The sequence below is a fragment of the Corvus hawaiiensis genome, chromosome 15, assembly GCF_020740725.1.
Source record: "Corvus hawaiiensis isolate bCorHaw1 chromosome 15, bCorHaw1.pri.cur, whole genome shotgun sequence".
Lineage (NCBI taxonomy): Eukaryota > Metazoa > Chordata > Aves > Passeriformes > Corvidae > Corvus > Corvus hawaiiensis.
This window is the reverse complement of record NC_063227.1, coordinates 9,334,523-9,403,856: the sequence shown is the minus strand read 5'-3', so window position 1 is coordinate 9,403,856 and position 69,334 is coordinate 9,334,523. Positions and strand designations below refer to the sequence as shown.

The following is a 69,334-nucleotide window of genomic DNA, read 5'->3' as shown; positions in this document are numbered from 1 at the left end:
ACTCAGTGCCCCACTGCAGCCTTTCTTGCATTTTTACATTAATCCATTTGTCTTACTGCCAAGATGAAATGCATTTTCCCCATCCTGATTTTCCTCATCCTGGCTATCCCACCCTCAGATTGTTTTAATCCCCCTCTTAGTCCCTATGTTCTTTATCTACATGATGGGACTCATGCAAGGCTTTTAGTGTTATTGCCTCCTACTATCTACCCCAGTCCACATGCCTGGGAAAAACCCTCTGCAAGTCCAATCTGTCTGGATGTATATTGCAGCAAATGGCTCTGCAGCACCAGAGAGGATTAGATCAAAGTGCACATCCCAGTCCAGGGCTCCCTCCCAGCTTGCTGCTTGTGAATTAATGCACCATGTACAGACACTGAGCTCTACCTAACTCAGTCAAGATGTGGTGCCTGCATCCTGCACCTCTGAGAACACCACATGTTTTCATTGTATGTAATATAATCACATCTTAACTTATAATATTAGGGGCCAAAATATTTTAGGTGATCCTGGAGCAGCATGAGGAAGCTGTTTACTCCCGGGTTTCCGTTCCCTCCGCGGAGCAGTGTCTGTTGTGCGGCCAGGTCTGACATCCGCAGTCCCCAGAGCCCCGGATCCACAGATGGAGGGGGCGGGCAGGGCTGCCGGATCCCGGCATCGGCTGGATCAAAGCGCTGTGCACATCTGCTGGGGGGGCAGTGTATCCCTCCTCCGCCAGGCACTGCCTGCCCTCCGCCACGATAGAAGGTAACCACAACGCAGCTGCACCTCTCAGGCATCAGGAAGCTATTCTTGGGCTGAAAAATAAAGGATTTAAGTAACAGGTGTTGACTGGGGAAGCATTATACAAGCAAAACTTCAGAACACAGAGAATCCCCTTTCCTCTCTTGGTACTTATCTTCTGAGATCTGAAATTCTTGCAAGGTTTTCTACTTGAAACACAAAGGTAAAAGAACAGTACCTAAACAATCATTTTGTTTGCTTTGCTTGTGCTGATGCAGAGGTCAAGGAAGTGTCATAACGTGATCTAATTCACTGGCTGGCGTGACTTCCACAGCTATAATAAATATCATATAATGCCAGAAGTGGATGTAAGCTATTAACCATGCTGAGGTAGGAAATCCAGGGATCAGGAGTTAAGTGACTATATTAAACATTTTATTTGAGATTCAGATGTCTCATGGAAGAACACAGAGCCTTGAAATGAGATCCAGACCAGTTGATGGCCTGGATGAGGCCAGGTTGGATGGAGCTGTGGGCAATCCAACTAGTGGGTGTCATCCCTGCTCGTGGCAGGGGGATTGATCATTAGGGTCCCTTCCAACCCAAACGGTTCTGTGACTCTATGATTCTGTGTAGACAGCAGTTTGCACATCACTGGAACCATTCTGACTCCTCTAACAGGGAATGTGGCACTTACTGGTGTGGTTGCAGGAAAGGAAAGTAAGTGTTGCAAGAGTTGCGTATTCAGCATTTCTGATCAGAACAGAGTGAAAAGAACAGATTTCCTCTCACACACCAGCCTGAAGAGAGCGAAGTGTCTTTTGCACAATGATCACCAAGAAGTCTGCAGAGAGAAATCCAGCTCAAGAGAAATTCCACAGAGGAAAATCACGACCCTGTAAAGGCAAAGGGATAATAAAAGGAAGGTGTGTTTGAGCAGTGTTCACAAGTAATGGGACCGACAATGTTGCACACTCACGTGCCAGAGGCTTTTCTTCCTTTCTGAGGCAGCAAAAGAATAGTTTTAGCATATTCTGACATTAATTGAAAATGCATTAGTGGCTGAGAGCAAACATTAGCTCTTGGTCTTGAAAAATTTCCTTTGTCACAAGCATAATTGTAATAAAAACTGAAACACCAAAATAAATGTTAGAACATTTAAAAATCATAAAGCTTTCCCTGTTTCCACTTTTCTTCTGCAATAAATTAAAAGCATGAGAAATTTCCCCTGAAGACACAAACATTAAGAAATCATTCGGCAAATGACTTTTTTCAAGCCTGGCATCTCTTGCCTGGGGAGAGCTTTAGAAAGGTCACAAGAATTTGTCCCATGAACGGCCTCTCTTCAAGCCTGGGGGGGTAAATCTGTGAATCTGGGGCACCATGATGTTGGCCTGGCAAGGACGAGATGGCAGATTGTGAGAATGTTGCCTGTTCTTTGCCAGGGGAGTCGTGCCACCTCCTCACCTTTATCATGTGCATAGATACCTTTGCTCCAGGAGCGTGTGTTTAAGTCTCACTTCAAAGGAATGTAAGTTCTTTCCTAGAGATCTTTCCTGAACAGCAGCCAGGAGCGATGACATAAGTTGTTGTGTTGCCTTGGGCAGAGACAGGAGCACCCTGTGAGTGCCAGGATGCCTGATAGTGCCAGCAAGTCTGGACCCACAGGCTCCTGTGCCCTGAGGATGGACAGACTCTGCCCAGCAGGTCAGGAGGAGGCAGCAGGTTTCGCACGCTGCCTTCTCAGCACACAACCCACAGATCACAGCATCAGCCTTGGCACATTCCCCTTTACCAGGAAAAAATGGGATATGCAGGACCGACAACAACAAAGTCATCCAAAGCTCACATTTGGCATGCTACCTGCACATCATGGAGCTCATCTTCAGGTGCCTGAGTTTAAAAAACCCATCTCTGTGTGTACAATAATTTCTCTGACAATAAAGTCCCTTCTGTTTCGGTCTATGTGCTCTGTGTCAGAGGGACCTGTGCAGATTCCACATCTTGGTGCCTCTAAATTGTTTCTCTCTCACAATAAACGTGGGGATGTGCAGACACATTTTTATCTTTACTTCTTATGGGTGCTAAGCTAAGGACCCAAGACTGCTGTGTTTCATGCAAGATCAAGTGTTGCAGTGTGAGAAACAAAATACCCAGCCCTAAGACACTGCTCATTGCACCCTGCTTGTGGCTGGCTCTTTGTTATTGCTGCCGGAATTTAAAATGCCGCTGTGTTTCTACCCTACTCAGGATCGGTGTACCTCAGAGTCCTAAAGGTATGGGGAGTTCCCTCTGTAAATTGAATTTTTATGGGGAAAGTATTAAGAAGAATTATTATGTGTCCAGCCACCAGAAAGAATATCCTATGCCCAGAAGGAAAAAGAAGGGACGTTTCGAAGAAATAATTACCAAACTTTGTATCATCTATAAACCCACATATTCTCCATGGAATGAGGGTGGAACTGTAATTCCCCTGAGAGTGACAAGTGTGGCCTTCCCTTAGCCAGAAAACATGGGTCCAGGTTTCCTAAAAGTCATCTGTTTTGGCATTTATGACTTAGTGTGAGCTAGAAAAACTATTGCAACAAGCTGTTATCATCTCGGGAGACAATACCTTGCTCCTACCATGTGGTTACAAAGGGTGGCCCCTCTCAGGCTGGGAGCCAGGGCGGTGGCACCATGGCTCCCAGAGATGGCCACCAAGCAAAGCAGCAAGGTGGAATATCGTCCCATAATCCCCAAATTTTGGGATTCTTTCTCATTTACCTGCCAGGCAGCAGCTGTAATCTCAGCATGTCACACGGGGGTAACATATGGAGCTCTCCTCCTCAGCAGATGAGGTCCAGAGTGATTCAGTCCGGGTGTGATGTGGACTTCGAAGCCCCCTGGCTTAGGAGGACCTCCCTTCTTCTCTAATATCTTGGTTTTGGAGACAAAACTTCAGGAGGAAACACTCCAGAATGAGTGTCTCCTCCGAAGGGAAAAGGGCCTCCCTTTTTCCTCCACCAGTAAGACAAGACCAAACAAAACAGGGTAGAACAGAAAAAAACCCAAACCAACAAACCCTCAAAATACAACAAATTCCCGGAGAGGGAACAGACACACGGGCTCGGGCCCGCCGGGGCTGCTTCCCAGGCTCCCCGGCCCGGAGGGAAGGGAAGGGAGGCAGTGAGGCAAGGAGGGAGGGAAGGGAAAAAGAACCAGACAAACCAACAGAACCTTTTCCCAGCTATCTGGAACACAAAAGACACCCAAAAAGCAGCACAGCGCTGCCGGCGCGCTCCCTGCCGAGCCCTGCCGAGCCCCAGAGCCCCCGGGCTGCCGGGCCCGGCCCTTGAACCGGCCCGCACCCGGGTCCGCCCTACAGGCACGGCGCCCTTGGGCATGGAGCGGAGGGCTGAGGAATAAAGCGGCTCCGTAACATCGCCCCAGGACACATAAACAGAAGAACAACATGAAGCAAAACTAAAAAAAAACCCCAGTCCCCACTGCAGGAAGAAGGGAAGTGTCACAGACCCATGAGACATTGCAGAAAACGGGTAAATAAATAAAAGGTCCAAAGATGCCTTTTATTTTCTGGGGGAGCAAGACAGAATCAAGTGTCTCTGCAACCCGAGTGAAATGACATTTGAGCAAAGCTAGTTTTATATCCACTCATTCTAAAGAAAGGATTTAAGTTCAGCCAAGGTCTTCTTCTGGCTCTCTAACAGTGCTGATTTCCACTCAGGGAGAACAAATACATCTTTGCTCATGTAACAATATCTTGGTCTTTTCTTGAGCGACTTTGCCACAAATTAGCCAGAGGGAGAGAGCTAAAACTTGTGATAGAAATAACTCTCATCAGGAACAAATGCTCGAGGGCCTAGAAATGTGATTTTATTAACTGTCAGTTTTCAGTGCAGGATAAACATCCATTTAAGAGCATTAACAATGCATTCCCTCAGAAGAGTCATATGCAGGACCTTGCTCTTCCCAAACGTCTCACCAACTGCTCAACTTGCTTTGGAAGGGTGAAAGAACGAGATAGTCGGAAGGGCTGGGAAAGGATGGAAGCAGAGGCAACCTGCACCAAACCTATCCAAGGCTGCATTTCAGCTCCTTTGGCACCAAGTCTTCAGCAGCTGATGCTCAGAGCAGGAAGGGGAACAGCAGTCAGGGCAAGGAGGGGATGTGAGAAGTCCCAGTAACAAACAGGTACTCACTTGACAGTTCCAACTCTTTGTTTTGAGAAGGAAGCAGGAGCCTTGTTTGCACGCAGCATCTCACAAACAGGAGTGTAGCCTTGGCACAGCACAGGCAGAGGTGGCTCCTACCTACAGGAACAAGAGCCAAGTGTGATGAAAAAATGCTTTTAACAGGCTAATCTTAACACTGCTGAGTTAGAGCATGTGTCAAAGCTCACTGAGAGCCTGAACACTGGTAGAAAGTCTGTTCATTTATTATGCAGTTGGCTGAAGATAGAACAAAATGGGACCTGAACCTCACTTGGGGCTCCTGGGTGCTGCGACTGACCTCAACATTCGGGACTGTCTGCTTGTGAACTGTGACATCAGTCTGTAAAATTTACATTTAATTCAGTTTAACTCTCCTTACTCCAGCCAGCCAAAAGGACAGGTTGGTGCCCCAGGAGCAAGGGTGAAATATTTCCTCGCAGCATCTTTGGAAGCAGGATCTGTAAGAAAATTTCAATGCACATGATGCCTCCTGTCCCAGAGTCAGGAGATCTTCTCTTGGCACTGACTCCATGTCCCCAATCTACTCTCAACAGCAGAGGTTTTATATTCATCTAGGAAATCCATCTTTGCTAAGTTTCCAGAGTATCCAGCAGACAACAAGGAATATTTCTGGTTCCTAATGCCAGAGCACAGAGAAATATGAGACCATGCTGTGCCAAGCCATGGAATCTGTTAAGATCCCTCCAGAGATTTCAAAATATAGCAGAAGTGAATGTCCATGAGCTCACTGTGATGGGAGGACCAGGGCTCTGGGGAGAGCATAATCCCTGACGCAGGGATCACAGAAGGAAGGGAGAGCTGTAACACCCCAAATTCCCTTCTCCCCGGTAAAACGCCCTGTTTTTGAAATTCTCTTCTGACATTCAAACTCCTTCATCTGTTTGTTTTTAACAGCTAACATTTTCTGAACTTAAATGTCATCTCAGTTGTATTCCCACAGCTTAAATCATTCTGGTCCTATAACCATTCTTTTATGCTTATAGCATACATTTTGAATTAGTTAAATTAGATTTCACTCTGTTGTCAGTGGCTGTCAGTTGTGATGCTTTTGACTTTCAGTTGTAAAATGTGTGGAGCTTCAAGAGGCAGCAGAGCAAGCAGATATTCAAAACATGAATTAGACTTTTAATAGACAAAAAAAGCTAGGAAGATGGAACTCATAAATTACTTTAAATATGTGGCCATAATTATTACATGCATTTGGTTTCTGTATACACATACAGGGATTTTTAGGAGGCTGGTTGCTATGGAAACTTCTTTACTGCATGGTCCATATGTTGCTTCTGAAATCTTTTTCCTCAGTGGAAAATTACACCCATGGACATGGATGGCATTTGTAAATCTTCTAAAAAAGCGGTAATTTTCCTTTTCTTCCTAAATGTCATCGACTGTGTAATGTAAGCCTTTGAAGTTCAATTCTCCTCATTGTCAGTTCACCAAGCAAGAGACGTGAACTGCATCGAAACCTTCCCTCTCTGCCTCCAAACCTTTGCCTTGCCTTGCTGGAAGACTGACTGATAGCAAATGCTCTGACTTTGTCATGGGTGAGTGTGAACTCACTACTGTGGGTATGAATGGTTTTGGACTGGAGCTCCTCCACTCTGGAGACAGGATGAGAGAGCTGGGGGTGTTCAGCCTGGAGAAGAGAAGGCTCCAGGGAGACCTTAGACCCCCTTCCAGTGTCTAAAGGGGCTCCAAGAGAGCTGGAGAGGGACTTTGGACAAGGGCCTGGAGTGACAGAACAAGGGGGAATGGCTTCAAGCTGATGGAGGGAAGGGTTAGATGGGATATTAGGAGGAAATTCTTCCATGTGAGAGTGGTGAGGCCCTGGGACAAGGCTGTCCAGAGAAGCTGTGTCCCATCCTTGCAAGTGTTCCAGGCCAGGTTGGATGGGGCTTGGAGCAACCTGGGATAGTGGGAGGTGTCCCTGCCCACGGTGTAGAGGTTGGAACAAAATGATTTTTAAGATGCCTTTCTACCCAAATCATTCTGTGATTCCATGAAAGGAAATCAGTATTTCTGCAGAATGAAAGCTGGTTCTAAAAGTTGCTGAAGAGCAGAATTATTGTCTTCCATGTAGCTCAGGATGTCACTGTTGTACAAAGCCAACGAGCTGGAGATCAGAATCAGCCCAGATCCAGGTGCATGCAGAGCTGGGAACACCATGTTCCTTTGGAAGCTGCACTGTGCTCTGCTCTCAGGGGAGACAGGGCAGCAAATTGGAGCCATCTATAGGCACACTGACACTTTTTGGTGTGTTTTTTGTTGGCTCTGAACCTTCAAACAGTTCCTGTAAGGTTGTAGCATTTCTCTATTCATCTACTGGGGTTAGGGAAAAAAAAAAACCAAACCCAAATACCTGCAGGGTTGCAATAAATTGCTTTGCCTGGTGTGTTTTTGATGTTTACGAATCCACAATAGAAAACTCCAGCACTGAGGTTGAAGGAGCAATTCTCTGAGCCGAGAGCCAGACTGTCTGACATGTCCACACTCAGGCTGTGCCTCAGCATTTCATTGCTGCCATCAGCCATGAGCACAAGCACATTTGTAAAACATGGATTTCAGTGCGACTAGATTAGGGGTGGATTTAACTTTGTGTATCTGAAGTTTACCAAAAACCCAGAGACATTTAAATGTATTTTTAACCTTATTTTTCGCAGCAATTCTGATTAATGACTGTGGCTTGGAAGCCACCACCTTTATACACCTAAAGAGTCTGTGAATGTTGGCTTTGCAGAAACCTTCCTCAGCGCCTTACACAGCTGCACTTCTGTTTTACATTGGAAAGGTTTGACACCTCAGCAGTATAAAGTTATAGGTTTTATCCCTAAAACTTCCCAAATGCAGTTTCCATTATTAACACAATTGTGGCAGCTATAGTTTGTTTATATTGCTTCACCTGGGGCACATAAACTTAAAGGACTGAAAATACCTCCATGCAATAAAAGAATTTTATATAATTGCTACCTCTTGCTGTAAGGGACAGCTGGCCTTTGAAAGTTGGGAACTCATTTACGTCATTGAAGTAAAATGTAAGCCTGGGGTTTAAATTACTGTAATTTATGTTTCTGAAGCTCGAAACAAAAATATGGCTGTCCAAAGGGCAAATACCCTTCCAAACAAACTCTCATAATTCATCTCGGAGAGTGTACATGTCTACAATCTCCTTATAGAAGGCCTTCAATGGCAGTTGCTCTTTTCTTTTGATATGTATTCTCTTATTACCTCTGGTTTGCTATCCCCAGTGTTAAAATTTCTATTGACACCTTCCTAATTCAGCTGTTTTTAATGTTTCCTATTCTGCTGTGCAAGACTGTGCCACATCCCTGTACAGTCCCCAGGGATACATCCCAAAGTTGTCACAGGGGGCTCTGACTGGTGCGGCCCAGGTAAATGTGGAAGTGGTTGGGTCACCAAAGCCTCTTGAGAGCACTGAAAATGACTTATTTCTTGTGGCTGGACAAAAACAGTGCCCTGTGAGCAGAACAGCTATAAATGACCCTGCAGTTCTTGTGCTGAGCATTTTCTTGTCACTGTCTCTCAGCATGTGTCTGAACATCATTTATGTATTTTGGGTTTAGGGCTCCATTCCAAACAGCTGTTGCTTGTTTAGCTTTTTAATTTTTTCCCCCTTGTTGTTAATTTATAATACTGAAAATCTCTCTGGAATGGGCTGACACCAAAAATATTTGTTCTAGTCCTTAGATGAAAGCACTCACCCATGGTCCCTGCTTTTATGATTTACAAATTCACCAACATTTATTACGGCATTGCAAAACAACAGTGACAATAAGAAATTCAACCACAGCTCCCTCGCAGCGAATTCCAGGCCCAGAGCTCCTCTGCAATCTTGCAAGCCCATCATCAGGGGGGAGCCTGCATCCATTTAGATGGTTTATTTCCAAATCTTGTTTGGGGTGTGATCATGCTCTTGGCTCTGTCCCACATTTGCCATTTTCTTTTAATATATGTTCAGATATACCCATGACTTAAAATAATTAGTCTCATTTTCATGCTTTTGAAGAGTTTGGTTGTGCTGCCCAGTATAGCTCAGCAGAGAAGAACAAATGGCAGATTTTGTCAGTCTTGGGTTGTATAAGTGTGAACACTGAAATCAGGTTTTTGGAGCAAGAAGACCATGACAGGTGAATCCAAATTTCACCTGAGCATTGTGTGGGTGAACTCAGTTCCTTCCCTGAAAGCACCTTTTTGGGCAAAAGTGAGCACAACTGCAGGCAAAGTATATCCAGTTAAAATGAGGCTGGATATGCTGGCCCTGCTCTGCCTGTCCTCATCACATGAGGAATGTGACCATGCACCTGCTGAGAAGGAGAGGACACAGCGGCCGATCCACATCGGCTCCTTTACCTGGGAGCTGGGACCGTGGCGAGGCTGCACCTGGGAGCATCCTCCTTGGAAGTCCCTGGAGCTTTATTTAGTGTGCTAGCCTGGTGTTTGGGAATGCTGTGGCTCACTGGGGACAGCTCACATGTTAGCTGCTGTGGGACAAAACGCCCCTTTTCCATAGAGCTTTTCCCCCGAATTGGGGAGATGTGGGTGCACACACACAAGTGAGGCAGGGGGATCCTGGCTGTGACACAGGTGCTCAGCAGTTTGCAGGCTGACCCTTGATGATGGATTATTTTCCCTTCAGAATCACAGTGGAAGTATTGAGGCAGCAGTTTGGGAAAAACACAGAAGGAGCTTTAGAAAATGTGTTCAAACCCTGTTCCCCAGTGAGAAGGGGAGCCTGAATGCAAGCCCAGTCTTTCCCTCCCAGCACAAGTGCAGCCCCTGGGCCCCTGGGATGTGCCGTCATGTCCCGGGAATGTGTTTCCTGGATGTGCTGCATCCAACTCCCTCAGCTCTCTGTCCTGGTCCTGCTGGGACCATCCTCCCTTGCTCTGCTGGCTGAGCCTGCTCTGAAGGGACACCTCGTGCTGGGGATGGGGGAATTGCAGAAAGACCAGGACCAGGACTTGTTTCTCGGAGGAGCACAGCTGCCTGCAGCTGCTGCTGTGGTCAATAGTGAGTATGGATGGGCCACCCAAGTCAAAACCCCCCAGCCCAACTGATCTGAGACTGCCCGAGGGCAGGAGTGGACCCAATTCCCAGCTGCACCATCCAAACTTTGCCAGAGGCAAAGGAGTGAAGCTTGAGTGAAACCAGATTGCTGCTGCACCCACGGATTGTTCCCTGAGGAAACAGTCACAGATGCCAAATCACAGAATCCCAGAAGGATTTGGGTTGGAAGGAAGTTTAAAGCTCACCTTGTTCTAACCCCCTGCCATGGACATGGACACCTTCCACTAGTCCAGCTTGCTCAGTGAAGAATATATTCCTAAAATAAATTGAATGGTGAACAGAACCATCAAGTATGAACCCCTGGTCAGTGCCATGTGTACACAGAGGTGGATATGTAGGTGGCAACCCAAGGAGCAATTTCCTTTCTTACTCCCCTTCCAGGGCTGGATGTCACAGGATGCAGTGGAAGTTTAATGTTTCTAAGAGGACACTATAATGAGGAGGTTTTCTGCCAATCAGGAGCTTGCCCCTTCCCAGGGACTAACTGATGGAGGTGACCGCCATGATCAGGAACTGCTATTCAGGTCTGGACAATTTTTTCCAGTCCTCCCTCTGTGTCACTGGTACCTTTTCTTCTCTACCTGCTCAGAAACAGCTGCAGATGCCGAGAATTTAAAGCGTAGCCCTTAAGATCTAACGTAGTTGAAATGTCTATAAACACCTCGAGTCTCTTTAGAGAACTCCGTGCCTGCCAAACTGTGCAGCTTAATAGGACATCTCATTATTTGCGGTGCTTCTCCCCTCCTGCAGCCCATGATTATGTGAGAACTGCAGGAAAAGTACCTTTAAAGACTTCAGTACATCCTCAATGCCTAAACTGAAAAAGTAGTTAAGAAAAATAATTAAAAAGTTGAAAACGTTTAATATTATTTAAGATGACCTCAAGACTTGGAGCATGTCTGCAGCTTTTTTTCCCAGCATGGGCAGGTAACAATATTGAAATATTATCAGAATATTTTTTCCTTATTTCTTTGTATTAATAACCCAAGAGCAAAGATTGCTCAGATGAAAGCTGTTGGACATTAATCAACAGATTCTGTTTTATGGCTGATTAGAAAACAGAAAAAAACCCCTAGTAAAACTAGTGTCATGATTCACCATGATGGAAACTCACTGATGGAAATAGGTTGCTTATAGAAGTCAAATTTTGGTTTTGAGTAGAAATACATATTGCACAGCTTACCAGGGATCAGCTAAAATGGATCCTAAAATGGAGGTCATTAATCAGCAGTTATCTTCTCTGCATATCTGTATGTTAAGAAGATGGCAAGATGCTTGATATAGAAGAGCTCCAAGGATGTACAAGAGGTAATATTTTCTTAGATATTGATTAAAACAGAAATTTCATTTTCTCTTCCTTCTCAGGGCTGGGTCTCCCACAGTATGGTCTGGGGGCTGCAGAGCTGCATAGCATCATCCATCACAGGAATGTCCTCCTAACAGGTAGGTGCTGTACCCAGCTATACCTATGTAAGGTTTGTCGTTACGATCAGAATTTGGAAGCCAATTTCCCAACCATCTCCCCTCAGGGCAATTCAGTTTGTGCCATGGTGTGGAGCTGCAGCACATGAACTGCACGAGTCACTAAAAACCCCTCAGAACTGAGACCAATTCCCCAAAACACCCAGCATGGGCACTGGTAAGAGCAATGCTGATGTAGCCATCATCCCCGCTCTGCCCACAAATGTGTCAGGCAGCAACAACCATCCCCCAGCTCATGAGTGAGGTTATTGCTGTCAATACCAAATGAGATTTCAGAGACTTTCCACCATTTATCTTCTCATTGCCTCTCTCCTTCCCACAGGTGTACACCTGATACAGTCACTTTTCTCCAGGGGAAGAACCTGTTTCCCTGGGGGACAGGAATGACGACCCGCTTGCCTTCTGCTTTAAGCATCCATCAAACCCAGCCTCTGTGTCCCCTGGAGTTTTAATTTTCCTCTTGACAGCAAAGACAAATGACTCCCCCAGGGCTGTTTGCTTGTGTCTACTCAAGGTTTCTGTGACATTTCTTGAAGATGACCTGTTTTTTAAACACAATGAGTTTTCTTTCCACTGCCACCTACCACTATGAGGGTAGAGATAGATTTGCTTTCAGAAAACCTAATGGTATCAATCTCTGACACATCCTCCCTCTCTGCTTTCTGCTTTAGGCTTCTTCTGGTTCCCAGATGTTGCCAGCTGTAATTTTTTCCTGTATTTGGGGTTGTCCTGCACAGTTAAAGAGATATTTCATTGAGGTGCACAAACCACAACAAAATATATTTTAATTTTCATTTTTTTTCAATCCAGGTTTTCCCAAACTCACCCTGTAATCTGCCTTCTGGGTCCCCTAACACCATACCCCCAGCTCCCAAATGGTGGGGAGTATTCCTGTGGGGAATATTTTCCTGTCTCTCGGATTATCCCATGCTCTGACCTCTTCTGGGTCCACAACACAAAAAGCTGGGAGCTGTTGTTCGAGTCATCAAACCAAAGGAAAGGGGTATTTTGTGTGTTGTTTAGGACAATAGTTCAGCTGGGGTGTTCCAGGTGATGCAAGCAAACATTACACCGGGAACATTTGCTGTTAAGACAGCACATAGTAATCACCAACTTTGCCAAAAGACAGTCGGATGGTTAATCTCCCTTATATTTATTACTTTTAGGCTTTTAATAGACTTTAAGACTTTTTTTTTGGTTCCTTATTTATAAGATATTCCTGGAAATGGCAGCCATGTTTGTAAGTGTCTCAAAGACAATTTCTTTCCCAGTAATGTCCCCTGGGAACAGAGTGAAGCAATGGCCACCCACCTGCCAGCCCCTCACCTGCTCACAGGTGCAAAGCTGTGCCTTGAACACAGCTCTCCTTCTCTCCAGCCACATGGAAGGAAGCTGACCTCTGCATGCCACCGGGGGGAGGCAGGCAGGCAACACAAGGAATCAGGAGCTGGTTTTGTTATTGATATTTTCATGATGAGCCATGCAGAGAAATAGGGAAAAAGCACCTTCAATTCCCCCATTTTCTTATTTTGGAGAGCTTGTCTTTGCAATATACCTGTTTAATGCCATCCTTGGTAAAAATGTCCTTCCCTTTATTTCCGTCTTCCCAGAAGAACTGCCCTACAGTATCATACATGGGATAGCCAGATCTTGCACTGGAAATACCAAACACCCGGATCTGCAAGGAACACTGCCAGCCCTGGCTGTGATTAAACCCCATAAAAAATGCAGGGACTCTCTGGCCAGATCCATCCGGATGTTGAAAGAGAGAGGAATGTGATTGCCACTTTCCAGTTTCCCTTGGCACGAGGATTTTCCAATACTCCAGCATATCCTGAGGATGGGAAATGGTGCTGGACCACCTGCGTGCTGGCTGTGCTCAGCGGCCGCACATCCCTCCAAGCATCAGCATTTCCAAACACAGCCCTGAGGTTACACAAAGTCTTTTTGATCCCACCTCAGTGACCCCAAGGCTACAAATGCTGCCATGGGACCTTCCTTGCATTGGAAGGAGCTCCTTGTTCCCATAAATCACAGAATCATAGAATAGTTTAGGTTGGAAGGGACCTTTAAAGGTCATCTAATCCAACCCCCCCATGGAAACATTGCAATTTGGGCACTCTACCATGCAAACTCTCCTTGGATGTTGAATGCAATAATCACACTCTGGATAGCTGTGAGTTACTGTGCAATGGGAAAAGGCCTCTCTCAAACCCCCTGCTTTGTCCTTTTACCATTTGTGTATGTGGCTGCTTAATATATATTGAATAATTTAAACAATCCACATGCCATAACATGCCCCCAAATGTTTAGTTGAGTGTCCCCAAATTTGTTTTGCATGTTTATCCATCCATTCGTTAGGAACGTAAGTGTTCTTTGACTTCACCCTGTGCCTTTCAGCATTATTTTATGGAAATTCCGATTTCCTGCACTGAAAGAAACCCTGATGATAATGAGAGGCTTGAAGCATTTCAAACAAAGAAAAAGCAGATTGAGTCAATTCTTCATTTTGTTCTTAATCAAAACTAGTTGTGTGCATTTGCATTGACAATGAGCTCAGCACACAATGCTCCATATGGGCTTGGCTGTTGGCATTCAGTGAAGGGCAGGAGCCACTGAAAACCTCCCTGGTTTTCAAAGATTTAGGGATGACCTTGTAAAAGTATCATTTGTCACTGCCTTCCTTGTCCAGAATCACTAGGAAAATCCCTGGAAACAGGCTATGGAATTGCAGAGCCCAGTTCTCACAGGCCAAAGCAGCACGGCAGCACTTGGCTACGGAGAAGCAGTGGGAAGTAAGGAGCTGGAAGCTTTTAATGGAGCCCCAAAACATTCTTTTTCATTATTCTTTATCTGCATATTGGTCTTCTACTTCAGATGTTACTCATTTTTCAGGCACACTATTATACCAAGTCTACCATAAACATGAATGCAAACAAGCTATGGTCCATTAATCCGGACACCTATTTGCAATTCCAAAGTGTCTAAAACGCTTGGAAACAAGCCACAAACTTTTCCTGTTCCCCAGTTCAGACCTGATCTCGCAGAACCCCCTTCATGCTAATTCCAGTTGAGTTACACCCAGGAGGTAGCAACATACGTGCCATTTTAGGACCAGGTTCTCATTTTTGAGCATATTAACAGCACCTATCAGGCCTGTGGTGCACAGACTATGCAGGTCTGTTCTGCAGAGCATGAACAATTAGGAGAAAAAGGGATGGTGAGTCACACAGGCATCCCTGGTTGTGCTGTCTTGAGTGGCTGGACAAGTTTTGCTCAGGAAGGATTTATTTTGACTCATTTTGGTCTTGTGGCTGTGAGAGGCTTGCAAAACCTTTCACCTTCTTTCCCTGGAGTCATGTGTATTTTATGAGAAATTTAAGAATTACCTCTTATTAAAATGGGGATAGTGTAATTACCAATAAAAAGCAGATGTTATGGCATGACTAATGCTTGAAAATGTGTATATAGCAAGTACAACATATGAGCACATCCAGACTTTTCACTGAGATAATAAAAATTGTCTTTGTTGAAACAAACTGGCCAAGTCACAGAGGTCTGAAGTCACAGAGGTCTGAAGTCACAGGGAAATCATTGCAGAAAACACTGAAAGGGCTCCACAAAAGGGCAGCTTTGGTCCCACTGATCTCAGCAGCAAAACGTTAACTGCAGGAGGCTGAGACAGAGAACCCCCAAGGCTGCTCACCTTGCCCAGATCAGGAGGTGTTTGGAAAGGTGTCCTGTTAAAGCACCAAAACTCACCATGATGAGAACATCCTTCCCCTCCATGCTGTAATGAGCCATAGTTAATGAGCTCCTTGACACCTCCAGCACCTCTCAAGGGTCCACAATCCACCTGCAACAGTCAAGATCGTTCCCTTGGATCATTCCCAAGTATTTTGGCAAGGCGTATCAGGAGCAATCCGTGTAGGCTGACTTTTGAAACAGGAATGTGCAAATAGCATGTAAACGGAGCTGTTCAACAAATCTGTTCAGGCAGTCCCAGGGTTCAGAAATTTCTGCTGAGCTCAAAACTTCCTTTCTTTCCTGAAAATTGCATTCATTGCTCTCTACAGATACCTGAAAGGAGGTTGTGGCAAGGTGAGGGTTGGCCTCTTCTCCTGGGGAACTAGAGATAAGACAAGGGGAAATAGCCTCAAGTTTCACCAGGGGAGGTTCACATTGGATATTATGAAAAATTTCTTCACTGGAAGAGCGATTAAACATTGGAAGAGGCTGCCCAAGGAAATAGTGGAGTCACCATCCCTGGAAGTGTTGAAAAATCAGTAAACATGGCACTTCGCAGTATGGTTTTGTGGTTACTCAGTCAAAGATTGGACTTGATGATCTTGAAGGTCTTTTCCAACATTAATGATTCAATAATTGTACTGCTTTTTGCCATAAAAGAACCTTTAAAGATGCACTCATTTTGAAAAAGAGCCTTTGCAGCTCAGGACGTGTGTGGATGTCAGCCTGTGGGTATAAATTTGGGGGCATAGGAGGATCTGTGCTTTGGCCAGGGGAGGATGCAAGGGCAGTGGGAGCCGGAGGTGGGAACTCAGCATCCAGGGGTGCAGGAGGGCCTGGAACACCACAGCAGCTGTGGGCTGGTGCTCACCCCTGCCCACTCATCTGCATATCCCAAGTCTGAGTCTTTGAGTTGTTCTTTGTCCCAAAGCCCATGCCCTGCCCAAAGCCCAGTGATTCAGGGTGCACTGGAGGCAGCAGAGACCTCCCCATTTTTTCCCCAAATCCCTTCCATATTCAGTAGTTATTTCTTCTGCACACAAATTCCATATTTCAATTTAAAGGGAAAAAAGCACATCCAAACCCTCAGGTTATTCTTGGCCCTGCCAGAGTGTCAACTCACTGGAGCAACCTCCAGCACTGTGCTGGGGTGCGCTGCAGGCTGGAGGGGTTTGTTCCTGTTGGTTTGTACCAGCAGTAGCTCTGTCATTCTGTGAAATGAAACTAAGACGTGCCTAAGCAGCCTTGACAGCAATTAGTTCTGGCAGAATCTTCGTGGTAATGAATTTCAATGATGCTGGGGTTTTGGGTGCTTGAACACTTCATTAGCTGCTGGTATATCATACTGATGCAGCCGAGAAATCACATTATAATAAACCACTTTTTACTGCAGGCAGCAACCAGGATAATATATGGGATGAATAATAATAGTCCATTCAAAATCGTTCCTGTGTGTTAGAGCTCTGGAATTTCAGTAAATAGATCAAATACTATGCAGGAATGAATCTTACTCAGAATTTCTCCATTACCCAAGTATTTATGAGCATTTTTTAATGTACTGTCAGAGGAGTTGCTCTACTCTATTACACTCGCCAGCTAAACTCTGAAATACATATGTGTTGATGCAGTAATATGAAAAATCATCTATAATGTAGCAAAATGTATTTTAAGTTTAAATGGAGGAAAATACACAATAACTATTTCAGTGTGAAATATCATTAAGTCTGTCTGTTTCAATATATTTACAGGATATAGTCTTTTTTTAAAGTGTGGAAATAAATGACTTAGAAATACCTTAAAAGGCACAACTGAGGTATTTTCGTGCTTTCTTCTATGTTTATAAACCAGAAATGTGTTATTATAAGGGCAGATACTGAGAGAGCAGCTTCGTGCACAGGCCAATAGTGATAGGACAAGAGGGAAAGGTTTTAAACTAAAAAAGGAGAGATTTAGATGCGAAGTTGGGATGAAGTTTTTACTCAGAGGGTGGTGAGGCCCTGGCATAGGTTGCCCAGAGAAGCTGTGGCTGCCCCATCCCCTGGGAGTGTCACGGTCAGTTTGGATGGGGCTTTGACAACCCAGTCTAGTAGAAGGTGTCCCTGCCCATGCAGGGGGTTGGAACGAGGTGAACTTTAAGGTTCCTTCCAACCCAAATCTCTGTGTGATTCTGTGATTATGTTGCAATAAAATGGAACATTACTTATCACTGTCTTTGCAACAATTAGCATAAAAATAAAAAAAAAATGCATTAATCTGATGCTATTTCTATTAAAATTTATCCTTTTGAAGGAGTCATTTTGCCTGCTGGTCACATGGTTGGAAGCCCATCAAACATTCTGTCCCACACCAGAGAAGAAGGAGGTAGAGGTAGGTGATCCCTGGTTTATTAGGGCTTGTCTCAGCAGCTCATTACCTCACTGTCAGGGACAAAAGCAATGATGCTTCTTTAGTAATTGGCCAGGCCATCTGTAAACATCCCAGTAAAGCCAGGACGCCCACAGGACTGTACTGGGGAGGAGGAAAGGGACAGCTCTGCCAGCAGGGAGCTGAGGTGGGTGGGGTGTTCTCCCTTTGTGATGCTCCCCCAGAACCCCATCACCATGGCAGCCAGAGATGCAGGAGGATGATGCTCTCCCTGCCGGCTTTCCCGTTCTTGGATTCTTCTTGAGTACGTGGTAACTATAAAAATATCCTTTGTCTCACCCTGGTGAACAGGTGGGTGGCAGTTACGTTACCCAATGTGTAGGTTCAGGCCCGTTTGAATGAGATATTTACCCTTAAAATGCAAAAAACCTTGGAGACGGGGCTTTAGATGAGAAGAAGTAGGAGAAAGTCAATGTGGATGGGGAAATAACAGCACGTGAGTAGCAAATAGCCAAGCAGACAAATTTTCTAGTGCAAAAGTATTTGTGTTTATCTGTAACAGCAAGATGAGCTTTTTTTCCCAGTGCAGTAGTGTCTTATAATAGCAGTGATCTGTTAAATTAGCTTTTCAAATAAAGACAGAGCTATGACAAGAATTGATTTGAAACTTCAAGTTCAAACTCTTTTAAAGACCTGAATTGCATATGCCCATTTTGGTTGTACAGAAAACTCAAAAAGAATATCTGGAGGAGAGGAGGATTCTACAATTTTTTTTTTAAGGCTCTACCCAAATTTTAATGTTCTTCTATTTCCAGAATGCTCATAAACACTGCTGATCTACAAAGATTTTCAGAAGACCATAAATCACCCTAAATAGCCCAAGCCTGTGGGAGTCCTTTTCCTTGGCTTGGAATCTTCCAAGGCAACTCATGAAATCTGATGTAAGTTTAACCTCAAACAAGGTAAAAACACTCTCTCTGCCATGGTTTCACACAGTGCTGAACGGTAGCCTATGAAAAATCAGGTAGTGAGACTGGGGGTTTGTTTTTTGAGCTTTGTTGTTGCTCTTCTTAATCAACAAGGAGAAAACATCGAATTGCCTATTTTTCCTGTGTGAACTACTAAGACTGCTTGAGAGTATAGGAACTAACCTGGTATTTAAACTTAATTGAAAATGCTACATGAGAAAACATTTCAAGACTCAAAAAGTAAGAGCTGAAAGACAATGTGAAATCCTTACAATCCTCAGTCTTTACCTGGCCTGATTCTCTCTCAGCTGTGGCCGAAATGCCATGGCCTGGGTGTACAGCAGGACAGATCAACACTGGGGACTGACTTTGCTTGTAGCTCTTGCCCGTTGATAGCATAATTTTATCATGTTTGATCAAATACAAATTTATTTCAGGATGTGGAGACAGAACAAAAACACAGCCCCGTCATCCTCCCCAGGAGTCTTGGAAAACATCCCACTGACCAGAGACAGCCCTGAAGACTCGAATCCCAACCTCCTGGTTTGCAATGAGCAGCCTGGCCCAGATTCCCAGCTGTTGGACCTTGAGTATCTGCCCTACTACAGAACATCCCCCGTCTGTCTCTGCCCAGCATCTCACATCTGCGCAGAAAGAGAAAAAAGCTCCAATGAAGGAAAGGCTAGCACTAAGCAGAATGAGAAAGTGAGTTATTCAGCCACTTCCACAGGGTATTTTCCATACTGTGGGATATCTAAAGAGCTTCTTGGCTGACCCTCACATATGGAGTACATATATGGTTAAATGGGATTAAATACCTGCAAATTAGGTTCAGGTGGACTCACCTTTAATGTTTCTAAAAGGGGTAGGAAGGCAAGAAGAGAGGCAGGCATATCTTACACCAAGCTGTTACTCAAAATTAGGCCTTTAGGAACAAAATGGTGACTTGTGCTCTGAAAACACAATGCAGGAGCAGAGCTATCTGTAAGGAGGAGGTACCTGAGGCAGTCCTTTCAAGGTCCCTCTCCCTTGAAACAACGTGTGGGCCCCAGACTCCTGCTGTGTGGGACACTCTTGCCTCTGGGTGGGACCTGTCCCACAGCTGCAGGGCCCTGCTCTGTTCCCAGAGGCAGCGTTGCTCCCAACATCCCCTCGTTTGACACCTCAGCTCTTGGTTCTGGACATGTTTTTTTCAGAGCATCCTGCCAAGTGTGGAGCAGATCAAGAGGACAATTTCTTCTACAAGCAAGGAAGAGCCCCCAGCCCAGCAGCTCCTGGGGGCCAGCAGCTCTGCACTCTGCCTGCCCCTGGCCTCCCTCCCCAGTGAGCTCCCACACCTGAACCAGCCCCTTCCCTCCAGTGGGTACTTTCCTTATTACAGGACAGAGGCAGGCATTGGCCCAGCTCCAAGAAAAGGGTCCTTCACCAGGACAGAAGGTCTGGAGACCAAAGAGGGAGGACAAAGGGGAGGACCGAATGTTTGGAATCTCTGTGGCAGCTGCTTGGTGTCCTGAGAAGAAAGCAGCGGGTTTGTGAATGCAGACGTGAAGGAGAAACTCTTGAAGCCTATGACAATATGAAAATCTGCATGAATTTGAATAAAATAAAAATATTCATTCTCTCAAACAAAACAACAAGTGAAATCCCAGACTGCATTATGAAAGCAGAAAGAAGCAGAACAGGAACTGGGGAAATAAATAATAAACTTTCTCTAGAGGTGAGGAAGAGAACTGTGCTTCTCTGTAGCTAATACCAAAGGCAAGACACTCACTCGAGGGATGCGCAGCTATGGGAAGTGGCCAATAGGAAAAAAAAGAGAATTATTTAAACCTAAGATGCTTGGAGGAATTAAACAGAGACAGAATTTCCAATTGGGATTGGGAAATACATTTCCTTTCCTCCTCACTACAATCCTTCCATTGTATTACTGGCATCTGTTAGACCTGGTTACTGTGCACAACAGCCATACACAGGAGAAAAAAACCCCCATTTTTATTTAAATTCTTTGTCAATATGATTTTTTGAGCACGTTTCCATTATGTCTGTCTTCATTTCACTTGCACAGTCAGTAATGAAAATACTCTTGATTACTTTAATATGTGCAACTAGGAGCTTCTATAAACATCAGTTTGATGCTGGAAAACTGGGAAATAGCATCCAGAAATATTTTGGCATTGGTGAATCTTGACTGATTTACACCAGATGAGAATCTAACCAAAAAGGGTCAGCTCAGTATTTTCTTTGCAGTTGTGAAATCTTGCAACATCCTCTCCTTACTGCCAACTATGTCACCTCCTCGAGACACCACACGACTCAATGAAACACGGCTTTTTCCCATCCCTGCACTGTGCACAGACCAATTCTGCTCAAAATAGATGTGTTTACTCCAACCACTTAGTAAATCTTCAAGTGTTTCTGTAATGATTACACATTGGTATGACAGTGTATTGACAGGCTGTGTCTAAATGTACCAGTGTTACCTATTTTAAGGATTGAAGAAGAAAAACACATCACATTTCACTGTTTCACATCTCCATAGGTAGACCAGTTTTCCCTGTGGTAAGTGTGACACTGAGACCAGGAACGCTACAGCCATGCAAGGTACATTATGGTTTTAGTAATAATTTCTGCTTACACCACACTTTGGTGGGTTTTGACCAGTTGGGAAGGGATTTTGGTTGGATGCTGGAAACCAGCAGAGCTCCCAGATGGGAGCTTTGATCCCAGTCTTTCTTATAGGCACTGCTGAGGATGAAGTGGTGCCTCACCCCCAGGTTTGTAAAAAATATGTTAAAAAACCTGGAGTCAGCCAGACTGGTGAAAATTAATCCCAGTGCCCTCACACAGCTGCCCCAGCTGGAATCAGGAATGCAAGTCGAGCAACCAGCATGCCTTCGGCATCCCTGCATTCCCAAGGGCACCTCAGTACCATCCTGCCACCTTCCCACTGAAAAACAAGGTAAATCAGATTCCAGATGAACTAAGTCACACTGTATGAAACAGCCCCTGGTTTTAAGCACAAAGAAGGCTGACGCCTTGGGTACGTTGAAAGAAAGCCATGCTAAATAGAGTGAGATTATCAAAACTCAAGGGATCAGGCAGAGGAGGGAAGGAATTCTGTCTGAAAAGCAGGTGTGGATTATTCTGAGAATATTAAATTCAGGATTTCCATAAATTTGGCATATTTAAATACTTTGAACTATGTAGTATCAAATCCACAAATCTGCCTGATTTTTACTAGATAGAAAGCCAGCTTTCTATTGGCTGTACTTGATAATTTATGGCAATAGTGAACATCAGAAATCAAGGATTTGGGAGATGAGAATATTACAAGCTTTATGCTTATGGATCAGAGAAGCCGAATTTTAATCAAAAGCTGGCAAATATCATATCATATGTTGCCATCTTGAAACTGGAGCTGAGCAAAACTCATGATTCTAATGTATTTTCCATACAGTCTTGCTCAGAGGTAAAAAGGAAAGGATGGAGGGCAGTGCTGGGAGCTTCTGTGTTTCTCTCTAGGTTTATGCTACTTTATTACTTTTCCACATAGTTAACATCCTGTACACAGGCAGCAAACGATTTTTCTCAAACTGCTCCATGGATCAGATTCCTGCCTCAGTGAGGACATCATGTGCCTTCACCCCAAGAGTGGTCCCAGTCACACAGTTTGGTTCATCCTTGTGTACTGATAATGTATTTCCTTTCATCTCTCTATTTGAAAAATTCATAATTACTGCCCTAAACCTTCAGTACTTAAACACTCACAGTCCTCTGGAGTTTGAAAAACAATCCCCAATTACTTTGATGCATGCTGTGTCATCTTCATTGATCCCATTTAAGCTTTTAATCTCATGAATTCACAAAGTTAATTCATAAAACAAACCAAACAAACCATGGCAAAATATGCCCTTTAATAAAAAAAGTGGTGATGATCATAGATGTCTTTGGGGATTTCTGATAACACAGATTCTTCTTTCTCAACAGTTGATGTCAGATTTCATTTGGAAAGGGGGGAAAGGACTCTAGCCACAATATTTGTTGATCTGTATACGCCTTGGGAAAAACCTACTTCAAAGTCAATACAAAGACCACAGAGATATGGTGGGGCATGGAATTTGTCTCTGAAGTCAGGTACAAGAGGCTTTTTTTAGTAAAACACTGCAGGCCTCACTAGACCCAAAGATTCTTAAAATCAGTTAGAGAACTCCATTAGCCTCAGCAAGGTGGAGCTTGGGCCTCCAGTTACCCCATGTGGAACAGAACAGCATGTTCCTTATATAAAGCTGAACCCCACTAAATGCTGTTTTAGGTAAAAATTAGTTCCCCAATATTTAAATGTATTGGTGTGCACCCTGCCCCAAGGACTGGGGTTAGCTGGGCTCTCCTTCCTCTCCCAAATCTGGACTGTGTCAATGCATATGACTTAATAACTTTATTTTGAACTCTGCTAGAAAGGAAGCTTTTGGCAAGTTAGCATTTATCACAGAAAAGCAGAACTCAGCATGAAACAAAGAAGCTTAAACAGGTCCCTGCCCAGCAACATGATGGGAAGGAATGGAAGTGAGTCATTAATAGGAAACAACTTGGCTTCCTTTCAGAACTGTATTTATGGTGAGTGACTAGAGAATACCTTGAATATACACCTCCATGCAAATTCCAGAACACACACACGACTGGGTAAGCCCAGGGATGGGGGAACAACACAGCTCTCCTGCTGGGACAGCCTAATCCAGGATCCGGTGTTTTGCCAATGCAATTTAGGAACCGCATCAGAGATGAGCAACTGCATTCTGCAGAGCAGGGACAGGTTCAAGGTGGTGCCTGAGGGCTGTGCTGAATGCTGATCATCAGCAGGAACACATGGAAATAGGAAGGAATGAAGAAGCAAGGGATGCAAGGTCGGGTTATCCACAGGGAAGCTGATGCAACAGGAGGGGAAGCAGCTGTGCTTCTGTCACATCTGGACCCTGGAATGGATTCCATTAGTCTGTCCTGACACACAGACATGTTTCTGTGTCGACCTAGAGCTATATCCTAAATCTCACCAGAATGAACGTGTTTGGACCCAAGTGAGGTACTTGCCCAGAGCAGCTGTTCCCCAAAATATGAAAAGGTGGGCTGGGGTGAAGGCACAGGCTGGCCCTGTCTTCAACCCTTTCTCAGTTAACGATGCAGGTGGGAAGGGATGATGAGAAAGCAAACAGCCTGCTGACCTACATAATCCCCCATAAATCTATTTGTCCCTACCCCAGTGCTACCAGTTCCCATTAACTCCTCCCAGGCTCCTGGGGGCACTTTTGCCTTTCCCAGGAACGCAAGTTGATGGGATTTGCAGGTGTGGGCAAGGCAGAAATGCCAGCACCTGATCCAAATTATGTAGTCCTTGACTTCTGCAGCAATCATTAAGAGTTTCACATGTGGAAAAATGCATGAGCTATGTATTTTAGTTTGCAGCCTTTTGTCAAGGCTGGTGTTCTTGGGCTTAATTTCTGCTACCGGTAAATATAAATGGAGAAATGCATCCCCAGGGACAGCTGAACATCAGGATCACCTGAGCTGTGGACTCCTCCAAACTCATGTTTGAAATATATCCACTGTGCAGGGGAATGACTGTGCTCTGCTTTTCTGAGCACCTAGCTCTGTGCATGAGGAAGAACTTCTGTACTGGGAGGGTGACTGAGCACTGGCACAGAGAGGCTCTGGAGTCTCCTTCCCTGGAGATATCAAAAGCCCCCTGGACACAATCCTGAGTAATGCAGTCTAGGGGACCCTGCTTGAGCAGGGGGTTGGACAAGATGAGTTCCAGTGGTCCCTTCCCATTCCCTGACTCCTGTGCATCAGTAACTGCATGGGGCACAGCCACCTGCCTGGCCACTGTCTGTGGTCTGGGGGGAAACTGGGCCACCTTCTCATGTTTTCAGCTGAGAAAAGATAATGCCAAAGCCTAGAGGTGGCACAGAGCTGCTGCTGTTGCAATTACACCAAGGAGTAAGCACACTCCACACTGGTGGCTTGTACTGAGTAAAATTATCAAAGGCAAACAGATAAACTGGAAACTCTTGCAGGAGCAAGACCTGACGGAAACTGGCAACACAAGCAATGCAAAGGGGGCGTGGTGGAGAGCAAGGAGTTAAGCTTGCCTGGCTGACCAGAGCTGTGAAAATAGACACCAACCTGCCTGGGAGGAGGTAGTGAACTCTTTCCCACTCCAAAGCTCTTCGATGGCTGAGACATCAAAACCCCAACACAATATAAACCTAACAATAGGGTCTGACAGCTGCAGAGTGTTTGAACAACGCCTCAGATGGGGAAGCTTGTGAAATCCTCTATATCCCACTGGAGCATGGGAGCTGCAGTTTTTCCTGGTCTCTCTGGCTGTATTTTCCCTTAAAGACTGTGCCCCTCGTCCCACCACATCCTTTCAGGGACCCAGCTCACACCCACAGCCACCAGGCTTTGTATTTACTCCCTAAATACATTTCCTCTGGCAGCAGAGTGCTGATCCCTTCCTCATTCTCTTATGGCATCCTCATGAATGGGTGCTCTGGGTGAACGTGAGGGGGTCTCACTCCAAGCATCTTCCCCGTTAGCACCTGATGATGGCTAATAATAATGATTAATGAATCATAATCTTCCTGTCACAATTCCCTTTCATTAATATTTATATCTGGCAGATGTAACCCCAAGGGATAACTTGAGCTGCTAAGTATTAGTCTGCTATGTACAGCTGGTATTTTCTCCAGAAACTTTGAGGACATTCTTTGAAAGAGCATATTATGTGCAATTTTATTTTCAATTGTTAACACTGTCATGTGTCAGCATAGAGAAGAATGTTTATTTTAGGCCTCCTCATCTGATGAAGTAAAAAAACTCAGATACCAACATTTTAATGGAAAAAAAGGATCTGATGTAAAGGAATTATTACACACTTAAACAACTGGCATTATCACAGAGGTCAAGCTCAGCTATGGATACACCAGTAAGCCTCCTAATTACAACAGGGTGTAATTTCAGGCATCTTTAGCTGTCAGTGATTTAAAGTGTGCCATTTTCCAGTTAAATGTATGTGTTCAGCTGCTAAAAAAAGCCTTGTGAAGCACTTTTGGAAGCATAAACATTCAATTAAATGACCTAGTTGAGTCCTCATAATTGGACTGAAGTCTGTTTATAACTAATTAATGACACAGCATAATTAGCCAAATGATTAATTGGCAATTATGCTATGAAAACAAATTAATCACTGTGTTTCCCAAATCAAGATCCTCTCTCTGCACCATTGCAAACCATTTGGCTCTGGTCTCTGACTGTCTTGATTTATTTCTATTTATCCATATACATCCTGGCTATGAAATTTGGAGGAATCTCCTCCCGGCTCTCAACAATGCATTGTCAGCTGTAGCAACAGGCAGCATCAAAAACATTTTCGGATTTTTTAACATTTTATTACCCTTCCCAGACATGCCTGGACTGTGGCTGGCTGGATATTGCTTCTTTGACAGTGCTCTCACTTGAAAGTAGGAAGGAGAATCTTGCAATTATGTTCATGTAAAGACTAAGAAAATGAGCAGATGAGGATGTGAGACAGGCTTTGTGTCTGAAACACTCCTCAGCCCGCAGGGGCTTCAACCTTAAGGTTTCCAAAATGAGTTGTTAAACCATGTGGGCACAGGGAAAGCACGAACAGGTTGTATTAAAAAAAAAAAAAAAAGCTGCTTGCACAGCTGTGAGTTTTCTTCAGGAACTGATGGGAATGACCTAGCCTTTGGGAAATGTGGCTCACCATGTCCAGCCCAGGGAGGGACACCTGAGCTCACCCATCAGAGGGGTCTAGGGACATCAATGGGCATGGAAGGAGCTTCACAGTCAAAACAGCCTCAAAATAGAATCATAGAGTAATTTATGGAAAAGCCCTCTGAGATCATCAAGTCCAACCATTAACCCAGCACTGCCAAATCCACCACTAACCCATGTCTCTAAGTGCCACATCCACGTGCCTTTTAAATCCCTGCAGGGATGATGACTCCATCACTTCCCTAGGAAGCCTGCTCCAATACTTGACAACCCTTCTGGTGAAGAAATTTTCCTTAACAGCCAACTTAAACCTCCCCTGTGCAACCTGAGGCTGTTTTCTCTTGTCCTAGAAGATTACAAAAATGGAAAAATAAATCTTCAAGTGGCTGATAAACACTTTTATCTTTGCTTGTTCTCAGAAAGAGAAAGAAAATCTGAAATGCTTTAAGAGAAAGTACACTGGCAGAAAGGGGAGGTGAGCTCTCAGGGAATGTGCTGGTCATCTGGAGGAAAAAAGAGACCATGCATCATCAGGGAGCACAAAAATCCTGAAACTCACCGAAACTGAAGGTTGTTCAGAATTTCCTGAGGAAAGCTTTCAAAGGCTGTGCTTGAACACGCAGGGCAGGCAGATAGGGAGTAAAACCACCTATGGGAGGTGGTTGGATCTCGTGACTCGAGAGCAATGGAGATGTATCCTGCTGGTCCCACACTGAGCTGGCAGCCCCTGCAAAGCACTGTGCTGACTTCAGATGTACAGCCAAGACTAACCACAAACCCCCCTGCTGTCTGATGGGCGATTTGCCAAATAGTGCCTGAGTAACCAAAATCAGATTTACCTGAAGCCCTTTGACAACAATTCAGATTTCTAGTCTCAGTTTGCTCCAGCTTTTGAGAAATGATGGAGTGAAGCAGATTTCTGTAGCAGTCAGAAACTGGGCATGGTGGTGACTCTGGGTGGTGACTCCATGATAGCCCTCACCAAGTAACCTTTATTTAAAAGGAAGCTGACATTGCTAGATGACACAGAAGACATCAGCTTCTTCATGCTCTAGGTATGATTCATAGCAGTTTCAGTATTTTAGCAGGATAAGTAGCTTCAGTGACGTGCTAAAAATAAGGGCTGAGCCTGTTTTTCAGCTCGGGTGCCCCAGGGACCCCGTGCCGATTGCCAGATTGCTTCCTGGATGAGAGCGTAACTCGGCCATCAAATATTTTTTTACCCTTTGCATTCAGCTCTATGTACCCAAAGCTGTTCCTAATGGGGTGCAGATGTTTCTCAGACTGAGTTATCACACAAAATGGGCAGGGGAAGGAACTACCGAAAACTTCAGAGGGAACGAAGGAAAATTGCGGCACTCGTGAATGACCAGCAATGTTGGGGAGAAAAAGCACAAACAACCTTTTTTGTTTTTTCACCAGTCATTACTGCTGTCTCATGAGGGGAAGATGGGACAGAGACAAGGACAATTAGAACTCTGAAAGTTAATAAAACGTAAAAACTCACAGAAGGAAAAGGAAAGGAGACAACAGAGGCTGCGGGTCCATGCTGGGGTGAGCTGCACTGAGAGCGGCAGCTTGGGTAGCTCAATCCTGGCCCCAGCGCTGCTAATTGCATTAATTGCAGTAACCATGAGACTTTGGGGATAGCGGCAAGCAGCCACAACACCACCTGCTGCAGCTATTGCCCTCCGGGCTCCCTGGGATCTGCTGATGAAGCTGGGATACCTCAGAAGGGGCAGGGATGAAGTCACAGCACATCCAGGCACAGTGCTACAGCTCTGAGATTTGGGTCACACCAACTAAAGAAAACTTAAAGAAACTTGCAGGAAGCAGCTGTGGGGTAATAAAAGAAGCTGAAAGTTTCTGCTTGCCTTCATATACAGCAGGCCTGGACTAGTTTTATTTATAAGATTTTTCCACTGAGCAGCAGCAGCAATGGATGGAATGAAATGATCTTGGGATGATTTGAGAACGAGTCTTCTGACGCTTCTTCTAAGTCACTCACTGAGAACATCTTCCTCCCTCCTGTCTTTTTTTTCCCCTGCCTTTTTACAAGCAAAATGTTGTGCTTTGAGAGGCAGGGCTGACGATACCACATGCCCTGTTGAGGGGAGTGCTGAGGCTGGAAAAGGGAGCTTTCTGCCTCCTCCCTGCACAGTCCCAGCCTGCCCTTGGGAGGACCCTCACTCTCCAGAGCCTATTCCTCAGCACATGCTCAAGCAGCAGCAGTAGTAACAAAAATTCAATCAGCTTTGGATTGACTCCTCTGATGTTACTCCTCCTGACAAGGATAGGCAGAAAGCTGGAAAAAATGATGCCGAAATTATTATTTAAAAAACCCAATCAAAAATAAAAACAAACCCCAAAAACCTGAGCAGGTAAAAATATTCTGTCTTATAAAAATGTCACAGTCACAACTTGAAAGGTCACCGTTACCTTTGGCCCATTCAGACCAGTCTGTTGGCTGCATCTGTTAGCTGGCACCTGTGTGTACCCACTGAATGGAAAATAATTGCATAGGTGATGAGCCAAATGCTGAAAAGCACAGTCCTCAAGGTGCTCTGGAAGAGTGGGAGAGCTGCAGCCGCCTTCGCTAGAGAGGCAGGATTAGAGGAAACCCAAGAGCAACAATGAGCAAAACCATGGCAGGAATTTTAAGGGAAGAAAACAGCTTTTTAAACCATTGTGTAGTTGATGATGAGGAAGGCAAATGCATTTAATGCTGAAATAAAATGGATTTAAAAGCCATCGTGAAAAAATGATCTCAGCTGCTGAGTTCTGTAAAAGCTCCTCAGGATGTCCCATGGCTGGAGAGGGCTCGTGGTCCCCACCAACACCTGCCACCTGTATCTGTGTCCTCATCCCTGCCCTGTCCTGGTGTCCCCTGCAAGCACCACAGTGAAGCCTGTGTCATGCTGCTCTGAATTAGAGAAAATCAAGGGAAAGGGCAGAAAGCAGCATTTAGTAGTAGGACCACAGCGTGGTTTTATCATTATTTAGGGCAAGAAGCTGCCTTTGAAAACAGAAGATGACGTTTTGAATCATACCAAAGGAGTGAAATACTGACTCCTGAAATGTGATGGTGCAGGAGAGCTCCAGCTCTCAGCCCCAAAGGTAGGACTGACACAGCCTAACTGTGCCTGGACTATTCCTCAGGAACAAATGGCATTTTCAGGTTGGTAAAACAAATAACAGCTTGTGCTGTCAAATGTTGGGAAGAGGCAAAGATCCTTAATACAGTGATAAAAGACTATTTTTATACTTCATCAGTGCAGGGAGGCCAAGTCACGGTTTCCTCATCATCACATTAAAAAAAACGAGGGATATACGTCCTGCCCCCACAGCAAGGAAAACACAGCTTGTGCAAAGCTCATTGATCCTTCCTGCTCTGCTCCAAGCAACTAGCCTGGTCTCACTGAACCTCCTTCTCTGGCTTTTTCCCCCTCAAACATACCAGTCTGGGGACACCCAGGGTGTGCTGAGACCCAGCAAGAGCTGCAAGACCCTGCTATGCTACATATCCAGACTGACAGTGTTTTTTCCAAGGTACCAAATCAAGGCACCTGGGTGGGATGTGCCAACAGGACCCAGTTTTTCTCTGTCATATTCAATTAAAGCCTTCAGATGCAGCTGTAGCATTCAGGTCTGTGCAGAGCCTGAATTGACATCCTAGCAGGAAAATTCTTTAACATCCCTCTGAATGACAGGGGTCTCTCCAGCTGTGCAGAGTCCATCTCGGCGCTGGTGTGCGCAGGTTAACAGCACCCTCTGCAGCCACCCCGGCTGCCAAAGCTGGGAAAAGACAGCCTCGAGGAGCATTTGAATCCATCTTCCCCTCTAAATCGAGACCAAGAATCCTTGTTAAACTAAGATAAACTTGCAGTTTTGATACCAGCTTAATGTAAAGCCCATCAGATAGGCTTACTTTAGCAAAGTCAGCTATGGCAATGGACGCTTTAAAGATCAGGGCAAGCTCTAGTATGTTTAATTTCTTGTCATAGTGCCTGTTTGGAAAGAAAATGATAAAAGTATTCCAGTTAACCACAAGCAAATAAAGTGTTATTTTGCAGGATATGGGGAATATGTTTTCCAAAACAAAGAATTAAATTTCTCCACGTGCTGCAATTTAGCATTCAAACAATTTTACATGATTTTATAGATCTGGAAATATATTTAGCTGCTAAAAAGCAGCTCTCTCGACTAAATCAATAGTTTTTCTTCCCTGGTGCCTCAGAAGGGCTGTGTGTATTTCTTATAGAGACACATGTATGGAAGAAGGGGTAAAGCAGAGATCTGGAGGGAGAGCAGTTGGGGAAACTGCTCCAAAAACACCATCAGGAGGCATTTCTAGGATGGGTAGTTTATCCCGTTTCCTTTTGGTGGCACCATTGGCCCAAACATTGTCAATCATCAGGTCCAGGTCCTTGGGGGTCTTGGCGTTCTCCAGGTACCAAAATCTGGCTCTTGGTGCTGTGGGAAATACATGGCAACAAATTGTTTCTGTTGCTTTCATAGGTTTTGGAGGAAAAGCGTTAACATATGCAACGAGGTAATTACTCAGCATTGCATCTGTGGCAAATACTCAGGCTGGACCTGAAGTTTTGTGCATAACTTCCTTTTGGTAGTGATACACACACTGATGGTGTCTCTGGAATGACAGCAAGGAGGCACAGGAATGAGCCACTGGCAAAAATAATACATTTTGAAGAATGAACATTTCCTTGAGCTTTGGACAGACACCACAAGAGCATCACTCAGACCGGATATGGGCTCTGATCCACAGACTTCTAGTGAAAAGCTCTAGAATTTGCACACAAGGACCTGGCTCCTGCTGTAAAGCCCAGCAGCCTGAGCTATGTGGAGCCCAGTGTGGGGACGTGGGTGCTGAGACACCCCCGTGTCCCACAGCAACAGCAAACCAGTGGGAGATGTCGTCGTGCAGGGAGGTGACCCTTGACAGCACCCAGACTGTGAGACCCAGCTGCCTGGATGGGAATGGGACCATGTGTGATGAGCAGCTGCTTTTGCCAGCGTTTCACTGACTGGATTTTTTCCTTTGCAATCCTTTGTCACAGCCTCCCTCAGCTAAAGCCCAGCAGAAGGCCTGGCTCTTTGCTCCAGAGTATTTGCTTTCCCTGTTTGCCCAGGAGATGGGCAACTCTTACCCACACAACTCAGTGAGTTCCAGGGCAGGTCACACACATATCTGAGGGAAAGAAGCCACGAGCAGGCATTTGCTCTTGAGGCATTCCTCATCTTCAGCAGCTCCTGGAGCCATAATGCACAAGGACACATCCAGCCCCAGCTGAAGGTGCAGCACTCTTCCCTTCCTTACTGGACTTCCAGGAGCCTCCAGAGAGACCTTCCCGGAGTCCTGTTTATAATGTCAGATAATTGCCATGGAGAGATTTGCAAAGGGTGAACAGGATTTCTTCAGCAGACCCAAGGCTCTGCTCCGCATTTTCCCGTCTTCACTCTGCTGATTTTTCCTACCCAAGCCCTTCTCAGCTTGATGCTGTCTTGATTTCTCCTTTCACTACAGTGGTGCTACAAGACCAAGGATGAACACAAATTCTTCCTATAGACTCCACAGTGAATTAATGGAGCTTCAACAGGACATTGTGAGCAGGGAATCAGTGAGACTGAACACAAACAAAGGATGCTTCTCCATTAACACAAATGAGAAACTGTCTCACTGTGCCTGTTCAGTCAAAGCATTGCCCACAAAGCAGTGGTGTTTGCTTCTCTCATGTAAATTTTCCTGCAGCTTTCAAGCACCATGATTGGTATTTGCAACTCTGAAATCTCCTGTGTTGTTTGCCTTTCCTCTTCCTGCTGTTATTGATTGCAGACGTTTCCATGCAAATAGGGTGTTCACCCTGTAAAATTAGCCTGCTCCTCTTCCCCCCATGATGAGTTTCTACCCCAGCCCTGCTGGACCTGGCAACCTACACAAAATCCCTTTCCTGCCATGGGATAATAGTAAAAAAGGCTGAAGAATATTTGGAGGGGTAAACACAGAGGAAACTTTTTCACTGAAGACAATCATAAACACACACACACACACACACACACACCTCACAATATTTAAATTTAATTTTAGAACTGAATATTTTAATTACTCACAATTACAGAGATTTTCAAGGTGATTTACAAAAGCTAAGGTCCAATTCGCCATTTATTTTTCTAAAGAGTTAGACATCCATCTTCCACAAGCTGAAAAGAGGGGTATATTATAATTTACAACTGCCAGTAGGGTTTGTGTGAGATACTGTGCATTCACCTGCTGGTATTCCAGATGTGGTATTTAGCAAATGCATGTCAGCAGAAGGGGTTTGATCACATGAAGCTGGAGCTCAAACTGATCTCATCTCACCTGAAGCGTCTCTGCCTGGTGTCTGACTTGACACAAGACCTGAAAAACAAGAGTGGGGATTATTTTACCTAAATGTGGATGTCTGCAGTGGGAATGTATGCACCTGACCTTAGGTTCCCACTGGATCATGAGCCACAGCTCATCTTAGATGCCCAAGGGGGCTGCCATGACCAGCTCAGGCAGAGAACTGGGAAGGGAAACATAAAGATCAAAGGAGTAAATCCTGTCCCAAGCATTGAGAAGATTCCTCCTGGCCACTAGCCCTTTTCCCGAGACCTTCTCATTCTTTACTGTGAGGTTGCAACAGGTTGCCCAGAGAAGCTGTGGATGCCCCATCCTTGGGAGTGTTCAAGGCCAGGTCTAGGGAAAGGTGTCCTGCCCATGGCAGGAAGGTGAAATGAGAGGATCTTTAAAGTCCTTCCAACCCAAACCATTCTGTGGTTCTATGAAATGACCATGAGGTATGGTGGGGCTGAGTTGAGCACCAAAAGCTGTTGATGGAACAGTCAAAGCTCAGAAACCTATTCATGGCTTTGGGCAAAATGCTCCACTCAGGCTCATTAGCAGTACAACCACATGTTGCCTGCCCAGCTGCCTCTGCCAGGGAAACTTTCTGCTCTTTCCAGGTCTTATCAATAGCTGTTGTGTGGAAAATGAGCCTGGGCAATGGGAGCAGGGAGTATGGGTCACAGCTGGCTGTCTCCTCCTGCCAGGACAGAGAAGAACACCTTTGCTGCCATACTGTAGCTGGCTTTTACAGCACTGCTCTACTCTCAGCTTCAAGCATGTCCTGCTGAGCTGGCTCATCTCAGCCAAAATCTCCTGAGCTTGTGGGACAGTCAGCCTTGCCTGAGTGGGAGTGTGGATACAGCTCACCAGGCTCCAGATACTGCTGCTTCTCCTGCTCTCCAGAAATTGTGGCAGAGGAAGAGCTCAGTACAGTGGACAGGGCTGCTCATTGCTCTCAAGAAAAGATGTTGGATGGTGTTTGAGAGCTGCCCATGGAATGTCTGCCCTGACTGCTGACTGGTGCTCAGCCCGGCTGGGATCTGGGGGGATATGTTAGATATGTTAGATATGTTAGATATGTTAGATGCCTGGTGCTGAAGGCTGAGGGTAGTCAGCCCCAGGGGGTCTGTGCGGCACCATGGAACTGCATCAGCTGGGTCTTGCCTGTAGATCTGGAGACAGATCTTTTCAGGGGATATCAGCTACTTCAGGCATTTGTCAGAAGAGTTCCCTATATAAAAATAGATAGATAGATAGATAGATAGATCGATAGAATATGATATATATATATATAGATGATATAGATACAGGTGATGAAGAGACCTGAGGATTCCCTTCACTGCCTAATTCTTCCTGGAATGCTTCTCCTCCAGTAAACTCTACCCAAGTCTTGGGCAAGGAAGGGCAGAGAAGAGCTTTGCAGCTGTTCACAGTGGGGCCCTCCATGCCTGTTTCTGGTGTGTTTGTAGCCTCTAATTCATCTGCCATGCACATTCCTGCAGAGCAAGCACTCATGTTTTGCTGTCTACAGAAACAGGCTTGTTTGGAAGCTCCTGGAAGGGAAAACTATTTCTGCTATGTGCCCCCTGACATGTCTTCCCACAGCCTGGATCTGTCTGGTTGCTATAGCCATAAGGTTGTCCTCCTATCACCACTTACACATTACTTCAGGCTGTTTGTACACTACTTTTTAATTTACTGGGCTCTGCTCATGCGACTCAGCCCCTCAAAGAGACACCAAGCATTAGAATCTGGTATCAGTGACTCTGGCTGCAGCAGTGAGGTTTAATGTCATTTCATTTGTCTCTTGTCCAGCAGCTTAAGCCATTATTTGTTACTAACAGGTCAATATTTTAAAGGAATTTAAAGGGAATATTGAAAGGGAATTTGAAAGTGAATTTACAGTGAAATGCATCCTAGCCCAAAAATTGTTTACAGATGGATAAGAAATTAATAACTCCTTTCCATCTAACATACTCTGTCCCTGCTGAGTTGATTCTTTAATTCCAAGAGCAGTTAAGTGTGCATCTACCACAAGTTCCTGAGTCTGTCCCAGTTCCTTCACTGCAATGCTCTTCCAGAGAAAATACACAGCTCTGGGTAAGACAGTGGGAAATTTCTTCCCTTTTATCGGTAGCATTATAAACCTGCTGGGGAAAGGATGTAAACCGGTCAAAAGAGTGTGGTACTGTACAAAAAAAAGGGTTTGTGGTTGAGGAGGAGAACATCCAGAGTGTTCAGGATGACACAATCTCTCTGTTCCCCCTCTTGGCAGGAGGAAGAGAATTCCTCATCCCTAATCGAAACCACACGTATCTACCTCTGACCAGCATTTGTAAGTAGCTACAAGCCCATGCTGGGACTCAGAGCAGCAGAAAGGATGGACCCCTTCCCAGTTTTCCATATGTCACTGCTGCCTGTTACCAGTAAAAGGAGATGTTCTGCCAGCTGGGAGATGGAGGTGTGTGAACAGGTCTCAACAAACAGCACTGTATTTGACAGTGCCACGTGGAGATAAGAGCCCTGAGCCTCTCAGCCCACAGGCAGGACATGGCAGCATGCTGGAAAGCATTTCTGAGTGCAAAGATGCCCCTGCCAGTGCCACTGCCCAAAAGTAGCTTTGCTTTAGTGGTCCCAGCTCAGTCCAGTTTGGTAAAAATCACAGAAACATAGAATCCTAGAACAGTTTGGGTTGGATGGGACATTAAAACTCAACTGGTTCAAACCTGCCTGGCATGGACAGGGACACCTTCCACAAGGCCAGGCTGCTCAAAGCATCAGAAGGAGCCGCAGCAGCAGCACAGGCTCACCTGTGCATAACCAGAGAGGTGCGTGCCTCAGCCTGGCTGGAAGTGACTCACGTGCTCCCAAGCCATAGCTGGCACTAAGGAAAAACTCTTTTTCAGTGGCAGCCACTACACTTCAGGGGCAAACACCCCCCCACAACCCACAGAGGAGCGGGGCACTGAGGGGCTGAGCAAACATTGACTGTCCAAGCCTGCACACAGGTCCCTGCCCATGCTGGGATCATCTGTGGGTTTGTGGGCACTGCCATCAGCAAGAGCCACGAGTGTCCTGCACCCCTGGGTGTGTGCACAGGTACAGCTGCAAGGGCATCTCCATTCAGTCTGTCTCAGCCTCCCTGCCTCCCTCCTCTAGGCCAGGAGTTGTTTATAGTAAACTCTCCATAACTTGTGGATTCAACTCCAGGTTCAGTGTTGCACAAAGACCATGTCCAGTATTCTCCCTGAGTTAGCAGATGTTCTGAACTTGGCATGGAAATGTGTTACTCCCAGTTAAAGAGAATTCATGTGATTAATGATTAATGCTGCTATCTGAATAATTACCTCATTCAGCCAGCTTTTCTTCTGGCTTTGCAAGAAAATGTGCATGAAAAATGAGGACAAAACCCTTTTTCTGTGTTAGTGTGTAGTGGAATAATATTTCTTCTAAAAAGAAGAAAGCAAGTTTGAGAAAACAAGTAACTGAAGTTTCCACAGTGCTTGTGCACACATGTTCTCTCCAGCATTTATCCAGGACCACAGTCCCCCTCAAAGTCCATTAGAGACTGATGGTGCTTGAGGAAAACCTTCCTCAACAAGAATGAGCATTGTTATATGCATTGAAAAATCTAAAGTTTCAGGTCTAGATTATCTGAGCTGATAACCATGCACACAATATTAAATTTCTATAAGCAATTTCTAGACAAAAGCCCCCTTCAGCCAACTCGGTGATAAGGTTTCCTGTGTATATGTGCATGCATATAAGGGAACATTGTTTTAAGGTCTTTTTGTGGAATATATTAATTTATCAGTGGAAATGAAAATACCAATTTTGTAAGAAAAACATTTAAATATTTATATTTTCAGCCAGTATTTTGTCATTCAGGATTTCTTGCTCAGGAGCTATTTTCTAATTTTCTATTTTTTTTACCAGAACGTGTAGACAAAATACATTTCAAGAAAATCCAATCTTGCATTTCAGGAAGGCAATGTAGCAAACCTGATGCCAATCTTGTCAGAAAGCCTCCAAAACTGACCCAAGGAACTGCCATCTGCAGAAATCTAGCCTAGACAGAATAAAATTCACTTTGGGCTGTAGTACAAACCTCAGCCAGATGTATGGGCCAAGGGCCACAACATCTTTTTCAGAGCAGTCATGCCCCTGAAGTCCAAGAGGACATTTCTGATGGGGTTGGTGAGCATAAGGAGAGCTGGTTGAAGATCCTGGTGAGGATGCATTGAGTGGCCAGGTGCTGTTCAGGTGTAAGGCATTAGATTTACTGTTTGGAAGTGCCACAGAGGAGGCACAACAGCCAGGTTGGGCTCAAGATCAGGTATTCACGATTCAAGAAAGGCAGCCCAGCCTTCAGCCCCAATGAGAAAGGCATGCTAGGAATTCCCAGAAAAGGATTTGAGATCAAAACAGAAAATATCTTTATTCTGCTGAGTGGTTCTTTCCTATCGCTGGTGGTTCTGGCTGCACAGTCCAAAGACTGTAAACAAAAATGACTGAGGAGTGTGGAAAGGAGTGTCATGCATGAAAGGGGAATAAACAAGATCTGGGATCTTGATTCTGGGAAAGACTGGGCAGATGGAGAAGCATGTAATAGATGTATAAGAAAATTGTGACTACTATGTAGAAGGAATGGCGTAGGTGGGCAATTGTTCACTGCTTGCCAAAATACAGAAATTGGGGTTATTTCCTGGAAGGATTACACAGAAATTGGGGTTATGTCCTGAAACGATGAGGCAGTGATTTCAATGAAGGGAACGGAGATGTTTTTCAATTGATTAAGGGTGTAATACTCTTTATTTCTGTACTTACATCTTCAATTTGCGAGTGTACATGATCTTCCCCTACCTCTTCCGCTCTTCACGCTGAGCCTCGTCCCCCGTTGCCCGCCTAGGGAACGATGCTGCTCCTCCCGCTCCTCGGTGCCACCAGCCCCGGGGTGATGCGCAGCCCTCTCTGCTCCCCATCCCCGACGAACGAACCCCGGCGCTGCCGCCGTCACGCCCGCCTGGACCGCGACCCTCCCCGCCCCGGCCGGGCGGTGTCTCCGCGGCCCCTGCGCCGCCTTTAAGCTGCGGTGCGTGATGTCACAGCGCTTGGAAGCCGCGGGCGCGGAGCGCGGAGCGCAGGGACCCCGCAGCGCTGCCCGCGGGGACCCCCTGCCCGGCGGGGACCCCCAGCCCCGCGGGACGGGCTCGGCGGCGCAGCATGGGAAGCGTCCAGCTGCAGGACTTCGTGGCGGGCTTGGTGGGCGGTGAGTGATGCCGTGAGCGCGGGTGGGGAGGCAGCGAAGGGGGCACGGCGGAGGTGCCCGGGGATAAAATCCTCCGGGTCACCCACGGTCTGTGCCTCCGCCCGGCGTCTCCAACGGTTTGTTTTGCTTTGGCTCACACGTGCGGTTTAATCCCACTTCCACCGGCGGGATACTTAAAATTCAAGTTTAGAATGTGTGATGCTGCTGTGCGGGGCCGACTTCCAGAGGCTCCGCGTGCCCCCAGCTCCCACCGGCTCTCCCGTCCTTGGCCCCGTGGCTGGAAGCGCTGCCGGGCTCGGAGAGGGCTGGCAGCTCTCAACCCAGGGTTCCCCGTGTCCCCATCCCCGGGAGAGGCACTGCCGGGCTCTGACTCCGCCGTCCCACCGCGGCCACTGGGCCAATGGCCAGGGCAAGGATTGGTCCTGTCTGCTGGGAATTCCGATGGCAAACATCGGGAAACAGGTATCAGAAAGAAAAGGAAGCCAAACCCATAGAGGTGCCAGTAATGGGGCAAGGTTTACCGAACTGAGAAATGTCCACTGGGTTTGCCAGCTGAGAGGGTGACCAGCTGTGCTGCCCCCAGGGCTGCAGTAGGACAGAGGATCTACTGTGGCACCAGCCACCACAGAGAAAACCTCTGTCCAGGTGACTCTTCAGACCCCACACAGGAGCAGGGTGTGAGGTGGCTCACAGGTGTCCTGCCAGAAGCGGTTACTAAGTTAGCTGACTAAAAAACCCAAAACCTCTGCCAAAAGTTTGCGTGAGCAGCTGATTTTTGGATCTCTGTAGCCTGTGGTTGCTCTCTCTGCCCTGCTGCCCTGTGCTGTGGCTGCACACCCCCGGCAACAGGACAGGATGTCTCGGGAGGTGAACAGCCACCAGTGCTCAGCAGCAGTGGCAGCTGGGAGTTTTCGTGCATTGCACTAGACCATGGGTGGTCTCAGGTCCAGGAGGAGAGGGGACTTTTTTTAACACACTCTTAGAAAAGTCATGATGTGTTGACCAAGGACATGATGCTCTTTTCAGTACTAACCCACTAAGAGTCAGAAACCACGTTGTGCCCAAAGCACCTGTGGGTGCTGGTTTGCACAGACTTGCTGGTGAGGACGCATCACAGATTACCCACTCTCCACAAACCCTAAAACCTGCCAGTATTGTTTGCAACAAACACACAAAACCATATCCTGGCACACAGGTGTTCCATTCTCCTGGAGAAGAGGGAAACCAAATTGTGCTCTGTCCTGCCATGAGAGCTCCTGGCAGTGAGTGGTGTGAGTAGGTGGGTGGACGGAAAGAGAATATGGGCCAGTTTCTCCCCAGAGCACCATGGGGAATAAGGTGGGATGGCTGTAAAGATCTATAGAGAGCAGGATCCTCTGTATCTGAATCCTCTCTGACAGGTATCTCTAGAAACTGCTCTTAAAACAGCAAAGGATGAGGAGTTCATAGGTGCCATTAGCAGTCAGCTAGGACATCACTGAACCAGGAGAAAGCACTGCCTTGTGTCTAACAGGAATCTCACCATTCTGAGGCTAAAAATTTGTGTGAGCTTACAGGAGCGCAAAAGGGGTTGGTCCTGGACAGGACATACATTATGACTTCTCCTTCTCCAGCACCTTTGAGATGTAAAGCTGAAGGAATCCAGGAGAGTGTACAAGAAAAGTACTTAAGCTCAGCTTTTAGCTGTTGTCAGGGACAGGGCACCATGCTGGTCATTGCTCTGGCTAGGCCCCTTACAACCGTTCCTATGGCAATCTCTTCTCTCCTCTAAACCCTTTGCATCCTGTCCTGTCACAAAAGCTTCAGTGTTTTGCATAATACTTTGCTTTCATCCCCAGGAATTGCCAGCGTGGTTGCGGGCCATCCCCTGGACACGGTCAAGGTAAAACAGTTTGAACTGTGTTCACATGTCACCACCCAAACCCTCACCAGTTCAGACCTTCTCTCTAGGTGATGCCTCAAAGGACTTTCACTTATCCCAAAGGGGAATTTGGAATGTTTTCACAGGCTTTCTTCCTCTCCAATGTTCATTTTGAATGAGAAACTAAAAGAACTGACTGATACGTGCAAGTTCCTCTCTGGCGAATTAATGCTGAAAATTAACCTGGCCTTACTTAGTGTGTGGTTCACTGAGCAGTTCTGCCAATGTTTTATTGAACTTTGCCACAGACTAGTATTCAAAGGGCAATGAGGGAACTGTACTTGTTTTGCTGCAGGCACATTTTTATGTGTTTTCCTGGTGCTGGCAATGCTGGAAGGGCAGAGTGCTGAAATTGTTATCCCAGGGCTGTGACATACAGTATTTATGGTTCCCACAAGATAATTATTCCTCCAATGGGAGGATTTAGAGAAGTAAGAAGGTATTTGTCAGCATGATGCAGACAAGCCCATGCACACACCAATGCATCCTGACTCAACCGAGCTGACCATCCCTACTGATGCAGAGATAGAGACGAGGATCCTGTTCCTTTCTGGTTTTTTGTTCAGGCATTTCTGGGCAGCTTTCATCACTTTAGCTTCTCTGCCCTTGTTGGGGTTGTTCAGCCTGAAGAATAGAAAGCTCCAAAGAAATCTTATTGTAGCCTTCCTGTACTTGAAGGGGGCCTAAAATAAAGACAGAATTTTTAGCAGGGCCCGTTGCGATAGGACAAGGGGTCGTGGTTTTAAACTGAAAGAGAATAGGTTTAGATTAGATATAAGGAAGTCTTATACAAAAAAGGTGGTAAAACACTGACACAGGCTCCCCAGAGACGTGGGGGATGCCCCATCCCTGGAAACATTCAAAGGCAGGATGGATGGGGCTCTGAGCAACCTGGTCTAGTTGGAGATGGCCCTGCTCATTGCAGGGAGGTTGAACAAGATGACCTTAAAAGATCCCTTTCAAATCAAGCCATTCCACAGTTCTGTGACTCTGTGTTCCCTGCTCTGGTTCAAGCCTGTCTCTGGCACCAGGCAGGACTGCCAGTTGTGGCAAACCCAGAAGTCACTGGTCATGTTTGCACCTTGAAGACTTTGGAGGGTGATGCCGAGCAGGCAGGGCCTAGCACGGCCCACACCACATCCCTGCCCCAGCCATCACAGCCATCCCCTTGCACACAGCAGGCTCTCCTGGGATCAGGAGATGCCCAGCCAGCACTATCCTTTCTGAGCTGCTGAAGTGCTACCAGTCCCAAGGGCATCCCTGCGCAAAGGTGGGTGCAGACGCCCCATGGGAGGAGACAGAAGGCTGCCCACACCACCCAGCCATGGGCAGGGCACAGGCAGCAAAGGCAGGCTCTGCCCAGCATTGCCAAGGCAATCCCCATCTCAGGCTGATAGTCATGGCGTCATTGCCTGGTTTGTGGGGGGTTAGCAGTGAGAATCCTGCTGGGTAACATCGAGTTTCTGGATGCCAAGACAGAGCAAGCCCATCCTTCAGTGGTTATAAAGACAACTGTCAGGCTGCCCCCTCTGCTGCTCTCGGCTTTGGGCAAGGCTTTGCCTCGGGAATACCAAGTAGGCAGACTTGTTATCTTTCCCAATTCAGGAGCAGGAAAGTGGAAAAGAGAGGTTTTGCACAGCAGTAGGCCAGCAAAGGGGCTGCTCAGCAGCATCTGCAGCTGCCAGGGCATGAGGGGTCTTTCCTCATCTGGGGGAGGAGGCAGGACTGAGTATAAGGCTCTGTGGGGTACGTGGCATCTACACCACAGTTCCCATCAAGCCACCTCTTCCCCCTTCAGCCATCTCTTCCCATCGTTGCAGCTTCCATCAAACCCCAGAAGCTGTTTTTTCCTACGTCCTTGCTAAACTTTAAAAGCTGTGTCTTTACTGAGTTTTCATCCTCCTCATTGCATTCATTTCCCCAGAACTTTCCTCAGCTTCTGGGTGTCACCCAATAGCCCTATCTAATCAAAACGTAACAAAAAGGAGAACTTTACAGTGGAATATCCATACTCGTAGTAGCTGACTTTGTCAGAGATGCCAACAGCGATTTCAGTGCCAGATGTTAACAGTTTAGCTAAGGGACATGTGTGAGAAAACCATATTGTGAGAACATTCAGTTGCCCTCAGTTACTCAAAAAATATATTAACTTGAACCTCTAAATACCTTGTTACTGGGTAAAAGAAAAATAACAAGCCCATGAAGGCAAAGTGGAAATGTTCAGGCTAAGATGAAGCCAGGAGGGAACTCAGGGCTGAGCACAGGGGTCACCTTGTCCTAGGCTGCTCAGAGTGCAGCCACCTTCCCCTGGTCCCCCCCAGCCCCGTTATGCCCAGTGTGAGTCAGTGTGCCCGGTCTGCACCCGTGGCCTGGGCCTGCCCGCGTTGCACAGCGTGTGCTGCGAGAGCCACGGCAGCATCTTCATGTACCAGCTTGTTCTGAGGGCTCAGTAAATATTCTGCTTTTGCTGCTGCTTCTCTGTGGCCTCTGGCCAGGCCTGGAGCAGAGCAGGGATGCTCCATGTGTGCAAACAGCTGCATGGAGCCACCCCAGGGTGAGGGGCGAGCCTGGGCTCAGGGGCGAACACAAACCTTGGTCCCTCCTGCTCCTGCCAGGGTCCCATTGTGGCACTGGCAGCCTATTGCAGTGCTCTGGGCCAAAGGATTGTGCCAGATGCTGTTTGCCATCCAAAAGCTCCCACCAGTCATGAACTCTGGTGGACACACATTCCTTTGGGCTTTAAATTCCCAAATAATTTCCTGCTTCACCCTGGTGTAAATCAGGGCAGCACCAGCAGAGCGGAATGGACACTGTCCCTCCAGTGCAGGTTGGCACTGTCCCTTCAGACTTGATTGCTAGCAGCAGTGCTGATAAATAATGCTGTCCCCATTCCCTAAATATATTCCTGATGGAGCATGTGTGAGTTTCTTCCTATAAAAAATAAGCTCTGGCCTCAGCTAGGATGAAGCCCCAGGCGCTGTGGAGTGAACAGTGTTTCCATTTCCTTGTACACCTCTAAGCCCAAAAAATGCATCCCTTGTTAGGACATTTCTAGAGCAACCTTGTGAGCAGCTTGAATGAAAGATGATCTAAATATAAACATATGAGAAGGGGAAAATATGCTGAATCCTATAGGCTTTGTTGTGACTCACATGCCATTTCTTATATCTGTTGGAAGGTGTATAACCAAATTGCTTTCCAGAAATAAAATGTCTTTCTTTTAAATTATGTGAAAATGTATTTTTGAGGGAAGCACGGAGAATTCCTGAGATGGCACTGAATTATTTTAACTTCAATTAGTATCTCTATGTCTTAAAATCCACCTTGCAGCAGAAGGGCCCAGAAGTCTCCCAAAGGAGCTCACCTCTCCTCTCTTTGCAACACATCCCAGCCTTCCCTGAGAGTCTCCAAATGGAGACGACCACATTACTCTTCAATTTCCACAAAAATCAGGCCCCGGCCAATGACAGCACTGCACATCAGCAGCCTGCTGTGCCGGGTCAGGGTGGCTGGTCCAGACTTCAGAGCAGTTCGATAGTCATCAATTCCAGATGTTGCGGAGAGCTTCAGGCTGTGAGTTCTTGCTTAGCCTTGCTTCTGGGAAAGTTCAAGAGGGTGGATGCACATATATCTTATTTTATTGCCCAGTTCTCTTTACGACTAAGGAAGGACTTGCTCTCAAAGCAAAGTACACACTGTTTATGTAGCATGAGCTTTCATTGGGCTGGAAGCACAGGATTTTAATCATGTTTTACAAATGTCTTTTGCAGACTCGTTTGCAAGCTGGACAAGGATATGGAAATACACTCAAGTGTGTTCTCACTGTGTACAGAAATGAGTCTGTAAGTACTTCATTGTACTTTAAATGTGCTGGTAGAAAGTGCAAGTCAATAAATAGATAAATGCATAAAGCAATTGTACAAAATGTTGTTGACACCAGCAGTTATATAAAGACCAATAACGTTGATGCAATTGAGCCTGCAAACCCTTACAGCCTTCTCTTGCTTAACTCTAAGGTAACCCTCTTGGTGATCCTATAGGGAAAAGAGTGATCCCTGGCATGGAATGATCAGTGTCTCCACATGGGTTAGAGCGTTGCATCCACTGGGATTCTTTTGCCTGATCTCACTGGCAAAGGTCTCCCAGAGGGATTTTGCTGACTTTGGTGAAGCCAGAACAAACGCTGTCTATACAAGGAACTTCTACGTGGGTTCCTGTGCTTTCAGCCATATCTTGTATTCTGCACAATCTTCATAAGCCTTTAGCAGCATGAACAAATTTCCTTCCCTCAGCATGTGCAAACAGTTGGTCCCAGGAGACGTCTGCTACTTGTATTTGCATTTCATCCCTGACTATGGCAGGGGATTGGAAAGAGATGACTTTCAAAGTCCTTTTCAACCCAAACCATTCTGTGATTTCTAACCTGATAGACAAGTAGGGGTTTACACTGCTCAGTCTCCTAAGCCCTGCTCCCTTCCCTGGATAGGTGGCTGGCTTCTTCAAGGGCATGTCCTTCCCACTGGCCAGCATCGGCATCTACAGCTCCATGGTGTTCGGTGTCTACAGCAACACGCTGCGGTTCCTCAGCCGGCTGCACCACGGGGACGCGGCTGCCGCGCCGTCGCTCACTGACATGACTGTGGCCAGCCTCGTGGCAGGGGTGCTCTCTGTGGGCATTGGCACTCCCGTGGAGCTGGTCAAGATAAGGCTACAGATGCAAACACAGCCATACACCAAAGGTAGGAAGGAAGAGTTGCTTCTGCCTGTCTCTGCCAGTCCTTGGTGCATACACAGAGCTTTACAACAACTTTTTTTCAAGGCCGGGCTCTCTGCTGCCTCGTGCTGCTGCAGCTGGGCTAAGACTTCCCCCTTTTGCCTGAGGATGGACCCCATCCTGCTCAGCTCAAGGGAAGGGTTTTTATCAGTGGCATTTCCAGCCATTTGGGATCTATAAGGAACATGAGGCAGGTCTGCTCAAGACCAGAAGCTGCATGAACTGTGAGTTCCTGGTGTGTGAGGTCCCCTGGAGATCCCAGCAGCAGCACCATGGCTGCCAGCAGCAATACTAGCTCCCCATCTCCCTCTGCATGCTCTCAGTCCCATATATATTTGCCTATAAACCTTTCTCCATTATTCCACTCTTCTCTGTTCAAAAGCAGAAGTTTCCCATTTACATTTAAAAACCACTGACTTATTTCACACAGGGTGCCAGGTAGCCCAGGTGTGGGCAGCATGGGTCAGGAGGGGACACCAGCAGGATGGCAGTGGGTGGCTGTTCCCTGTCCACAGGCTGCAGGCAGAAGGAGCTGCTTCAGCTCTAGACAGCAGCTGAATTCCATTGAAGGCTGCCAGCATGCAGCAAACCCCAGCAGAGCACATGCACAACCAAATGAAGACATGGAGCAGCTTCAGAGCTGAATAGCTTGGATTTCCGCATTTCACCTTTCTCATGATTACAGTCATGGTGTTGAACTGTGAAATGCTGCCATTTTTCTGTTGCTTTGATAAAACAACATTATGTCCATTTTTAAAGCCTCCATGCGGCTTAGCAACCTAATGCCTTTTACAAAAAGAACTTGGTCTACATGGGAAGGGCCAGACTCTGAAGATGTTAAGGCTTTCAAAGATGTGACTTGGCATAAGTTGAAGTTAAAATTCATGAAAATTGGGAACATAGCCTTAAACTTATTTGGAAATCTCACTGGGCACATACCTATTGGGAGGTATGCCACACATCTAAGAAAAATCTGTCCTGAAGAGTCTAAATGTCTTCTGAAAATGGTCCTAAGTACTCTCTCTTAAAACTTTTTTCCCATGCTATCTGTTGACGCCAGCAGAAGAAAATGGATGGCAGTGACTTCTAATCAATGGCAGTGGGCTTTGGACAGTTGTTCTGTGGCAATACATCTATTTTAACAGTTGTATTTTTTTTTTTTTTTTTTTTGTAGAAAGTGTTAAGCTAAAATCCACAGTTCCTGGATCTCCTGTGTACCGAGGCCCAATTCACTGCTTTAGGACAATCCTGCAGAAAGAGGGGATAGCAGGAGTATACCGAGGCAATGTAGCAATGCTCCTAAGGGATGTTCCTGGGTACTACGCCTATTTCATTCCTTACGCAATGTTCTGTGACTGGATAACTCCTGATGGAAGCATTTCTCCTAATCCCTCCTCTATCTGGGTGGCAGGGGGTGTAGCAGGTAAGCACCTTTACTTCCTCACAGCACTGGCAAAACAAGGACAGGAAGGTTCTCAGGGCAGATTACGAGGGTGACTCAAGGGCCTCCGCATCATCCTGAACATCAGGAGAGGACACGGGACTGAACGACCTTCCTCCCCCAGGGCCAGGTTTTCTGGCACCACAACTGCACTTTATGACTTGACAAACTTTATGGAAGTCGTGTTATCAGACCTTCATTGGGCTCAGTGTCAGTGAAGAGGAGAACAGACACTGCCTTCGTCTCCCTGGATGCCTCAGGGCAGCCTGCCAATCACATTGCCAGGGATACATGGCAGCCAAGATTTCTCCAGAAGAGGACTTCAACCTGTTGGCTGGCCACCAGGAGGGAGTGCAGCTACCCACACCTAGCAGAAGCCAAGTTGACTGTTACTGATCTCCTTCTTTTTTCCATGTGTATGCTTGCCAGTAAGGCCGGCACGTGCATCCCCCACCATGTGAAAGGTCACCCCTACACCCACTCCCGACTTCTTGGCCATTTCTAAATTGCAGATCCATAAAGACAAATCAATCCTTAGCTCAGGTAATGATAATAAAATGCCTTCTCCATTCCTCCTCAAATAAAGAGGCCCCTGGTGCCTCTGGACAGCTTTTCTAGTGTGCCCCAACACTCATGTAGGTTCAGACAAATTCTTGTCTGTCCAGCTGGGCCACAGATTGCAGTCGTGTGCTGATCTTTCCAGAGGCAATGCATCCCACTCAGCTGCAGGCTGATCAATGGAAATAGGTGTTTCTTTAGAGGAATGATAGCATATCTCACTGCGTGGAGCCTAATCCTGGCAGCCTGAGATGCACCTACCTCTTATTCGTATCCTCAGCTCAAACTTTGCTTTACAATGGAATTATCAGAAGACTCCATTTTTTCTGAAATAGTCCCAAGTGGCAGCTCAGACTCTTCCCATGGCATGTCCACGTTCCACCAGAAGCAGCAGCAGATAGATTTGCAATTGGAGAAGCCCCTCTTGGGTTGCCTACATCTGATCAGCAGCATAACCTCCAAAATCTGAATGCTTCTTCCAGAAACCAGGAACTTTCTCCCAGAAACACTGTTTTGGTGCCTGAGCAGGGTGAATGCCCTGACATGAATATCGCATGAATATGATGTGATAGATGAGAGGTCAATTTCTGAGTTCACTGACCTGCGGCCAAAGAAGTATAGAGAAGGAATTATTCAAATACTTCTGCATTTTTCCAGGAGCTGTTTCCTGGGCAGTATGTACTCCAATGGATGTTGTGAAAAGTCGACTTCAGGCAGATGGAGTTTATTTAAACCAGTACAAAGGGACCCTTGACTGCATGTTGCAGAGCTACCAGAATGAGGGCGTAAAAGTAAGTGACATTTGAAGTAAAATCTGGTTATTAGGTATTTAATTGTCAATTAGAAAATACAGTGGCTGTTAAGAACCTGTCTGCAGGGTTGAGAGACAGCTAAAGGCAGTTAGTACTAAATTATTATAATGGCAGTAGGTAATTAGCATGCAGATTCCTTCTAAATCAAAAAAAGTGAGAGTAATAATGCATGTTACACAATAAAGAAATTAATGACTGGGGATCACACACTGTTGGTGTAATTAACTTCAAACAACATTTCATGTTAGTGTATTTAATAATGGATATAATTTGACTTATCATAAATCAGAAGTAGAAAGTCTTACCTCCGTGCTTGCTTCTACAAAATGCAGAGGTCAAATGTTTCCCACTGACTTTGATGTCAATGAACCAATTCTGGTGGGACTGTCTTGGCACTCTGGGTATGTCTGGTCACCTTGGGCAATGCTTTGGTGGAGTTGCTTTGCACTGCACGCCCTCATTTTGCACCCAGGTAGAGTTGATTGTCAGCGTTCCTAAATCAGGATTGCTTCTGTTTCAAACATGAAGAAGGGCTGCATGCCAAAAAGCTTATCCCTCTTTTCTGACTCTGTCTGTTAGTGTAATAAAAGATATTTGTTCTACCTGCAAACATTGCCTCAGTAAAATGTGAATGGCAGGGAACAAGGGTTTGAAGTTTTATTGCATTGCCAAGGCAGGGTTGTGGAAGTAATGTCTTCTGATATTGAAATCAATCTGGATTTATCATCAGAACAGCACGTTGGCTCTTAGCTCCAAAGTTTTAATTTTCACATTCTGTGAGAAATGCAACAAGTTACAAGCAGGAAAATAACCCACAAAATCACAAGTCAGTGTGATTTCAATATTTGCTAACATGCCACTACGTTAGGCTAGCTGTCACAGGAGCCTGTGGTGTGGTTCAGTTTTTGCCACTGAGTGAAAAAAGTCACATTCCTGTGAAGCACAAGCACCTGGAGAGCTGCTGGGGACTGTGCTTGGACAGTCAGAGGGGGAACAGGGTGCCCAGGCTCTACAGTACCTGCCTCGTGCATTCCCCTTGGTGTGCACTTTCAGAGTAGGGTGGCTGAAATGGGAACTTCCATGGGTTTTCCCTTCTCTCTCCATCCTCATCCTCATCCTATGCCCTCCTTGTCCTGCCTGAATTAACAGCTGTAAGGGTTTGCTGCTGGAGTTCTGTACTTCTTGTAGTTTTCCTGCTGTCACACCTGGCACCTGCCCCAAAGCCATCAGTAGGATTGAGTAATAGTTGATAGCAAGACTGGATCCTGCTCTTGTAAGAAAAATCTTTTTAAATGCTGGGAGATTCACGACTGACAAATGGCAAACCCAGGGCTGTATGTTTTCATTCTGGGACAAAGGAACAGCATTCTCAGTGCTGGAAAAAACTGCTTGATGTACACAAAGAAATGCAACTATAACCCTTGTCTTTTTCCAGAGCCAGGTGTGTTCATTCTGATAAGAAAAATTTATGCCTCTGGACTTTTCATCCTAAATCTTCATTATTATTTAACTTGGCTCTCTTGTGTTACTTTATGGATAATGCAAAAACACTGAATTTCCTCCCAGAAACTTCTCTTTACTAACAAAATAAAACATCCCAATAAATCAAATAATATGCAAAATGTCCCAACACAGCAATTTCACATTGCAAGTTTTATCTAAACTATGTGAACATATTTTGATTCTATCTCAAACAAGTCAGCACTATGCTTAGGATTTATTGGACATAAGATAGGATGATTTTTAGTAGAGTTCAGTAATTTCAAGGGAAAAACTGGTTATACATTTAAGTCTAAGGTCTTCTGCTCTTGGGGACAAGATTTTTCATGTTTGTTTTATAATAGCTGTGGGAACTTTGCCGTTATAAAGCCTGGAAAGGGGTTTAATTGCTGATTCTCCTTTTCATGTCTATTGTGAACTTGTGGTGTTTAGATTGGTGACTTGTGGTGATGAGCCGTGGTGGTTAATGGAATGATTTTGTGAGAAATGGGCCAGCAGAGATACTCCCTGCAACCATCATGTTATGAGCAGACTCACCCCGAAGCGAGCAGTTTGTGCCCATCCTCGCACACAGCAGGGTGTGCTGTTTGTAGTGAGGGGGGGTTCAAAGGGACACCAGTTAAGGCCAGGAGTCAGGAGTGACAAGGTTTTTTCAAAAGCACTTTACTGTTCAAGCACTTAAAAGCCACATAATCTTTCACTCCTGTACATGCCAGCATCTTTTAAAAGGAAATATATTGAGCAGAAAAAGGAAATCTGGAAGCTGGTATTTATTATTTTAATTAAAGTACTGGGTTATGTATGGGTACCAAAGTTTGACCCTAGGAAGACTCATGTGAAAATATCAGCTTCTATCAAATATTTTTGCCAAAGGCAGTAGTGAGAGAGTTCTCAGCAAGGTACAGAGGAAGTCTGGTTTTCAGTTGATTGAAAAATTCCTTCTATGCTCAAAGGTGAAACCTGAAAAATAATCCCTGTGACACAGTGCCCGCATGGCTGGGCTGGCTGGCAGCCACACCGCTCCCTCTCCACTTTCCAAACATCTTCTGTGCCCACAGACCCAGCCCCGGGGGTCAGAGCATTTCCTGCATGGAAACAGAGCCTTCTTGTACCCTGGGGTTTGCATAGGGTTTACAAGTTTATGGATGCAAAGGGAAGGAAGGCCAGGTTGGACGAGGCTTGCAGCAATGTGGTCTGGGGGAGTACCCCTGTCCATGGCAGGAGGTTAGAACAAGGTGAGCTTGAAGGTCCCTTCCAACCCAGAGCACTGTGTGGTTCTGTCACCCTATGACTGTAGCTAGGTAGGACAACACTGGAAGACATTTTAGATTTCTTGCTTTCTGTTTTACACCAGTTCCATGAGACCAGCTTTTACCCTTTAACTCTTGTAGCTCTGGCTGGTATGTACAGATGGGGGTCCATAGGGAGCACAGGGCACAATGATACCAAACCAGTGACTTCTGCCATTGCATTCCCGTTCCCCAGTGCCGACCTCAGCTAAGACCAGCAGTGGGAGTGTATCTTCCAAGCAAACCAAAAAGATTTGGTTCTTCAGAATCCCACAATGACTTCAGTCAATGTTTTCTTCCTCTTCTTAAAGCAGTCAGTATATTCTTATGCTCTAACCTTTCTCCATCCCCAACAGGTCTTTTTTAGGGGCCTCATGGTAAATACAGTGCGAGGATTCCCATCGAGTGCAGCCATGTTTCTTGGCTACGAACTTTCTCTCAAAGCAATGAAAAGATGCCAAACTGAGACCAATCCCTAAATCCCAGGTCAGGCCCTCTAGCTTTATTAAAATTACAGAATTAATCTTTGAATCCAATAGGGTTGCAATTGCATAGATCCTCTGAAAGTCATATTACTTACATGGGTACCTACACCTGAATAGCCAAACACAATTTGGGTCCATGGGATTCCGAGCAGACAGCAGATGTGCCAATGGATTTTAGTTTCAGTCTACATCTCCTGAAGCTTCACTGTAACCCGTTCTGATTGTTGTGATTATTTTAATTAATATCAATCAGAAAAAAAAATTGAAAGCAGAATATTCTCTAAATTAATAATTAATAATTAATAAAATTTATAAATTTTGAAATATTATTTTTACTGTAGTCCCTGCACAGTATTCTTTCTTCCCTTGTTCTATCCACAAAGATATGAAATTAAGCTGTTTCGAAGTGCCTTGACTACCAACTCACTGTTTCACTCTTTCCCTCATTAACTTAGAGTTGCATAAAGGAGCAAGATTAAAAATACCTGATTAAAGAACCTTTTTTAGCAGCTAGATACTCAAGATTTTTCTTGGAAGTCTTTGCTGTTTTCTGCAGTACTTCATAAATCTCCTTCTTTCTTATTTCAAAAGTGTTGCCGAGAAGACCAGAAAGTCTCCTACTTTCCTGAGCCAAATCAGCAGTGTGGTGTTGGTGAGGGCTCACCTGCTCTGACTGAAGACTCCCATCCTGCACCTACAGCAACTGCTGTGGACACGTAGTCCATGGAGGACACTGAAAATCACACACAAAAGCTCTATCAAATCCAAAGACTATTTTATTAACAAGTCTTTCACTGTTGACTGAGAACAACTTAATAATTCTGGTGGTGGTGGTGGGCTTCTTCATCAATGACATTTTTCCTATTGAACCAGGAAGACGACTTACTTCCCTTTCCCAAGGGATGTACCCAAACCCAGCCCACCTCACATCACCAAGGCAGTGTCTTTCGTATAACACGGCATTCCAACATTAATTTTTTTTTGTGAACAAGGAAAGGAGGAAGTGCGGTGGGTACACAGGTGCTTTTTCTGTAGGAAGGTCTGGATTCCCACCAAATCCTAGTTTGCTTTCAGGTTCAAAGTGGGTGACTCCTCACATACAAACGCTCATGTTCTACAACACAGTTTGGCACAGTTTAACACATTATCATGAAAAATGTGAAAGGTTTCAACAAATTCAGTCTGTTATTCAAGGTATAAATTAAATTGAGAAACAGGAGTATGTTAAATTCAGAGACTAAGCTGCTTTTTTTAATACAGAAAACAACAAAACAAGTCTGCATTTCATATAGAAGGCTGCCTATTAATTTACACAGCTTGCCTGGTGCAGCCCGCCAGGGACCAGCTTGAGGTATCTCGTTAGACCTTCTGAGCTCCCTGACATGACCTGCCAGCTGCCAAAACGTGCAGACATCACTTTGTAGCCTTGAGCAGACCAACACCAGAGGAACTCTCTTTAGGACAGTATATTTCAGACCTCCAGCTCTTTGCTGGAATCCCACTGAGACCACTGGGGCAGGCCCAGTCTATCTTTGGTCTACCTCAGCCTCTCAGTTATTCCAAGATCTTTTACATCATGATTATTTCTGTTTATGCTGTTAAATATCCTTATGATTTATTTTCTAAGCATGGAGCTTTTGATGCCAAAGCCCAAGAAGAAACAGCTTTGCTGCAACAAGAGGACTCTGGTGGTGCTGGCAGGAGAGGCCAAGGGGTAACTGGCTCACATGCAGAGGGACACACAGCATGCAGGAATAATCTAGGACAACACTTCATCTGGGAAATGTTCTAGAGGAACAGTTCTTCCTCTGGAGAAGAGCTCTGGGGGAAAGGCCCAGTGATTGCAGTTTCAGGAGATGCCTTCAAAAAAGGTTTTTGAAGACAATGTGGAGCAGCTCTCCAGCTTTCCTTCATAAAAGGAGAAGAAAACAGAAACTCCCATGTCCTCTTCCCTGGATGAATGGAGGAATTGGTCACAACACTTGAAGATCTCAGCAGAAAGTGCCTAAAACTTTGGTTCTGTAGCAGTACTTGGAAACGAGGTCACCTTCCTTGGGCTCCTCATCACTGAGGCCCAGATTAAAAACAGAAGTGTGGATGCTTTCAGAACTGGCCTTAAAATGGTGAATAAACAGCTGGTGTTGCTTCATCTCAGGACTTGCAGGTGAGAAGGCTCACAGTGCCTTTGACCTTCTTGAGGACACATGGAACTGTTTTTGACAAACAATATGGAAAAAAATTGATGAGCCTTCACGCAAGTATATGTTGCTGGCTGCATTTAAGGATTCATCCTTTCCATGTTGCCTATTTTAAGGCATGTATGTAAAACATGTTTTTTAGATGGATAATACTGTGTCTCTCCAGGGATAATACTTAGGCAGACTATTTTTATAATGCAAATAAGTGTTGTGTTTATCTGCCTGCATAATGTAAAATGGACCATGAATTAATTAAACTGATGAGTTCACAACAAGCTTGTGTACCTGCATGATCCTGCCGTCATGGTGCCCAAGTTTGATCCATTCAGTGCTCTCTGGGTGTAAAGCCCTGAGACCCACATTGGAGTTGCATGGTGATATTTCATTATATTATTCATCCAATTAAACCAGTTTTGAGATGGGAGCCCAGGATTTGCCTGGACAAAACTCTTGGGTAGCACACACCTGTCAGAAGGAGCTGTCAGGGAGAGCCATGGGCACCCTGGTGTGGAAAGGGAGCAGAGGGCAGAAAGCTACTCTATATAATATAAATATATATAATATAAATACAAAATAATGAAGAGCAAGTGGGAAGTGAATATAAAGCTTTGGCCACTTGATGGCATCCTCATCCCTGGCAGGGCATGTGCTAGAGCTGCCGGGCAATCCCTCTGTGTCTTGTCCGTTCAACCCCGAGTCCAAGTCTGCTGCCAAACCAGAACACATTCCCTTCCCCATGGGCAGCCCCCCACTGGACAGCTTCTATATGATTTTGGGGTGACCCTGCCTGGCCAAAGTCTGCCTTGGTCTGGCAGCACTGGAGGGAAGCCCTGGACACACTGGTTAATCAGTTTGTCACCCCATTAGCATTCACAGACAAACCACAAAAGAGGCAAAGCAACCCCAGGCTAGAGCACAAGGATTTCAAAGGTGACGGCAGCACAGGCCACTGTGAAGGAGAGTAGGCTGCCTCTGGACCACTGCTGGTGACCAAGGACACCTTAGGGTTGGGACAAGCAGCTTTTGAGGCACAGTCCTCTGTGATACCACTCGCTGCGAGCGATCACACCCCTGGGAAGTGCTCAAGGCCATGTTGGGCAGGGCCCTGGTTTAGTGGAAGGTGTACCTGCCCGTGGTAAGTGGGCTGGAAGGAGATGAGTTTTAAGGTCCTTTCTAACCCAAAGTCTTCTATGGTTCCATGATTCCTGCACATGGAGACTGACAGCTTAGTCTTGCTTTTGCAGTAGTGAGTGTGTGGCTGTGTCACCAGTGAAAGAGGTCCAGTGGTGCTGGAGTTGAGTGACACCACAGAGGTCAGCCCCATGTCCCAAAGATGAGGGATGGAAATTACAATTTATACACACAGAGACTTGACAAGTCTGTGTCTTGTGAATAATCTTCTGTATGATATATTGAATGCATTAATTCTTGGAAATAATATCAGTATCTTTATCCATGGATAGAAATTAGGATCTCTGAAGAAATTTTCAGGGACCTGGTGATGGAGGCAGGCAGACAGACAGACATACAGCTGATTCAGTGGGGTACTGATTACATATATTGGTGATTTTGTCTCTGAATTACAAAAAAGAAAACACCTGTATCAACAGAATTCAGAATATGGACCAGCTCCTTTGTCAGTGCTCTGTCCATATGGACCTGCCATCAGTGGCATGTTCCACACACATGCTGGAGTGCATGGCTTCTACCAGCTTGGTAGGTTGTTCAAGGTGTTTACAGAGCCCCTCATTTTTAAAATAAACGCAGTAAATCCTGAAATTGTCAAGAAATGAGAAGGGAGACCAGAAGAACCAGGGATACCCACTTCTATGTATTTGTTGCCTGGATAATAAAAGTGTATTCAGACCTGTCACCCCTCAAATAAGATTGTAATTGCCCAGCTTCCATGCCTCTGGCAGCATTCCAGCTCTTACAACAACCTGTATTACTTAATGAGATGCTGTCTGTTTTTCATACTTTATAAGCTATTTAGTGCTATGGAAGGAAGAAAAGGTAACAGCAGCTTATTTCCTTAATTGAAAAAAACCAATCAAACAGGAACCAATTTCCCAGTGAAAATCTGCTTTTCTAGCAAACAGCCCTGATTTGGATGAAGGTCTTTGGGGCTGAGAGAAGCTTTGTGATGTCTGTGGTGCATGGGGTGGGAAGAGGCTGGTGCTGCCCAGCAGTTTTAGCACCTACTGAAACCCTGCTTATACAAGTCTTTTTCAACCTAAATGATTTTATGATGGCTCTAAACCAGGCTGAGATTTTCTCACGCCTCGGGAGTCCCTGCCTGGTGTGTCCCCACCACAGGGGAAGGCAAGATCACAGTTCACATCTCAGTTTCTGATTTTCTGAGACAGAAGAGTAGGTGACGTCTTTGTAGGCATTAAGATATATCTCTCTGGTTTATCTGAAGTTCTTTGTTTGGTCATAGAGGCTGTTATAGTAGAGATTCCTCCCCTAGGCATGGCATTCACGTCAGCCAAGAAGGCCAATGCCTGTCTTGTGAAGAAAAAAGTAAAATGTAGAGCCAGAAAAATGACGAGATCCAAGTGGGAAGAAGTTGAAGTGCTAAACTGAATGTAAACTGCACAAGAACAGCTTCCTCTCTCTGAAGCCAACTTCTTCCTGTATATACTCCTTCAGTAATGCACAGACTGATCACTGCCAGCTTAGATAAGCAGCCTGTAGAGTATCCTTCCAGAAACAGGCTCCAAAAGGAATGAAGCCATGAAGTGAGGGGAAATTTAAGCAGTCACACTGATTTTCAATGCAGTTTTCCTAAACTGTAGATCCTGTGACAGCTCCAGAATCAGACACAAATGGAACAACCAACCAGTTAGGAGTCACTTGTGCAGCAGAAGAAGCCTATTTCTTTAAGGGGATCTCAGAGGGCCCATATGCAGTTTCACTGTGAGATATAAAGTGCTGGATACATCAAGAAATCCCTGCTTTGTAAGATGAAATTCTAAGGCCATTGGGCTGTACAACACCCAGTCTCTGAAGAGAATACAAAGGTCCTGTTTGAGTGATGGAGAAAGCAATGGATAACCTTGGGTCACAAGGAGAAAAATCTGGAGAAACCAGAACCTTGCAAGTGGGAAAGAAAGAACACGCTGAGACTGCCCTGCCACCAACACCTGCTGCATCAAACTGGCACCTGCAAGGTCTCACCTCTGTGAAAGCACCAGGACTTTGCTCATCTTCATGGACTGGTCTATTCTCCCACGTTTCAAAATGTTTTAGCACTAATGTAGCCTACTTCACACACGGCATAGAAATAACATGGTATAGAAAATCCTGCCAATTCCCATGGATAAGGGCCAGCTTGTTCTTACTTATGCAACTAGGTGGGAACCAATATCTGTGCCTACTTCGCTGTTAAATTTCTATCACTGTGTTTCCATCAAGCAGCCTGAAGGTGGATTTTCAATGCTTCCAGCATGAAAAGTGAGCTGTGATATGGGGCTGGCTGGGGAAGAGCTCTAACACAGCCATGGAGTGAATGCCTCATGCTGTCTGTCTGTCCTGCATGTTCAGCCTCCCTCTGCATGCTGTGCTGAGTGGGAAATCCAACACAAAGGGTCATCACACAGTGGGACAAGCGAGGAAGGGTGAGTGGACTTTTGATGTGAGAGCGCTCAATGTTTCTCTTTCCTGGTATGAAAGCGGGCAGGCCACAAAAGAAGACACCGGAAGAAGACACCAGGAAAAATCTTAAAGTACAAGAGAACTGGTGACCTTTGTGCTCAATTCCTGCTGCCTTCTGCCTGCTTTTAGAGATGGTTGGTTGTGGGAAGCATTTTCAATATGCATGACACACAGCACGGCTGGTGTGCTGCTGTCAGGGCTTTTTTCTTTTAGATGCCTCAGCTCTTGCTAAATATCATTGCAACATGGAAAGCTTGGCTCACCCCAGGACAGCGCTGGTGACTGTACTATTGCATGAAACAAGGAGGACTTGCAGCTCTAAAGGTCTCTCTCATGTGCTCCCCCCTCTCACAGCTTCTGAGTGCCACTAGTGTTTGTTAATAAGCTTAAATGGTTTCAAATGAATTAAAACTCTTCTGCAAGTAATGAGAGCTCCATTACCTACAGAAGCTAATGTGAGCCCTGAGGACATCCTGTGGTCCATCTGCTAGGGCAGACCACAGCGTGTGGCTCTCAGGGGGTGCCACTACCCTCTTGGATTGGACTGAATCTGAAATGTTCCCTGAGTTCATCAGGATTCAGTGCCTTTCTGTAATAAGCAATCTTGCTATTACTATGTTATTGTTTACCCTTTCACAAAGGGATTAGAATGCCCCTATTTTCCTTTATTTCCACAGTAACTTATGTCATCTTTATCTAAGAGAAAGGGAAAAAAATACTCCAAATACACCTTATCTCTGGAAAATGAAACTATGGATAGCATCTCTTCATTTGCGGTCTTTGCATCTCTTCTATCTTGATCAGTGCACACAGCAAACGTAAAAGAAGCTGGTTTGTTATCTGGGTGTTTTTCCTCTGCAGGGAATTGGGTTTTTTTACATTAGAAAACCCAAAATGTATAGAGATTCTTAGAAACTCTATACTGGAATGCAAATTCTCTCATGAGAACTCAGAAGATCTGGAGGTTTATGCAAACCAGGTTAAAATATCGGTCTGGAAATAGGATGTTTTGTGGCATTTTTGGTCATTCCACCTAGCATCAAAGTAAAAGCATTAAAAGAAAATATATATCCCAAAGTATTTACACATAAACCACAAATGTGCAGGACATTAGAGTCTTCAAAGGAGCCAGAACAAAATGCCTGTAAGAGACCACAGAAATACATTGGAGAGTTTCGTATATTCACCTTTTCTAAATGATCTTTTCTGGGTTGGAATCTTAATATCCCATCAATTGAAAGTTGATGGGCTGCCTTGGTGCTGGCAGTACCCATGGTGATGGAGCTCTCTACCTCCTCCTTATTCTGCTCCTCCACTGCACCCTGCCCACTGCATCCCTCAGCAGGTAGGGAAGTGGTAAGGCATGGGGATATGCCATCTGCTGCTGTGTGGCTCTGCCCCAGGCTGACCACAGCGAGTCTCCCCATTCAAGTGTCCCAGTGGCAACACAGGGGATGTTTCTATGTGCTACTGTTCCCAGTACCTTTAACACTGGTGATCTTTATTTCAATTTTTTGAGCAATGGATGAGAAACCTCTATTTCCTCTCCCCATTTTGGTCTGTGTTGCTGAAAGAGAGATTAAGGGAGAAGAGTGGATGATCAGCTACCTAGACATGAGGACAGAAAATTAACTGACAAATGACAACCTATTTGTGAAAATACGTTGCTGCAGCTTGTCATCATAATGAAGATTTTTAAAATATCAAAGCCAAATGTTTGAAGATTCTACTAAAAAGTTAGTCTTTCTGCTGGGATAGCACCAAATATTAATTTCTTCAGCCTCTAAATGCCAGAAAAGAATCTAAACTCTCTAAAGAGAAGCTGTAGCTGGTGCCACTCGCTCCTGCGCCTCATCCACCCTGGCTCTAACCAATACATGGAAAGATCTTTCACTGCCAGTTTGACTTCTGGTGATTTCTCTATCACTGTAAACTGAATGCAGCTTCTCTGATGACTCGTTTAGCCTGGAGCAACAACAGTGTGAGAGAGATCTCACTAAGATACCAAATAGAAATGAAAAGATGTAGAGATAGCGCCGGCACTGCTGGCAGAGAATGACCTTGGGCAAGGAGGAACCGTGGGCTTGGCAGCAGCTCAGAAGCAGCCCTGAAAGCTCTGCCATTCTGATTTGCAATTAGCAACAAAAATACAGACCTTGCCTTTTGGGCTGTAGGCCTGGGAAGAAGTTATCTGATGTGCTCACTGCCCAGTGTCCATAATTACATTTAGTGTATGGAAAGGTCCTAACTATGTATCTTGCATTTTATTTATTTATATATTTTATTATTTTTATATTTATTTATTTATTATGTATCTTGAAGTTTGTGCCAACATTGCTTTTATTTACAGAGCATGGCAGCTGCACTGAGATGTCATTACTCGGGTGACGAGGCCTGAGAGACCCTGCTAGGTACATCAGATTTTGTAAAATCCTTGCAAAGACAGCGTAGCAGTTACTGGGAAAAATGGGATTTCTAATGAACATATTTGCCTTAAAAACAGACACAGTAGAACTTCCTTGTTGTCACAAAGAGCCCCTTGCCCCTCTCTTCCATGACTTGTTACCACTTTCATTGCACAACCTTGGCTAAATCAAAGACACGTTTGAACTCTTTCCTTTAAAGAATGTAAAATCATTTTGTCAACCATCTGAGAAACCAAGTCTCTCACAAATGTTACACGTAATTTAGTTCCCTCAGGGGATTCATGCTTTAAACTAATTGGGGCTTTACTGGCTGAACAAACAGAGAGCAGCATGCCCACTGCTTTGCTTGGGCAAAGAGCAGTTTCCTCGAAGGTGATGTACCTGTAACAGAAGTCTCTTTATTGTTTTTTAGGGACTCACAGGCTCTCAGTCAGAAATCAATGATTTTATTCCTTCTCTAACTGTCTGGTGCCTTGAAAGATGCCTCTGCCTGGCTCATGGATGCCAGCCATCCCCACGGTATATTTATGCATCCATTGATCATAACACAGCCTGCTGTCAGCTTTAGCTTGCCAAGGGAGGGTCTCTGGCTTTCTCTAGGTGTTCTGTGGGGCCTGTGTACAAGCTGTACCTGCCTAAAGGGCTCTGTACACTTTCCACACTGAATCACCTAAGGACAAATTTCAGCAAAAAGGCAGGAAGCATCCGGCCCAGGCCAGAGGTGATGCTGGTGTGTAGGCAGGGAGGCAGGGGCAGGAGCAGCAGGCAGATCCTCCTCTTCTCCCCTTGTTGGCAGCAGAGCCACACTCAGCCACGTGAACCCGCTGCTGGTTGGAAAATTCCAGAGGAAAACCAGCTAATTGCAGCTCAGTGTTTTCTCTTTCCAGGACAGTTTCCAGAGGAATCACACTTATCCTTCAGCCAGACTGACCAGAAGAAGTTTCAAGGTTTTGGAGGAGACCTTTAAGGCATAATGGGACTTATGGCAGACAGAAGGGAAGCATAGAAGTCAACCCTGGGGATTTAAAAGAAATCTGAAGGGCTACCACATGCTCTGGCAAGGTGTGCAACTTGCAAAAAGGAAACTTCTGTAGCCAGTGAGGGCTCTCACCAACATCCAGCCTTATTTGGAGAGGCCACCTGAGAGAATTGCAAAGTTAATACCATTTGGGTTACCTAGGACTACTTTTGCATCCAGTCCTTTCTGCTCAAAAGGCAATGGGTAGGATGCAACCCTGTTTGCACTCTGAGGACCCCATGCTCAGCTGCACACTGGTGCACGTGCACTTCACAGAGGTGGGATCACGGTCAAGGACTATGGGATTGCTCTCTGGATGCAGCAGCTGTAATTCAGTGTGACAGCTTGTCCAGGCACTGCTCCACAACTGCATCCATCTGTCTGTCTGCTCCACAGATGCCAGCAGTGTCACCAGCTTTCTTTGAGCAAGGTCCTGCTCTGACTCTGGGGGGAAGCCACCCTGCAGCACATCAGTTTGCTTTCTCAGGAACTTTGGCAATGCTGAAGCATTATCATCTCTTTGCTTTCATGTAACTGTAATTTGCATAAGTACAGGAGGCAAACCCCACATCTGAAAAAAAAAAGCTTTCGTAGATTTTTAACCATTGTTTCCTGCTGGGGTGTGATATCATAATGTTAAAATTAATCTCTTCTGAGGAGCATTTGTGAATTTCCAGAGTACTAAAGTCACTGAAATATGTGACTCAATTCCACATTTGATTTCTTTAAAATGCTGTCCAAGCTATGGGAAAAAATAGTGGGCACCTGGTATCAGTTTATAATTGGGTTTTTCCATATTAGAATGGGAATTTTGCGAAGACTCAATTAAAAGGAGTGTCCTCCTGTTCTTCTGTCACCCATCAGACTGAGCTGACATGAATGCCAGCATGCTGTCATACATACTCCTCTCTTGTCTGCTGCTCTCTGTGCAAGCAGAGTATTGCGGTGTCCGGGAAATTATCCGCTATACAGAGCACCTGCTTGTAAGTGGCTGTTCAGCACCTTAATTCTGAAAAAATGCATGCTTGTGCAGGAGATGATAGTAAATACTGATTTTTCAATTGCTCTTCTTCCAGGGCAAAAGTCCTGTCAGTTGCCCATGTAGGCAGGCTGCTGTCAGTGTGAGTACATGGCTTTTGAGAATATAATGAGACTAAACAAATCTGTACTTGTACATTGAATGCTGGATTTTAACACTCACTCTTTTTGTTTTCAGTCATGTTCGTGTCTCCCCATCCCTGAAGTAAGTATATTTCTTTTTAAGCTATTGTAGATGTTAAAGAAGGTTGGTATTAACTGAGTTTAAGTTTGTTCACTTTGCTCCTTATGTAATTTTTGCTTTCAGTTATAAGGAAGATTGTAATACACCAATAGCAGCAAATCTGAGCTTGATGAATAGTGGTGGGGAGGGAAGCAGAAGCCCTCCCACTACAGAGCAATCAGAACCAAGCCCAGATTCAGGCCAAAGTCCTCTGTGGGCTTGACTTTCATCTCAAGAGATACAGGCTCTTGCTTTGAAAATCTCTGCAAGACTTTGTTTTATGGCTGGGTGCCTAAATACTAAGTGAACCTGGGCTAGAGATGTCAGGCCTCAGACTTAGCTCTAGCTGTATCCAGCACTATTTCATTGTTTTAAGACTCCTCAGATGTGGTGAAGCCCCAGTATTAGCTGAAACTATGCTTCAATGAGGTAACTTTTACAGTTTGAGGTTTTCTGAGAGATGGGATAGGTGTTTCTTATGGCATACATGAGAATTCAGTGTTTTACAGTCTCCCCAAAATTCTTTTACCAGTTTTCAATAAATGGCAAAATAGGTTGCACTTGACTGTGACATGCTGCCACATTGAGGAATACAAATTTCTTCTTTCTGTGGATAAACACAAAATGCATTTTAGGTTTTTCTAATGTCTGCTTTGTTGAACAGAGTGGCCATGAACTGGCATGCTTTGTGAATGGAACCAAGCACCTGCTGGAAAACAATGAATCTTCCAATTCAGTAATTACAAGGCTTTACCGGACCTTCCAGGCTCTACTGGATAGAAAACTCTGTAAAGTAAGACTTTCTTACTTTTCTACGGATCTTTTTCTATCTGTTACAAAAGAAATGATTTTTTTTTATAATTTAAACATTTGTAGATTAAGTGCTTCATTTATTTCAGATGTGTTGTAAATACTCATATTGTACAGGAGCCAGATAAAACTGCAACATGTGGGAGGCAGTGAAAAGCTTTTTAAGTTGGCAGAGGAAGAAGGGAGATGGGCTCTGCCCCACTGTGCCCTTTCTCTTCTCCATATCCTTTGAACATAGATCTCTGGGACAGGAGCTTTATTTAAAATGCTTTTCTATTCTCCTTTCTCAAAATGTGTTTTGACATGAAACAATAATGATCTAACACTGGGAAATGGATGTGCAGGAGTTGCATGGCTGGAGCCAGGTCCTTCTCCTCTGCAGCTTTAAGCAGCAGTTTCTTCACTGGTTCTTGGCCGTGAAATACTGCTGTGACCTGTAGCATTTTCCAACTTGTGATGATGCTCAGGAAGGCTCATGGGTCCTCCCTCAGGTGCCTTTTCTGAGGCAGTGAAACATCCTTTATCTACTTGCTGAGCAAAGCTCTGGTGTGATTCAATGAGACACAGAAGATGCTGACAATGCAGTGTCTCCAGCTCCTTTAAGCTGCCTTCAAACCTGCAAGGAGGAATAGTTAGGGTGGCCTTGGGACACTGAGCAGACCCCTTGCCCCAGGCTTACCCAGCTCCTTATGGTATCTGCACTGTTTTCTGGGTTGAAAAAGCCTAGTTTAAATGACTTCAGCTATAACTGAATATATGAACTGAATATACAGAATTATATGACAATCCACCTGCCACCTTCTTAGCCACCATGAAAAGCCACTCTTACAATCACTCCTCAAGGAACAATTCTCTAGGAAATGTTTTTGAAATCCTCGTGTAGCTCCAAATAATGTATATTTTCACTGATTCATCTAAATTCTTTATTTTATTACAAAATCTTTGCTAACCCAATCTTTGTTCTTTCTTTCACAGAGAATGGCACATGACGATCAATGCCAGTACAAGACCAAGGGAAATGTGACAGAATTTCTGGAAACAATCCTGAAAACCTATCAAAAAATTAATAAATCCGATGCTTAATGTTTTGGTTTTTTTTAAAGATTTTCAAAACTCCAAAGTCTTTGAAAAGAACAGGGAACAGAAGAGTTATTTATTGTATTTATTGTTCACCTGCAATATAAAAGGTAGAAATAACCATTAATAAACCAAATAAAATTATAATTTACCTGAGTAGGAAAAGTATTTGAGTCTTCATTTTATGTTCTGTACTTGGTGAAAGGTTTGAACATCCTGTTACCATACCAGTAGGTGTCAAAATGCTTTTGCAAAGCTCCAGTCCAACAATTTCACTAATATGAGATGCTCCAGCAAAATTCACACTTTTCCCACTGTATAGCACATGAAATATTTCTGGACTTGAGATGGAAACAAAAAATCTGTGTTTTCTTTCTGCATCACTTATTTTTTGACAATATCTACACACCATGAACAAGTCACTTAGCTTCTTTCTTGCAAGGCTGCAGGTTTTCCTGCCTACAGCCACTTTTTTTCTTCTAAATATTCAGTAGTAGACAACTCATGAGCATCTTAACTTACAAAAACAAGACCAAACCCAGCGTTAATTACAAGGTCTTAATGGGGTTGTGCATTTGAAATGTGTTGTGGACAACTGTTTATTTCTCAGGATGTATTTAATGCTGACTTTTTTTCTATACTGCCATGAGCTCAGAAATGCTTCTCTATCACTTCTCCACTCAGCTCAACAGAAGAGTCAAAAATGGAGCTTTGCCGGAAAAAGAAACCAACCCATGTGTATGGGGAGATGCTTATCTCAGCCACCTATTCCAGCCTTACCAGCACCTTACTTAGATCTCTTCACAGTAGGGAAAATCCCAAACAGGTGAGAGGTCAGATTTCATCTCTGTTGTGGCTCAGAGAGGAACAAAAGCATTGTAACATGGCCTTTGAGATGGAATATCTTAAATATCTCCAAGGACTCATATCTTCACCACCTCCAATGGAGTAGGGTGGATTTTTCAGAGTTCAAGAAAAAGACACAAAGCATATAATTTCCTTTCTTTATTTCATTGGCGGGATGGACATGTTTCTGGGATCAAAAGCATGATGGAAATGCTCAACTAAACTGTTGTTCTTAAATTTTCCATTTGTATGGGCTTGGGGAAGACACAGAACTGGGTTATAGAAAATGCATCGGATACAACTATATAAAAGGAATTAAACTTATGTAACATATCAGAAGCATTTTCTCATGTGTTTCTGCCACCTGTTTAAAATGATAAGGAAATAATAAATATTAAAACAGAAAAGACTATTCTCTGGTAACACCTACAAAGATGAAACCAAGAAACAAAAAAACTATTTCAACTTTCTCACATTTTCATATCTTCCTACATTTTCTATACCATTCAGCTCAGACAGCTCTGTCCTAAAAAAACACTTTTTTTTTTGCATTCTAGTGCAAAGAAAAATCCTCCATATCTCTGATGAATCAGCAGAATTCTTATGAGTGCTCCTGGCCCTAAGCAGAAGAATTAACATCCATCTATCTTATTGAATCTATGATGCCAGATCTAAAATTCTAAGTATCATCTCTACAAAATTGATATTCAGTCTTGTTAATATTTTCCAAGTGCAAATCCAAGCTATTTCATTCTTCCCGTAGTGTTTTGCTTAGTGTGTGCAGCTCACCAGCACTGTGTCTAGACATATTATGTAGCAAGAGGAAAGAAGCTGATTCATTTTTATAGATGAGCAAAAAAGACTTCCCAGGTCATAGGACTGCAGACAGCAAGGAAAAATAAAATTCTTTGTCTAATACTTTTTATTCCCAAAATTACTTAATTAAATTTATGAAATATAACAATGGTGAAATTGTGACACAAGCAAAAGATACATAATAATTTCAGCATTGTGCAACATAAGCTGGCAAGCATGGAATATAGTCAGTCAACTTCCAGTCAAGAGACAATAATATGAAACTCTTGCACAGAATTTGAAAAAAACTCCCAACTTATAAACTGCAGAAGATACAGCTGCAAAATCTCTACTATCTGATGCATCAGTTTGCATCTGCGTGACAGAAATGATCATTATGTGCTTAAACCATTGAGTGCAGGATTGCGCAACCTGAAATAGGAGCTCCACTGCCAACTGTCACTGAACCCCTGTGAGCTGATGCAAAGTGTTTGCTTGCACTGGTGACCTCCCCAAGCTCCTGTGAGCTCTAGTCCAGGAATGGGGCACTCCTTCATCCTCAAATATTTTCACCCTCTGCCTCCTCACAGGCATTTTCCAATCTTCTCTGTGGGACTCTTACACCCGCAAGGCTTTGCAAGCCCCAGGGCAGGCTGTGGGAAGGGCTGGATGTCTCTTGGCAGGCCAGAACATCCCTGGGCTGGCCCCTGAGTGGATGTAGGACCCAGCAGATGCTCATGGGCCTCTTCTCTCTGGTGTTTGGCTCTCAATAGGATTGGAAACTGTCAGATGAAACAAAAGGCAACTAATCATTGAGTTACTTAATTACCGGAACAAGTACCTTACTCTGTTATCTCAGTTATCTTTCTTGTGCAGCTCTCTAGCGGGATGTGTCATATCGCGCTCTGATAGAGAGGATGTGGCCTAGGGCAGGGAGGACAGGGGAGGTGAAGAAGGTCAGACATTCCATATGCAAGATAACTTGTCTGCACAGGTCAATTATATTGTGGAATAGATTGACAATTATGAATTGATTATCAACAGTGGCTTTGGGAAAGAGCCCTTCTTCCAGCCATTCAAACCTGTCCAGGAGCCCATGGCAAGGGTGTGTGCTTGTTTGCAAGTATGCACAGTTAAACACCTGCCTTGCTTCTACACATCAGATACTTGGAGACTATTTGCTTTATGATTTCAGAGACAGAAACCCTTGGTAACTGAGGAGGCAGGGTAGGAGTGGCTACTTTCTCCAAACTGGAAAGTAACACCATTATCTGTATACAAAGCACCTCTTTCTTCAGGAATGCCTGTTCAGGAGAGTTCAGTGTTGGACATACACAGACCAGTTCCATATCACGTACCACCACAACTGTAGTATTTTTCTCATTATCATGAAGTAATGCAAAATTGTATGCTATGGGTGACCCAAAGGCACCTGAGAAGCTACTTTGCTCTTCAGCAAAGAGGAATTCTCCCAATCCTGCTACAGCATCCAGCACACAACTCTTTCTTTGAAGGGTTTTGCTGCTGCCAACAGTCAACCAGAAACCCATTCACAAAATCTGCAGTTCCATGTAGAATTTTCTTAGTTCAGGCATCCACGTAAAAGCACAGATATTGTAAAACCTGTAGTGTTGTCTTCAGAAAGCTGGCTAGGCCAGCTTTAAGTGCTGGAGTCTCTGCTAGGACACTTACCAGGGCAGAAGTACAGCAGCAGAGCTAAAGCTCTTGTGCTCCAGTCTGTTATCCCTGATTTTACCTAATTTCATGACCTCCTGCAGGACAAGCGCAAGCCCTAAGCAGTGCCAATGGTGCCAATGACAAATAAATGAAATAAATGAAAACTGGTTTTGAAGATATTTTTGGAGGCACTAGAACTGCCGTAGTGCATCTGGCATATTGTTGTTTTTCCCTTAACTTCTTGCATCCCTGTAAGAACAAGTCTGGTATATGCCATGCTATGGGAAGGAGAGGCACAGGCTGTTCAAATGTTTCCCAGCCATAAATCACACTTGGTATATAAAAGCAGCTCTGCGTATTTGTAAAAGAAAGCTGATCTTATCTGGGTTATCCTCACAACACCCTCCTGAGGCATGTGGACAAGCCTCACTCTTCTAGTTTTACAGAAAAGTAAGGAAATGGCATTTGTTAAGATGGAGAACTCATTTCTTCAAAAATCTCTGCATTTTACAGTTGTCTGAAGACTGGTAGTGCTTGCTTGTAAAGCTCAACACACACCAGGGTTTAACTTTGCCAAGACTCAATAATTTAGCACATAAATTATATCCTACTAATGACATCAGGTGGTGCTGCCAGGATGACTAAAGCCAAAGGAACTACAGTTCCCAGTCCCAGATAAGCCTCTACCTGCCCATAAGTGGTTGCAGCTCCCTTCCCATCTTCTCTATTGGTCTCCCACTTTTGACTCAATCAATTGAAAAATCTCCAAAAGTCAGAACTAAAGATTCTTCAGGACCTCTACATGCATCTCTCATGGAAGCAACCATGGTGATCTATAAATTACAGTATCTTAATGGACATATCCCATAGCACGAGTTGCACATGTTCAAAGAGTAAATCTTTTGTCATCTTTCGTGAACTTCTGTAAATGATCCTGAATTTTCACACCACTGTTACAAGCTACAAAATAAATGCTGTCTTTTTCCTATTGGGATACAGAGTGGGTTAAAGCTCAGGCAACAAGGGAGTGAAAGAGCTGGAACCTGAAGGCAAAAAGCTTCAGTAACACGATGCCATGGTTGCATAAATTTTATATGTTTTTGTGAATCACATACAAAAAATCAAAGATGCTTATTACAAATGAGCAATGTGTCTGAATTGCTTTTGCTATCTTAAATCCAGTAGTGAAGTAACATATGATACAATCCTAAGCTTGTATCAGGTTATAATCTAGAAAAAATATCAATAAGTATGAAACTGCTTCAAAGATAATTTTCTGTGTATAAAACCAGTGATATTTCTTTTTACTCATGTCAGAAACAGCATCATCAAGAGACTTCACAAGAAAACAGATGCCCTTGATTTTTTCATTGTGTTCATATTGCTAATTTTTACTTTGATAACTTTCAGACTAAACAAATATTTCCCAATAAGTCAACAAAAAGCCCAGGAGTGAGGGGAGTTCCCCCTGACTCCCCATAAACTGGAATTGTAAAAGATCAAAAGAAGAGGGAAATCATGACTTAAGAGATGAAGATAATGATCAGCCTAGTTCTGACTTTGCAAGCCGCTTGTGGGAGAGAAGAGACATATTCTGTCTGGCATTGACTTCAGGCAGGATATAAATCAGCCATTGAAACATAAGATTGTTCCACAGTGGCACAAAGTTTCTCACTCTCATTTTGCCATACTTCCATATGCCTGACATCATGCAATTAAGTAGAATGGAATAGAAAGGAAAGCACGAAGACCGAAGATCCCTATGACCACAAGGGATTTTCAGCAGTATAGTGCACTTAGAAATAGAGGCTGTGGCATTCAAAGAGAAGGAAAAGTGCAAACGTGCATTTAATTGTTATCACCTACTCAGAAGCAAGCCCCCTAAAGACCACACATCTCACAAGGGTTTAAGAGAACAGGAGTTTAGGGCCCAATGAATCCTTCACTGATGGCTAACTGAGGCAGCAAAAGTTGTACAACAGTTTTGAGGAACAGGGAAGAGAAATTTAAGAGTTTCAAAGTACAGTCTCCGGGCTCCTCGCATGCTCCTCTATACACTGAGGGCAAGATGTGCATGAAAATTTAATTCAGCTTTCACTATTCCAGTAATCCCCTTACTGATCTTCGTGGAATCAAGAAAAGGTCTGAGTATAGCACATATTCGGCATATTTCAACATAATGCCCTCATTAACACAGAGCACAGGGAAGAGAAAAAGAAAGGAGTGGCAAGAATCAGAGAACCATAGAACTATTTGGGTTGGTAGGGACCTAGAGCTCATCTCGTTCCAATCCCCTGTCATGGGTAGGGACACCTTCCATGAGTCCAAGTTGCTCAGGTCCCTGTCCAACCTGGCCCTGAACACCTCCAGGGATGAACCAAACAGACTTCTTGGGTTAAGTGGGAGCTGCCATTCAATGCTTCTGTTGGAAGTGTTCTTGCCACTCTGCCCCTGCTTAGCTGTGTCAAACACTGGGACAGACTGGAAGGTCAGAACATTCCAATGACAGCTGAAAACTCTGTTCTTTGCTAATTACCTCCTACAGATGTCCAGTAGGTAGAAAAAGCTTGGGCCCTGGAACAAACTGATTATGGGGATCCAGAGATTCCCAGACTCTGAGAATTCCCCTTCCATGAAGGGAAACCATAAGGGAAGTGGAGCAGCATGGGTGAAACAGAAGCAAGAGGCGCAGGAATGCTCTGCTGCCAACCCCATGACAGCCGACAACAAGGCA

General features: G+C 44.9%; 2 protein-coding genes and 1 long non-coding RNA gene across 6 annotated transcripts; all 3 read left to right on the top strand.

Moving 5' to 3' along the window:
* Positions 1-11,405: 11,405 nt before the first annotated feature.
* LOC125333961 lies at positions 11,406-22,529 on the top strand. Of its 3 annotated transcripts, none has more exons than XR_007207026.1 (5): positions 11,406-11,486; positions 17,562-17,639; positions 18,452-18,577; positions 19,042-19,309; positions 19,801-22,529. It is a non-coding gene; the product is annotated as an uncharacterized LOC125333961 (long non-coding RNA). The 3 variants fall into 3 exon arrangements; XR_007207025.1 differs by lacking the exon at positions 19,801-22,529 and adding an exon at positions 11,848-12,039 and having other exon boundaries at positions 11,409-11,486; positions 19,042-19,481; XR_007207024.1 differs by lacking the exon at positions 19,801-22,529 and having other exon boundaries at positions 19,042-19,481.
* A 15,386-nt stretch (positions 22,530-37,915) lies between these two features.
* On the top strand, positions 37,916-53,296 carry SLC25A48 (solute carrier family 25 member 48). Of its 2 annotated transcripts, XM_048320328.1 has the most exons (8): positions 37,916-38,055; positions 39,894-39,937; positions 43,747-43,818; positions 44,463-44,715; positions 45,925-46,173; positions 47,407-47,540; positions 50,707-50,836; positions 51,427-53,296. In XM_048320328.1, exons 1-7 carry the CDS (start codon positions 38,010-38,012, stop codon positions 50,827-50,829), a joined length of 921 nt encoding a protein of 306 aa, XP_048176285.1. In that variant the 5' UTR covers positions 37,916-38,009; the 3' UTR covers positions 50,830-50,836; positions 51,427-53,296. The 2 variants fall into 2 exon arrangements, with proteins under 2 accessions (XP_048176285.1, XP_048176286.1); XM_048320329.1 differs by lacking the exon at positions 50,707-50,836.
* Positions 53,297-59,962: 6,666 nt separating this feature from the next.
* IL9 (interleukin 9) lies at positions 59,963-63,334 on the top strand. The gene is made up of 5 exons (XM_048320292.1): positions 59,963-61,117; positions 61,211-61,255; positions 61,351-61,377; positions 62,060-62,188; positions 63,181-63,334. Exons 1-5 carry the CDS (start codon positions 61,010-61,012, stop codon positions 63,286-63,288), a joined length of 417 nt encoding a protein of 138 aa, XP_048176249.1. The 5' UTR covers positions 59,963-61,009; the 3' UTR covers positions 63,289-63,334.
* The last annotated feature ends 6,000 nt before the right edge of the window (positions 63,335-69,334 follow it).

What these genes read in the sequence shown, in the direction of transcription:
- IL9 (XM_048320292.1), top strand. Translation starts at nt 61,010, where the DNA reads ATGAATGCCAGCATGCTGTCATACATACTCCTCTCTTGTCTGCTGCTC. An exon ending in GCTATACAGAGCACCTGCTT is followed by an intron (nt 61,118 to 61,210) that starts GTAAGTGGCTGT and finishes CTCTTCTTCCAG; the next exon opens with GGCAAAAGTCCTGTCAGTTG. An exon ending in CGTGTCTCCCCATCCCTGAA is followed by an intron (nt 61,378 to 62,059) that starts GTAAGTATATTT and finishes TTTGTTGAACAG; the next exon opens with AGTGGCCATGAACTGGCATG.
- SLC25A48 (XM_048320329.1), top strand. Translation starts at nt 38,010, where the DNA reads ATGGGAAGCGTCCAGCTGCAGGACTTCGTGGCGGGCTTGGTGGGCG. An exon ending in ATCCCCTGGACACGGTCAAG is followed by an intron (nt 39,938 to 43,746) that starts GTAAAACAGTTT and finishes TGTCTTTTGCAG; the next exon opens with ACTCGTTTGCAAGCTGGACA. An exon ending in CTGTGTACAGAAATGAGTCT is followed by an intron (nt 43,819 to 44,462) that starts GTAAGTACTTCA and finishes TTCCCTGGATAG; the next exon opens with GTGGCTGGCTTCTTCAAGGG.